The 72,089-nt window shown below is 44.8% G+C and overlaps 1 protein-coding gene across 2 annotated transcripts; it reads left to right on the top strand.

Moving 5' to 3' along the window:
• Positions 1-14,254: 14,254 nt before the first annotated feature.
• RILPL1 (Rab interacting lysosomal protein like 1) lies at positions 14,255-70,830 on the top strand. 2 transcript variants are annotated; one of them, XM_077293215.1, is made up of 8 exons: positions 14,270-14,778; positions 15,846-15,996; positions 23,482-23,600; positions 24,892-25,116; positions 25,984-26,156; positions 37,187-37,279; positions 61,234-61,321; positions 66,443-66,581. In XM_077293215.1, exons 1-8 carry the CDS (start codon positions 14,494-14,496, stop codon positions 66,446-66,448), a joined length of 1,140 nt encoding a protein of 379 aa, XP_077149330.1. In that variant the 5' UTR covers positions 14,270-14,493; the 3' UTR covers positions 66,449-66,581. The 2 variants fall into 2 exon arrangements, with proteins under 2 accessions (XP_077149329.1, XP_077149330.1); XM_077293214.1 differs by lacking the exon at positions 61,234-61,321 and having other exon boundaries at positions 14,255-14,778; positions 66,443-70,830.
• Positions 70,831-72,089: the final 1,259 nt, after the last annotated feature.

Below are 72,089 nucleotides of genomic sequence, written 5' to 3'. Positions count from 1 at the left end.
CTCACAACTCGTTCGGATGATGTTCTTCTCCTCCGTCCCTCCCTGATGTTCTGGTTAGGACGGCACCCGTATGATGAGTAGGCTCGGAGCTCTTCCGGGACCCTAGAGTCGCCCCTCTCCTAGTGCGCCCCCCATGTCTTTATAGGTGATGTATGTGAGACAGCCCGCCTGAGACTGACTGTCCTGCCGTTGGTTTGAAGTATTGCTTGGAGCTAGATATATAAATACTTCCTCGGCGTTCTGGCCGCCGGTTGTGCGCCTCAGTAGGATGTTGCCTCGGTCTTACAGCACGACTCCTACTGGTATTTCTCCTCTTGCTTTGATCTCGTTTCTCACTCAGCACAATATGTCTCGCTTCTGTTCCTTTCTTAGGGCACCACCGCTATGCTGAGCAGGCACGGTCCCGTGGCGTTCTTTCTTGTAGCCAGGCCTCTGTCAGGATCCCAAACCTGACAGGGACCCTACCGAATCTTCCCCCACAACACCCTCTGCCACAAGGTGTTGCCTGGTTCCAACCCAGTCAGCTTTCTCCACTAACTTCCTGCCTGACCCCCAGTTTACCCACACGGTGAGGAGTGGCCTAATAAATAGCACCCTTAGCTCCCCCTGGAGGCCCGACTGTGAAATGTATTGGTGTATGTGATACCTGGTCAGATGAACTCCTTCAGTGCCATCAGACGTACCATAGCCCCCCTTAGCGGCGGAGCCACAGTACTGCAACGACCAGGACTCTGGGGCGCTGCATATGGATTTGTTATCACTGTGACTATATCCATGTATACATAAAGTGACCCAAGAAAAACAGGACGGGACATATGTTACTGCAGCAGAATCAAGGAATTACGCAGCGGACATCATGTCCATAAATCACTACCAGATATTACATGCATATACCTCAATTGTATAGTGACTTTATAAGTCAAGCAACATCAGTAGTAAAACTCATCACCATAAATTTCTGTGCAAGTATTCCAAGAATGTATAGTTAAATAAGGGGATAATTACCCATAAGTGTAAGCGTCCCGTCTTGGTCTCGGTCACCTTACCCCAACGCGCGTTTCGCGTCAAATTGTTCCCGCTTCCTCAGGGGGAGTGGCTTAATCAGGATCCCAGTCCGGTTTAAATAGTGATTACATCCGGTCATTTGACCTCATTTCAAAGTGCCTGTGCATGTGTGTGAGACGCAGACCTACTTCCTCCCTGCAACTTTCTGGCAACTTTTGGACTCTTTTGTTTCTCCTGTAGTTATATTGCTGTTTAGTCGCCATTGGTATGTGTATATGATTATCTTTGACTGGAATTTTTTTTCTTGTTTATATGATTATTTCTGTGTATTTCACAGCAACTAAAACCAGTTTCAACATGGACTATAAAGCCCGTGAGCAGACGTGGCTGACAGAATTGAAATACGCTTTCTGTGACGATTCTGGTGCAACTCTTATGGGCAATGGTAGAGATAAACAGGAGCTTTTTAGACAATTAAAGGATATTCTTAATAAACGTATGAGAACCTGGTGGAACCGGGCATTTTTAAACAAGTACTAAGGACTAATACCGAGAGGACTTAGGGTTCAAGTGTTTCCCTCGTTTGAAATAGATGATGTTGTTTTCCGACAGAAGTGGGAGGACCTAGCTACAGGATGTTCCAGGGGCTTCATAGAGCTCCTAGTGGAAAATAATCAGACAACATTGGAGGTTTTGGATATAGAAATCGAAGAACTCCAGATTAAACTAAAACAAGATCTACCTAGTGAGACTCTAGCTGCATTTAATGCGGATTTGGAGAATGATTTTGTAAAATGGGAAAAGAATATTTGTGATAATAAAGCAAGGAAATTTCAGCGTGATGTGGGTGGCCAACAATCCAATCTACTATATAATTGTCTAAGGGTCACTTCCGTCTGTCTGTCCTTCTGTCTGTCTTTCTGTCTGTCACGGATATTCATTGGTCGCGGCCTCTGTCTGTCATGGAATCCAAGTCGCTGATTGGTCGTGGCAAAACGCCAACGACCATTGCCACGACCAATCAGCGACGCGCACAATCTGGAAGAAAATGGCGGCTCCTTACTCCCCGCACTCAGTGCCCGGCGCCCGCATACACCCCTCCGGTCACCGCTCACACAGGGTTAATGCCGGCGGTAACGGACCGCGTTATGCCGCGGGTAACGCACTCCGTTACCGCCGCTATTAACCCTGTGTGACCAAGTTTTACTATTGACGCAGCCTATGCAGCGTCAATAGTAAAAACATCTAATGTTAAAAATAATAAAAAAAATAAAAAATCATTAAATACTCACCTTCCGCCGCCTTTCCCTCTCCTCGCGATGCTCCGGCCGGTCCATGCAAGCGGCACATTCCGGTGGCAAGGATGGTCTGGGAGGAGGACCTGCCATGACGTCACGGTCATGTGACCGCGACGTCATCAAAAGGCCTGTGCGAGAAGGACCTGCCGCGACGTCACGGTCATGTGACCGCGACACGGTCATGTGAACGCAACGTCATCACAGGTCCTGCGCGAAAAGGACCTGCCATGACGTCACGGTCACGTGACCGCGACGTCATCACACCCTGGGACCAGAAGCTGCCGCCTGCACCCCACACAGGCGACAGAACTACAACGTGCCTGCGGAAGGTGAGTATAGGTTTATTTTTTATTTTTTTAACCTGTGACATACGTGGCTGGGCAATATACTACGTGGCTCTGTGCTGTATACTACGTCACTGGGCAATATACTACGTCGCTGGGCAATATACTACGTCGCTGGGCAATATTCTACGTCGCTGGGCAATATACTACTTCGCTGTGCAATATACTACATCGCTGGGCAATATACTACATCGCTGGGCAATATACTACGTCGCTGGGCAACATACTACGTCGCTGGGCAATATACTACATCGCTGGGCAATATACTACGTCGCTGGGCAATATACTACGTCGCAGGGCAATATACTACGTAACTGGGCAATATACTACGTCGCTGTGCAATATACTACGTCGCTGGGCAATATACTACATCGCTGGGCAATATACTACATCGCTGGGCAATATACTACGTTGCTGGGCAATATACTACGTCGCTGGGCAATATACTACGTCGCTGGGCAATATACTACGTGGCTCGGCAATATACTACATCACTGGGCAATATACTAAGTGGCTGGGCAATATACTGCGTGGACATACATATTCTAGAATACCCGATGCGATAGAATCGGGCCACCATCTAGTGTGATTTATAAATGGAATATGAGAATCAATCGACAAAGGGGATCCTCCCGTGCCAGATCTGCCTCTACCATCTCAGCTGCATCTAGTGAGGAGTCTGGTAAAACACAATCAAGGTTTTATGAGTTACAAAATTCTGGCTTAAATCAGGAAAGAAGCGTTGTGAACCGCAAAAACCCGCAAAATAATTCACAAAATAAAAAATGATCAACTTTATGTTTTAAAAAGGGGTTTGACATTCTCCCCAACTAATAATTTTGATCTCTTCACAGCCACAAAAGACTTATACCTCTTCTCAAGGAAATTAATTCTTAAAAAACTTTTTGAGAAGGATGGTCATATATCAATGAGTGATGATGCTGAGAGGGAGGCACTGATGGTATTGGAGGATCTATTAGATGAGCAGGTATCTGGTACAGCAGGTATGTTTCCACCCAATTGTCGCCCCAGGTCCACCAAATTTCCCCCCTTGTCTCTATGTCCAGCAGTGGAAATATTTACAAAAATGGTGATATAAGATTTTTTAAAAATATCTACAAGACGTAGACATGATAATTTAACATCACGACAGAGAGTAGCACTGCAGCAATTAAAGGGTTACAATGATATTGTAATAAAATCTGCAGACAAGGGGGGAAATGTGGTCCTGTGGCCTAAGACTCTTTATTAAAAGGAGGCATATAAACACCTGAGAGATAAGGACACGTATAGCAAAATTGATCATAATCTGTTGAACTTTTTTTTTCATTAATTGGAGGGCATCCTAGTTGATGCTCATGAAAAGGGCCTTATTCCAAAACAAGTACTGGATAGTCTGCTCACAACATTTCGCAGAGTTACTACACTATACTTCATTCCCAAGATTCACAAAAATCCCATTCATTCACCAGGCCGTCCGATAGTCTCAGGCATTGGGGGGCTAAGTGACCCTATATGCAAATTTGTGGACTACTATTTGAAACCTTTGGTGGAATTACTCCCTCCTATGCCCGGGACACATCGGACGTCCTGTGTAGGATCAATGGGATTCAATTGGAAGATGATAAGTGCCTTGTCACAGCTGATATACAATCATTATATACCTGCATTGGCCACAAGGACGGGTGGGAGGCGCTCCGCTTCTTCTTACTGGATGCCAGCAACTGGGATGGCGCAATCTGTGACTTAATCATGGAATTATTAACATTCATTTTGCCAAAAAAAATGTTTTATTTAAGGATGTTTTTTATTTACAGCAGTGCGGCACTGCCATGGGTGCGGCCTGCCCGCGTTCCTTCGCCAACCGTTTTCTGGGGTACTGGGAGAGGGAGATATTTGGCAGGGGGTTGCAGGTCGGGGACCATGTGCAGTGCTGGCTGCGTTACATAGACAATTTGTTTATTATTTGGCAGGGACCTGAAAATGCATTGCATGAATTTATGCAGCAATTGAATGATAACAGGTACAACATCATTTTCTTGATATCAGAATTGATGAGAACCGTTATTTACAGACTGATGTATTTAGGAAATCGACTGCAGTGAATTCGCTTTTGCATGCAGATTCGGGTCACCCTTATGGTACCATCAAAGCCATCCCAGTTGGTCAGCATCTCAGGATTAAGCGGATCTGTTCTTCCAACGCTAAATTTGAATCTCAGGCAGCTGACCTTAAAGCTAGGTTTCAAGCAAGGGGCTATAGCAATAGGTGCATTAAAAATGGGTACCTAAGGGCAAAATGCTTGCCACGGGAGGAATTGTTACATCCACATAAGAAGACTGATGACAAAAATGACACAGTCTGTTTCATCTCGACGTATAATGACGAGTGGACCACCATGAATTGTCTCCAAAAACATAGGAGAATTCTCATGGCGGATCCACTTTTTTCAAAATGTTTGACGGAGCATCCCTCAATGACTGCAAGGAGAAGTAAAAATCTAAAGTACTTACTGGTATCAAGTCACTATGTTCCAGCACCTAGTAAAAACATGTTTGGATCTGGTGGTCCACCGAATGGATGTTATCCTTGTGGAGACTGTATCTCCTGTAAAAAATATTTGTTGGGCTACTACATTTGAATCTGCTGATGGCAATAAAGTATTTTCTGTTAATCATCATATAACCTGCAACACGACGCAGGTTATATACTATGCCAGATGCAGCTGTCCTAAAATTTATATTGGATTAACATCACGACGTTTGCGTACACGCACGCGTGAACATGTGCGTGATATAATGGCGGCGGAAAATGAGACAGATTGGACACAATTAACTCCTTAAGCCCCGAGGGTGGTTTGCACGTTAATGACCGGGCCAATTTTTACAATTCTGACCACGGTCCCTTTATGAGGTTATAACTCTGAAACGCTTCAACGGATCTTGGTGATTCAGACATTGTTTTCGCGTGACATATTGTACTTCATGACAGTGGTAAAATTTATTCGATATAACTTGCGTTTATTTGTGAAAAAAAAAGAAATTTGGTGAAAATTTTGAAAATTTTGCAATTTTCCAACTTTGAATTTTTATGCCCTTAAATCACAGAGATATGTCACACAAAATACTTAATAGGTAACATTTCCCACATGTCTACTTTACATCAGCACAATTTTGGAAACAAAGTTTTTTTTGTTAGGAAGTTATAAGGGTTAAAATTTCACCAGCAATTTCTCATTTTTACAACGCCATTTTTTTTTAGGGACCACTTCTCATTTGAAGACATTTTGAGGGGTCTATATGATAGAAAATACCCAAGTGTGACACCATTCTAAAAACTGCACCCCTCAAGGTGCTCAAAACCACATTCAAGAAGTTTATTAACCCTTCAGGTGTTTCACAGGAATTTTTGGAATGTTTAAATAAAAATTAACATTTAACTTTTTTTCTCACAAAATTTATTTCAGCTCCAATTTGTTTTATTTTACCAAGGGTAACAGGAGAAAATGGACCCCAAAAGTTGTACAATTTGTGCTGAGTGCGCTGATACTCGATAGGTGGGGGTTAACCACTGTTTGGGCGCATGGCAGAGCTCGGAAGGGAAGGAGCGCCATTTGACTTTTCAATGCAAAATTGACTGAAATTGAGATGGGACGACATGTTGCGTTTGGAGAGCCCCTAATGTGCCTAAACATTGAAACCCCCCACAAGTGACACCATTTTGGAAAGTAGACCCCCTAAGGAACTTATCTAGATGTGTGGTGAGCACTTTGACCCACCAAGTGCTTCACAGAAGTTTATAATGCAGAGCCGTAAAAATAAAAAATCATATTTTTGTCACAAAAAATTATCTTTTTGCCCCCAATTTTTTATTTTCCCAAGGGTTAGAGAAGAAATTGGACCCCAAAAGTTGTTGTGCAATTTTTCCTGAGTACGCCGATACACCATATGTGGGGGTAAACCACTGTTTGGGCGCATGGCAGAGCTCGGAAGGGAAGGAGCGCCATTTGGAATGCAGACTTAGATGGATTGGTCTGCAGGCGTCACGTTGCATTTGCAGAGCCCCTGATGTACCTAAACAGTAGAAACCCCCATAAGTGACCCCATATTGGAAACTAGACCTCCCAAGGAACTTATCTAGATGTATTGTGAGAAGTTTGAACCCCCAAGTGTTTCACTACAGTTTACAACGCAGAACGGTGAAAATAAAAAATCATTTTTTTCCCACAAAAATTATTTTTAGCCCCCCAAATTTTTATTTTCTTGGACCCCAAAAGTTGTTGTCCAATTTGTCCCGAGTAAGCTGATGCCCCATATGTTGGGGTAAACCCCTGTTTGGGCGCACGGGAAAGCTCGGAAGGGAAGGAGCACTGTTTTACTTTTTCAAAGCAGAATTGGCTGGAATTGAGATCGGACACCATGTCGCGTTTGGAGAGCCCCTGATGTGCCTAAACAGTGGAAACTCCCCAAGTCTAACTGAAACCCTAATCCAAACACACCCCTAACCCTAATCCCAACGGTAGCCCTGACACACCACTAACTCTAATCCCAACCCTAATCCCAACCGTAAATGTAATCCAAACCCTAACCCTAACTTTAGCCCCAAACCTAACCCTAACTTTAGCCCCAACCCTAACCCTAGCCCTAACCCTAGCCCTAACCCTAACCCTAACCGTAACCCTAGCCTAGCCCTAACCCTAGCCCTAACCCTAACCCTAACAGTAACCCTAGCCCTAGCCCTAACCCTAGCCCTAACCGTAACCCTAGCCTTAACTCTAACCCTAACCCTAGCCCTAACCCTAACCCTAGCCCTAACCCTAGCCCTAACTCTAACCCTAACCCTAATGGGAAAATGGAAATAAATACTTTTTTTAATTTTATTATTTTTCCCTAACTAAGGGGGTGATGAAGGGGGGTTTGATTTACTTTTATAGCATTTTTTTATAGCGGATTTTTATGATTGGCAGCTGTCACACACTAAAAGACGCTTTTTATAGCAAAAAAGTTTTTGCGTCTCCACATTTTGAGACCTATAATTTTTCCATATTTTGGTCCACAGAGTCATGTGAGTTCTTGTTTTTTGCCGGACGAGTTGACATTTTTATTGGTAACATTTTCGGACACGTGACAGTTTTTGATCGCTTTTTATTCCGATTTTTGTGAGGCAGAATGACCAAAAACCAGCTATTCATGAATTTCTTTTGGGGGGGGCATTTATACCGTTCCACGTTTGGTAAAATTGATAAAGCATTTTTATTCTTCGGGTCAGTACGATTACAGCGATATTTCATTTATATCTTTTTTTATGTTTTGGCGCTTTTATACGATAAAAACTATTTTATAGGAAAAATAATCATTTTGGCATCGCTTTATTCTGAGGACTATAACTTTTTTATTTTTTCTTTGATGACGCTGTATGGTGGCTTGTTTTTTTGTGGGACAAGATGACGTTTTCAGCGGTGCCATGTTTATTTATATCCGTCTTTTTGATCGCGTGTTATTCCACTTTTTGTTCGGCGGTATGATAATAAAGCGTTGTTTTTTGCCTCGTTTTTTATTTTTCCTACGGTGTTCACTGAAGGGGTTAACTAGTGGGACAGTTTTATAGGTTGGGTCGTTACGGACGCGGCGATACTAAATATGTGTACTTTTATTTATTTTTTATTATTATTATTATTATTTAGATAAATAAATGAATTTATGGGAATAATTTTTTTTTGTTTATTTAGGAATTTTTTTTTTTTTTACACATGTGGAATTTTTTTTTTTTTTTACTTTTTTACTTTATCCCAGGGGGGGACATCACAGATCGCTGATCTGACAGTTTGCACAGCACTCTGTCAGATCAGCGATCTGACTTACAGTGCTGCAGGCTTACCAAGCGCTTGCTCTGAGCAGGCACTTGGTAAGCCACTCCCTGCAGGACCCGGATGCAGCCCCGCGGCCATTTTGGATCCGGGGACTGCAGGGAGAGGAGGTAAGAGACCCTCGGAGCAACGCGATCACATCGCGTTGCTCTGAGGGTCTCAGGGAAGCACGCAGGGAGCCCCCTACCTGCGTGATGCTTCCCTGTACCGCCGGAACACTGCCATCATGTTTGATCGCAGTGTGCCGGGGGTTAATGTGCCTGGGGCGGTCCGTGACGGGATAGTACGTCATATGGGATTAAGGGGTTAAAAACACTACCATGTAATTTTAGACAATTTCATAGGTGTAACCCTGAGTTCCTCTCGGTAATGGGGGTTGATCATGTCCGCTGTGGCATCGGGGGGGGGGGGGGACAACATTAAGCGCCTCCTAGCACAGAGAGAGTGCCGTTGGATTACCACACTGGGCACGATGACCCCCACTGGTCTTAATGAAGCACAAGGATTCTCCTCCTTTTTATAATAGTTTGTTGATGAGGCTTTGTTCCTTATCTCTTTATCTCTACCAGGCACTATTAGATTTTATTGTTGTATTTCAGTTTTGTTTTTTTTCCGGGACCTAGACGGGACGCTTACACTTATGGGTAATTATCCCTTATTTCATTATACATTCTTGGAATACTTGCACAGAAATTTATGGTGATGAGTTTTACTACTGATGATGTTTGACTTATAAAGTCACTATATAATTGAGGTATATGCATGTAATATCTGGTAGTGATTTATGGACATGATGAATGTAGTGACCAGGAAAGCCATTACTAATGTATGTTATATATCATATGGTAAGTGTGTTCTCGATTCCTTACATGATTACACTTGCGACCCCGACTCCTTGTCTTGCCTTGGGAGGAGGTAAACTATTTAATTCCATGCTGCCCTCTCCTGCCTTGTTTTGGTATTACAACTTGTAGTACTATTCTGCCCTCTTCTGCCTTAGGGTACGTTCACACAGGACTTTTTTGCTGCTTTTTTTTGCTGCTTTTTTTTTAATGCTAATTTAGGTGCATTTTTTTGGTGCGTTTTTGGTGCGTTTTTTGGGTACGTTCACACAGGACTTTTTTGCTGCAGATTTTTGCTGCAGATTTTTGCTGCTTTTTTTATGCCAATTTTCAGCTGCTAGGACACCTCACAATGGCTCTTCACACCTTACTACCAGGAACTCCCTCACAATAGATCACAATCAGGACACCTCACAATGGCTCTTCACACCTCACTACCAGGAACTCCCTCACAATAGATCACAAACAGGACACCTCACAATGGCTCTTCACACCTCACAATGGCTCACAATGGCTCTTCACACCTCACTAACCACACCCCTAAGCTCTTGGCTGTGAGATCCCTTCCTGCTGGCCATGATTTTGTGCACAAAAAACGCAGCAAATAATGCTACATGCGTTTTTTCAGCGTTTTTGCAGCGTTTTTTTCATCACCCATTCAAGTCAATGGGTGAAAAAACGCTGCAAAAACGCAGCAAAAACGCTGAAAGAAGTGACATGCCCTATGTCCAAAAAAAGCAGCAAAGCAGAAAAAACTGATCAAACAAAAAACCAACGTGTGTGCATGAGATTTCTGAAATCTCATAGGCTTTACTGGTACTGTAAAAAGCAGCTGAAAATTAGCATAAAAAAAAGCAGCAAAAAAAAGCAGCAAAAAAGTCCTGTGTGAACGTACCCTTAGTTTGGCATTGCAACGTGTTTTTCTGATTTGAAGATAAGTGGCAGTTGGAGGTGGTGCGTGCGGGACAAACAGGACTTTATGGACGGTTTTGGTGGGGAGAGGAGGTAGAAAATTGGGGCTCCTGGATTGGGACAAGCGGGGTGTACAAACAGCACCCTATTCGGCGTGCCCCGCGTCTTACAGCAACAGAGTGCTGACACAAGAGAAGGAACTGCAGAACTGCGCAGCAGATTCCCTGGATACTCCGATCTGATTAAGGTCAGTTTGATCCTCCCCATTCATGCAGTAAAAGTTACCATCATCCTCCTAAGGCCAGGACCGAGAAAAGGCTTTGACCGTCGCAATTGTAAGAAAAATTTTATTCGCTATCCATGACTGTTATATTGAAACATATAAGGATTGTTACAAGTCTTCAGTAAAGTTCATCTTTCAAGTTTGCACGAGACCCCGGTGTATGCTTCTTTCATCCGCAGCCTCATCCCTTGAGGGCATCAACATAACTCACAGTCTCATATATCCGTCGTCTCCCCCTTTATAATTGCCATCGAGCTTAGGGATTGTTGGAGCCATCGGAGTCACCGTGACTGAACCATCCTCCGAGATACTAGGCCCTGAATCTCACAAGGCGGTGGGTCAATGTCTGCTGCGTGATTCCTTGATTTTGTTGCAGTAACATATGTCCTGTCCTGTTTTTTTTGGGGTCACTTTATGTATCCATGGATATAGTCACAGTGATAACAAATTCATATACTTTATGTTTGTAATAATATGAATTTTCTATGTGAAATCTAGTGATTGATTTTTCAATAAACATTGCTATTTTGCAATTTTCTGGCAACTTTTGGACTCTTTTGTTACTCCTGTAGTTAAATCAGTCGTACACTGCACAAATCTGCCCTTTATGGAAGAGTGGCAAGAAGAAAGCCATTTCTCAAAGATATCCATAAAAAGTGTTGTTTAAAGTTTGGAACAAGCCACCTGGGAGACAAACATGTGGAAGAAGGTGCTCTGGTCACATGAAACCAAAATCGAACTTTTTGGCAACAATGCCAAACGATATGTTTGGCGTAAAGGCAACACGGCTCATCACCCTGAACACACCATCCCCACTGTCAAACATGGTGGTGGCAGCATCATGGTTTGGGCCTGCTTTTCTTCAGCAGGGACAGGGAAGATGGTTAAAATTGATGGGAAGATGGGTGGAGCCAAATACAGGACCATTCTTGAAGATAACCTGTTGGAGTCTGCAAAAGGCCTGATACTGGGATGGAGATTTGTCTTCCAACAAGACAATGATCCCAATCATAAAGCAAAATCTACAATGGAATGGTTCACAAATAAACGTATCCAGGTGTTAGAATGGCCAAGTCAAAGTCCAGGCCTCAATCGAAACGAGAATCTATGGAAAGAGCTGAAAACTGCTGTTCACAAACGATCTCCATCAAACCTCACTGAGCTCGAGCTGTTTGCCAAGGAAGAAAGGGCAAGAATTTCAGTCTCTCTATGTACAAAACGGATAGAGACATACCCCAAGTGACTCGCAGCTGTAATCGCAGCAAAAGGCGGCGCAGCAACGTGTTAAGTTAAAGGGGCCGAATGATATTGCACCCCCCACTTTTCAGTTTTTGAATTTCCACAAAAATAAACAATAAACAATAAATTTCATTCAACTTCACAATTATGTTCCACTTGTTGTTGATTCTTTACCAAAAATTTACATTTGGTATCTTTATGTCTGAAGCATGATATGTGGGAAAAGGTTGAAAAGTTCCAGGGGGCCGAATACTTTCACAAGGCACTGTATCTATATTTTTATCTATTTGGAAAAAAATGGAACAGCACAAGATAAATTGTATGATGGGTGCAGGACCTACCCCGCATAACATCTGAATTTTGCAGAAGTATATACAAAAGGAAAAAGCAGGCAGCTCTCCAATATTTACCAAAAAATGTGGATTTTATTCAGCCCATATGGCGTGGTGATGTTTCGGTTCAACTGAATGTTTTTCAAGCCAGGCTTGAAACGTTGCCACGCCATATGAGCTGAATAAAATCCACACTTTGTGGTAAATATGGAAGTGCTGTCTGCTTTTTCCTTTTTTATCTCTATCTATCTATCTGTCTATCTATCTATCAATAAAAAAAAGCAGGCAGCACTCCAGCAAATTGTGAAAAAAGTGGACTTTATTAGTTCATATGTTGAGGCAACGTTTTGGTTGTAACCAGCCTTTTGCTTGAAGTGCGAGTGAAACATCAGACTGCACTCAGATGTCATCCCAGTGCAGCCTGCTGAATGACGAGTCCGGCCATGGAGGAGATGGAGAAATTGCTTTCTCCGTCTCCTCCGCACCTGTGCTGCGATCCGGTGAGAGGACGGGAGCACAGAGCACTGACACTCAGATCACACTCCCAGCACAGGAGGAGCCGAGGGTCAGTAGCATATCGCATCCGATGCCATACACTCAGGCTCGGACTGGCCCAGAGGGTAACAGGGGAATCCCCCGGTGGGCCCCTGTGCAGACACGGCCCCCAACCGCACTATATGGGTATTAGATGGCATAATTCACATGATTTACTATGTACAGAAAATAGCAGCATCTCATCATTCATTAACCAAACTGCCCAGTTTATTATTAGAGATATACACTCACTGGCCACTTTATTAGGTACACCTGTCCAACTTCTTGTTAACACTTAATTTCTAATCAGCCAATCACATGGCGGCAACTCAGTGCATTTAGGCATGTAGACATGGTCAAGACAATCTCCTGCAGTTCAAACCGAGCATCAGTATGGGGAAGAAAGGTGATTTGAGTGCCTTTGAACGTGGCATGGTTGTTGGTGCCAGAAGGGCTGGTCTGACTATTTCAGAAACTGCTGATCTACTGGGATTTTCACGCACAACCATCTCTAGGGTTTACAGAGAATGGTCCGAAAAAGAAAAAAAATCCAGTGAGCGGCAGTTCTGTGGGCGGAAATGCCTTGTTGATGCCAGAGGTCAGAGGAGAATGGGCAGACTGGTTCGAGCTGATAGAAAGGCAACAGTGACTCAAATCGCCACCCGTTACAACCAAGGTAGGCCTAAGAGCATCTCTGAACGCACAGTGCGTCGAACTTTGAGGCAGATGGGCTACAGCAGCAGAAGACCACACCGGGTACCACTCCTTTTAGCTAAGAACAGGAAACTGAGGCTACAATTTGTACAAGCTCATCGAAATTGGACAGTAGAAGATTGGAAAAACGTTGCTTGGTCTGATGAGTCTCGCTTTCTGCTGCGAAATTCGGATGGTAGGGTCAGAATTTGGCGTAAACAACATGAAAGCATGGATCCATCCTGCCTTGTATGGAGCATCTTTGGGATGTGCAGCCGACAAATCTGCAGCAACTGTGTGATGCCATCATGTCAATATGGACCAAAATCTCTGAGGAATGCTTCCAGCACCTTGTTGAATCTATGCCACGAAGAATTGAGGCAGTTCTGAAGGCAAAAGGGGGTCCAACCCGCTACTAGCATGGTGTACCTAATAAAGTGGCCGGTGAGTGTAGGTACATTTGTGAACATGGGCAGTGTAATATTTGTATGCAGGTGAAAAGTGGGCCCCCAAAGTCATTGTTACTGGTGGGCCCTTGTCACCCCAGTCCGACACTGCATGCACTGGTGTGACCCCAGCCGTACTCCAATTTTGCTGTTTGATGCATCCATAGCTATTACCATGAAATATATTATTGATTGATTTTCTTGACCACGCTTTACTATTATTCGGACATTTCTATTCTACGCTAAGTGATCAGACTAACAAATTAAAAGCATTGAGATGAAAGTAGCAAGCACATAGCAGTCACTTATGGAAACTCTTATCTGTTGCTGATCTATTACAAATACAAGAGAGTTGTCAGAGTTGTCTCCTTTGGACAAGGTGGATTTCCCAGCCCTGGTTTTGTAGTGATCACTGGTCAGTGAATGGGTTAATGGAGCAGGCAGCTCGGACATGCGTAGTAGCGCCCTCTGGTGTCATATAGCCAGATCGCGTGTTGGCTCTCTTCTTTGGGCTGCTTGGCACTGGCCGCTTTCCTCCGCCGATCACAAGGCCGGGACGAGGCTGCGGACTATGTCGCCCTCCCAGCAGCCACACCGTGTCTGAGCGCCGTCTGCGGGAGGAGGTCGCCCAGCCCCCGGCTCCTCATCGGGAGGCGGCTGTGTGCGGGGCAGGAAGCGGCTGGGAGGAGGCGAGAAGTCATGGAGGGGATCTCAGCCCTGGAGAAGAATGTGGCCGAGCTGACGGTCATGGATGTTTATGACATCGCATCAGCGGTGGGGCAGGAGTTTGAGCGAGTCATTGACCACTATGGCTGCGAGGCTATTAGCCGGCTCATGCCCAAAGTTGTGCGGGTGCTGGAGATCCTGGAGGTCCTGGTCAGCAGGAACAGCATGAGCCCAGAGCTGGAGGAGCTGAGGCTGGAGCTGGACCGGCTGAGGCTGGAGCGGATGGACCGGATAGAGAAGGAGAAGAAGCACCAGAAGGTGAGGGACGCAGGACATGACCCATGGGCCATGTACATGATGTATCCAGGGGTGATGGCCTCCACCTACTTATAGGGGCCACCACCCGCAGTCACATGAAGCTTCTGCTGTCACCACAGAGGCGTCTTTATTGTGGCGCTCCGCATTCCCTCAGATCGGTGCCATGTTGTCCCTGCGCCCAATCGTGAGTCCCACCATTGTCCCCTAGGAAGAGCTGGAAGCCAGATGTGGAAATAAAACCTCTTTATTAAGCTGTGCCCACCGGCCAAGGGTCCCGCAGATGGGAGCGTGGACCTCCTTACCCAGATATGGTGCAAACACATATGGAGACCCTACTATGTGTGGGATTTGCCAACACGGTCTATGCCTGCGGGAGCACACAGAGAAGGGTGCAGAGCAGCCCCTGTCGTAGCACCCCCGCCGCTCTCTGTCCACTACAGACGAGGAGGGACATGGTATCATATTAGGGGTGTCAGGTGTTGATACCAAATGTCACTCATATTTAAAGGGTTAATCCCAACTTCATAGATGGATATTGCCACCTAGTAATTGTAAAAAAAAAAATCAATTTACCTCTTATTAAAATTTACAGCTGTTCTTAAGATATTACCACTTTTTTTTTTTTTTTTTGTCTTTAAAGCTTGTTGCCTTGGAGACCGACCACAACTGTTGTCTAAGGATGTAAGAATTGCGCTGAAGCTGGCCGGGATTGAGAAGTAGCTTCAGCGATCCCAGCCAGCCTCAGACCAGTGCTTGCAAGAACTGCACATGTCCTTCTGTCTAGCATCTGAGGTGGCAGCTCTATTGTTCATGCCTGATAGAGAGCAACATGGGCATCACCTGAAGTTCTGTCTGCTCCGTCTCTTGATGTCTAGAACAGGATAAAGTACTTTGCTCTGAGCATTGGGCTCCCGTGACACTTGTAGGTTGTGCAGTTGTCCTTCTGTGGTCCGCTTTTAGTGGGTACTAACCACTGCATACTGGGAACACCCTACAAGACCTGCTCCAGTGGAAATGAGCAACAGAAATTCAATGAATGTGTCACTAATAAGGCTTTGATCTTTCAGGAACTTGAACTGGTGGAGGATGTCTGGAGGGGAGAAGCACAGGACCTTCTCGGCCAAATTGCTCAACTACAGGAGGAGAACAAACAGCTAGTTAACAATCTATCCCTAAAGGATGTCAATTTGACCGAGGAGGACTTCCAGAAGCATGAAGGTAAGCTAGATGACACAATGGCTACAACTGTTGCAGGAGATCTGTTGGCTCTCCTGACAGGTCTGTTTAAGTAAATACTTCTAATGATTAGCTATTAGACTCCTGATTTTTACTCTCGTACTTGGCGCCCTTAATTACACATCACTTTACAGACATCACCCATCACCGTTCCCAGGTGGGGTTACAAACTACAGTAGGTTCTCTATCATTATGTCTGTGGAGGTCGTGAGGAAACCCACACAAACACAAGGAGAACATCCAAGCTCCTTGCAGATCTTGTCCTTGGTGCGCCACTAATCTAACTTCCCTGCCCCTAGTGTTATACTCACCGGCCGCCGTCTTCTGTTATCGGTGCTGCTCCAGTCGGTCTACAACAGTTTGTGACCAGGGTGGTTCGCTCCAGTGTTTGCTGGAAGATCTGGTCAACACTTCTCAATATAAGACCGGGGTCACACTTGCGAGAGTGCCGGGTATTGATGCGAGAGACTCGTGCCAATTTCTCGCATCACTCTCGCAAGTGTGACCCCGGCCTAAGTCTGAGAGCCAGAACGAGACTCTCATAGACTCACATTGGGAGCTGGTGACCGTCGCCTCCTAACTTTTGGTCAGTCAGCGGTTGTGATCACAAGATGGCGGTGCAGGACCGGAGCGGCGCTGGGAAAAGCTGAGGATGGCTGCTGCTGAGTATAATATTAGGCTCAGGGAACTTGGAATAGTAACACGTAAAAAATAATTCTAAAAATAAATTAAATGACAAAAAAAGAAAATCTGCATATGGGTAAATCCAAGTTTACTAATTATATTTGTATTTCTCACCAAAATATTGCCATTTTGTGGTATTATTCTGATGTATAAAAGGAATTATAAGCCATGTGATTTGCTAGCTTTCCCCATAATTTGTCATATTTTAGTTTATGTAGCCGGTGTGTGCCAACAGCAAAGATAATTCAAAGGGTTTGTCCTGCTTAGGGTACAAGTCTGCAGTCTCTGTGTGACTGCAGACTTGTGAATCTTCAGGTCGTGCGCACTTTTAGGATGTGATTAGCATATTCCCGGCCACATTCCGACTAGACTGTATTCAGCCTCACTCAGTACACTTGTATTGAGCGAGGCTGCCACGTCACTCTTGTAAAATGCCCACTACTACAAAATTGATTAAAAAATTAACTATTTACTAAATTTAAAACAATAATTATGATAGGTTGGTGTTCAGATTTTGTTTCTACCTCGGAGTCCCTTCTAGCGGCTTCATACAGACGCTCACGTGTTGCCGACAGAAATTCTTCTGGTGTCCATTTATCCACTTAGAATAGAACAGCTTGTGCTGGAAATAGTGACGCCTCCCTGCTAATGGTGACTACAGATGAGCCCGTGCTATCGGCGGGAGCCCTGCCACGGCTGTCCTGCTCCGACACTGTGTACAGGGACAATGGAGCATATTATATTACATAATTCACATGTTCTTAGAAATACTGACTGTCCAAAGGGTAGAACTCAATACCGTACATCACAAAATCAGTAATCCTATTTTTTGTTTTATTTTCCACATCACAATTTATGTTTATTATCATTCTTGCTGGTTTTTGTTTCTGGCAACATATTACGGCGAGGTTCCTATTTTCTAGAGCTCTATTTTCACTGCTTTCACCAATTGCAAAACTTTGTTTTCTTTCTTTACTCCTATAACACTTCCAGCTCATTTAGTATTTAAAGATGATTATTATTATTTGCAGTAGATTTTTCTGCTGTAAAAATCAGAGTGTTGAAAAGAAAAACGCTGCTTAAAATACACACATTTTTGCCACAATATTATTTATTTATTTTTCTTCTTCATTCATTTGAATTGGGTGGAAAAATGCATAAAAAAAGTGGAAGAATTGACCTGCTGTGAATTTGGAAAAACGCTTTGAAGTTTGAAATCTTGAAGGGAAAAAATAAGCAGCGTGTGCACGAGATTACAGAAGTCTCAGTCACACTGCAGTCTGTAAAATGCTTTTTTTTTTTTTTTTTGATTACCACAGGGAAAAAATATGCAAAAACGCAAAGTGTGAACAAGGCTTTAGGTGGCTATGTACATTAGATGAATCGTGGCTGAACCCACCAACCATCTAGTATTGGCATGTTGGATTTTTACATGTTTGATCCTAAAGATGAGTGATCGATTTTTTGGAGTTGATCCAGCATCCAAGTCTGGTCATCTCCATCTGATCCTTTTATTCTCACCAACTAACTCATTCAGATATCGGGTTTTTTTTTGTTAATGTACTAGAATAACGGACCGAGTATCATCAGTGACTTCCATCAGAGTTTGGTAAAGTGTCTTTTTTGTTTTTATTCCTACCCAATCTCTTCATGGACCCACAGACTTTCCATGCCAAGTTTGTCACTCTGATCAATATTGGTCATGCCTCCATGATTTTTTGCATGGATCTCCTCTGTCCGCAAAAAAAAGTCCTAAAAACAGCCCCATAGATTGTTGAAGGTACAAGTGTTATCTGAAAAAATGGATAGAACTTGTATATGAAAAATGGATGTGTGAATGAGCCTCAGTTCACGTTCACATGTTCAGTATTTGGTCAGTTTTTTACATCAGTATTTGTAAGCTAAAACCAGGAGTGGGTGATAAATACAGAAGTGGTGACTAGTGATGAGCGAGTGTACTCATGCTCAGGTTTCTACGATTACGCTCGGGTGGTCTCCGAGTATTTATGACAGCTTGGAAATTTAGTTTTCCTTGCTGCAGCTGGATGATTTACAGCTACTAGCCAGCCTGAGTACATGTGGGGGTTGCCTGGTTGCTGGGGAATCCCCACATGTAATCAAGCTGTCTAGTAGCCGCAAATCATGCAGCTATGTCAAGGAATACTAAATCTCCGAGCAGTCATAAATACTCGGAGACCACCCGAGCGTGCTCTGGAAAATCCCGAGCAACGAGTACACTCGCTCATCACTAGTGGTGACGTGTTTCTATTATACTTTTTCCTCTGTTCCTCTCCTGGTTTTGGCCTACAAATACTAATGTGAAACACTGAACATGACCTTAAGTCTGGCAGCGCTTGGGCCTCAATCACACATCATGATTTAATTAGTATTTATATGCCAAAACCAGGAGTGTCTCCAAAACACCGAACAGGTGTCAGTGGTTTTTCTCTGTAAGTTCCACTCCTGTCTTTAGTATACAAAACTGATGGAATGCGGAACAAATACTGACATGTGAATGCGGCCTTACACTCCTCCCCTATTTGGAATAATGAGCGTGTAAGCGGTGGGGGCAGCAATCAGATATTTTCCTTAACCCCTTCCCGACCTGTGACGCCACGTAGGCGTCATGAAAGTCAATGCCAATCCGACCTGTGACGCCTATGTGGCGTCATGGCAGTATCGCGTTCCTGCAGGTCAGGTGAACGGGTTAACTCAAATGTCACCCGACCTGCATGTACAGGAGGAGTTGTACTTCAGCCCAGGGGGGGTGGCTTTACCCCCTTCCCCCTCCCCCCATGGCTACGATCGCTCTGATTGGCTGTTCCAGTTTCAACAGCCAATCAGAGCAGTTGTAATATTTCACCAATGAAACTTGGTGAATATTACAATCCAGCCATGGCCGATGCTGCAATATCATCGACCATGGCTGGTGACTGTGATCTGCCACCGACTGACAGCGGCAATTTGCCGCTGCCGTCAGTCTTTCCTCCCCTCCGTCCTGTCCTCTGCTGTCCTCCGCTCCCCCACGGTCCGATCCCACCCCCCGTACCTCACAAGTCCCGATGTCCGTCCGTCTTCCGCCATGGGCGCCGCCATCTTCATTCATTCATTCATTCATGGTACATTTTGATCACTGTGATAGGTTCTATCACAGTGATCAAAATAAAACAATAGTAAATACCCCCCTTTATCACCCCCATAGGTAGGGAAAATAATGAAATAAAGAAAATATATATATTTTTATTTTTCCACTAGGGTTAGAATTGGGGTTAGGGTTAGAATTGGGGTTAGGGGTTTCCACTGTTTAGGCACATCAGGGGGTCTCCAAATGCGACATGGCGCCACCATTGATTCCAGCCAGTCTTGCATTCAAAAAGTCAAACGGCGTTCCTTCCCTTCCGAGCCCCGACGTGCGCCCAAACAGTGGTTTATGACCAGATATGGGGTATCGGTGTACTCAGGACAAATTGTACAACAATGTTTGGGGTCCAGTTTCTCCTTTTACCCTTGGGAAAATAAAAGATCATTTGTGACTAAAAAGTTAAATGTAAATTTTTTCCTTCCATGTTGCTTCTCCTGCTGTGAAGCACCTGAATGGTTAATAAACTTATTGAATGTGGTTTTGAGCACCTTGAGGGGTGCAGTTTTTAGAATGGTGTCACTTTTGGGTATTTTCAGCCATATAGAACCCTCAAACTGACTTCAAATGTGATGTGGGCCCTAAAAAAAAAATAAAAAAAAAAAAAATGGTTTTGTAAATTTTGTTGTAAAAATGAGAAATTGCTGGTCAACTTTTAACCTTTATATCTTCCTAACAAAAAAAAAATGTTTCCAAAATTGTGCTGATGTAAAGTAGACATGTGGGAAATGTAATTTATTAACTATTTTGAGTCACATAACTCTCTGGTTTAACAGAATAAAAATTCAAAATTTGAAATTTTCAAAATTTTCACCAAACTTCCAATTTTTGCACAAATAAACGCAAAAAATATTGACCACTAACATGAAGCCCAATATGTCACTAAAAAACAATCTTGGAACCGCTAGGATCCGTTGGTGTTCCTGAGTTATTACCTCATAGGACACTGGTCAGAATTGCAAAAAAAGTCATGAAGGGGTTTATTATTTATTTTAGGAAAGATGTGGAATATTCATTTGAAAGCGTACGGTGTGGAGTTATTCACAATGTTGCAATCCCAGCCCCACTGCAGTGCCAAGAAATGTGTCCATGAAATCTCTTTCCGAGAATGTAACTGACCGACACCACACGTCTCAGACGTGCAGCAACTTTTTTTGGAACTTGATTGTGTATTTTATCATTGTGACAACCTGCTGTGCCCTAAAGCATCAAGAAAATGTGTTTCCGCATCTCTGATGTCCCTGCTGATCTCATTCATCGGCGTGTTGGAACGCCGGGCGCACAAGCTTTAAAGTGCATTGATTGCCCCATCTAACTGGCACATCTGCCCCTTCCGATCCGTTTTGTCATTCTGTTCACCAGTAATAATACATCTAAACAGAACAACATGCTATAAATGATAGAGGTGCCATCCATCACCTTCCAAATGATTTTATTTATTTTTTTCTGAGACTTGTCTGTATTGGGCCAGATCCATGTAAAAGTTTGCAAGTGCGGCCCCATTTATTTCATGGGTCTCAAACCGATTTTTCTAGAAGTATGAAAGCGCATAGTTTGGGAGATCTTCTTACAGCGGGAATGTACAACCTGCAGCCTGTGATGCTGTAGAATGTGGCCCCAGACATGCTTGTCTGCGTCTATTGGCTGGCAGTGGTGAAACGATGCAGCAATAAAGGCAATCGGTTGGCAGCAGTCTCCATAGTGACGTAAAGCCCAAATATCCAAGGATCCCACTTGAAGAAATCCAATGCGTTCAACATAGATGGCATCCAAATCTCAGTTGAAGTTATCAAAATGTGGTTTATTCTGCCAAGAACATCAGTGACAACGTTTTGACCTGAAATAGGTCTTTATCCAGTACAAACAGGAAGAGCAGATTTAAATAGTGTGGTTTACAATGCTAGAACAATCAGTACAAACCAGGCCCACATCATACAAAAGGACATGGGAACCGTGGCTTTCTCATTGCAAACCTGCCATGCACACCATTGTTTGGTCCCCGTCCCCCCTATCATGGACTCATAAACATTAACATTAGCCGATGTGTGAGAGGCCTTTAGTTGCTTAGAGCTTACCTTGGGATGCTTTGTGATCTCACAGACTACTATATGCCCTGTTCTTGGAGTGTGTGTGTGGTTTTTTTTTTTGTTTTTTTTTCTCAATTTACTTTTAGGCCTTTTGTGAAAATCTGATATGGGTTTAGGTCAAAATTTACTGACCTGTCTTTAGCGAGAGAGAAAACACCTATGACTAACACGGTCACTGGCCTGGAAGAATTTGTGATGTGGATGCAACAGACAAATGATACTACTGTGTGCTATACAGTATGCAGTATTGTATACAGGTAGTAAAAAGCTTTCACATTGAAAAAGTATGGAATAAATGTTAAAGGCGTTTGACCTTTTTTAGCACATAAAATGGGGAGGTACATATGGACTGCAGTTGTGGTCTTGACAACCCCTTTAACACCATGCCTATGTTTCATTTTAAAGGGATTTTCTTAAAACATGGTAGTTCCTAAGCTATCCTCTTTTACTATTGTTGCTGTCACAGTTCACACAGTGCTGCCAACAATATGTCACGGATCTCAACAATATGTCAGGGATCCCGGGGAGGATACCTTTTATCATCCCCACTACTCACACCAATTTGTCACGAACCGGGGTTGTTTGATTGCCCCTGGTTCCTTCTGAAGGGGATTTATCTATATCCCACTTCCCAGTTGCGGTTTGGAACTTGCAGCTACCTGGTGCCCCCTCTTACCCTCAGGTCAGATTAGGTACTGCACCTAGGGTAATTAGTCACCAGAAAGGCTGCCTGCTATGTACTGGCTATTGGGCATGCTGCAGCGAGGGCGATATAACTACTCCCACACAGGTGGGAACAATAATTATCAACGCCGCCGTCGCTACAAAGATTCCCAATTGCACAGAACAAAGAATACTGCCACCAGCTCCGATTCCACAAGGGTTAACGGGTCCGGAGCCAACCCAAATCAGTAGCGTGATTCACTTCAGAGGACGTGACAGTCCGTTTATAGGGCAGAGAGACAAGCTAGTAAATTATATATTTTACTCCATAAAGGGTAGGCAGTGTTTACAAGGTATAAAAAAGATATTATAAAGAAGACAAAATCATGTGTACAAAATAAAATAGGATTAACGTTGAAAAGAGAACACTTACATAGCACTCAGATCATTTCAGCTTGTGACTCGCCGTGTGCTATGGAGGAGAAAGGGTTTCCATATATCCAGATGCATGAGCACAGCTTTGCAGAGCTGATGCTAGCTCGCTTCCTGGACCAACTCTAACACCCAATTCAGCAGGGGTAAAGGTATGCCCTCTTGTCGTGACATCACTAAGTGGGCTGAGTAATGATATGCACTGCTTTTCTACTTATTTACGTTTTTGGTTCCACCAGACAAAGGTGTTCCTTGGGAGGAGGAAGGGGCAGTGTCAAGCCATAAACTCCTTCAGTGATTCTAGTGAGGGTTCGGAATTGCACACACAAGCAGCAGTCAGAGAGAGAAGGGGGGGGGGGGGGGGGGGTCGGAATAGCCCGCAGCGTGTGTCTTGTAAAGTTAGGTAGATACAAAAACAAGGCATATTCACATTATCGTGACAGTTGTCTTTGGCAATTCTAGGCATGTCAGAAAGAGAAAGGCAAGTGATGAAAAAGCTGAAGGAAGTGGTGGACAAACAACGGGATGAAATAAGAGCCAAAGACAGAGAACTTGTTCTGAAGAATGAAGATGTAGAAGCTGTGAGTATCTGGATATTTTTAATTTCGTTTTTTCTTAACCCTTTATTTTTTAGATTTCTGTTTATTTGGTACAATTATTCAGTTGTCTGTGTTAAATTTAGACAAGTCGGTGAAATACGCATGTAATGGACATCTTGGACACATGAACTTAGAGGTTAATTTTTTGAACTTGGTCTATCTAGTAGTACTAAGTGTAAATTAAAACTTGTCAGAAATAAGGACCAGTTACTTGATCCTGACTGAATAGTGAAACCTTTTACAATTCCTAAGTAAATCAAGTTTATTTCAGTATTCACCTATTTGACTGTACTAATCTATAGCAATATGTGTTATTTTAAGAAGTCCTCCCATCAAAGTATTTCCCCTCTTAATTTATTGCAGTCATCATATTATATGGCACTGTTTACTTACAATTGCTCATTTTGCCTTTCTATCCAGCTAACGCTTCTCTTTTCTGTGCTCAATATAGAAACAGGCAGTCTTGTCCCTGCACTTACCATTCCTCTCCAACTCCTGACCCAGTGGCTCCCTCTCCCCCACCCCCACCAGGGACCTTTGCAGACACTCCTACAGGGAAAATAGACCTCCTGTTTGTATAGTTTATAGATAGAGCTTAGAAAGATTCAGCAAGTTAGTTTCTAATCCTGTGATGTCATAAACCTAATAGAAAAGGGAAGAATTAGCTGGGTAGAAAGGCAAAATGAGATGAGCAATTGCAAGTACACAGTGCAATATACAGTATTTATAGAAATGTGGATGGGAGGAGTGCTTCTTTAAACTGTTTGTAATCAATGATTGTGTTGATATGTTTGATTCTGTAAACCATGGGATTTAGAGTGATTTTCTTTTAATTGTGTCGGATGCATAGTGTTAAGCTCCCAGGCCTTGAAATAGCCTTGAAATGTAACATATTGGCTGCTTCTCCCTTCCTTAGACATTGTGCAACTGAAAAAAGTGGCTCAAAAAGGTGACCTTTAAAAGGCTGCGATCTACATACCAACTATCAAAAAGTTGTACCTCTTCAGGAGATTTGGTCTTTTTGTAACCGCCCTACATCACCTGTAGACCTAACAGACACCGTGCTAAAATGTCTGTCATTACTCCTGAGGGTGCAGAGTGACTGTGATGGACCTCTCACAGTCCATCACTATCCAGTAGAAACAGATCGCGTGACACCTGTGTGAACAGAGCCTTGAGGCCTACTTTATATGTTAAAGGGAGAAGGTACATTTATTATTTTAGGTATGACTAGATCATAACAGTCTAATGTGTGTTTCTGGGCCAACTGCAGTTGCAGCAGCAGCAGAATCGCCTCATGAAGATTAATCATGACCTGCGACACCGCATTACAGTGGTAGAGGCACAGGGCAAATCCCTGATTGAGCAGAAAGTGGAGCTGGAGGCGTATCTGCAAGCCAAGGAGCAGGAGTCTGCTAATATGAGGATGGAAATTGCTAAGCTGAGAGAAAGGTTGAAGGGAGAACCGGTGCAAAATGGTGACGAGAAAAAGGAACAGGTAGGTGAGCTAAACAGGGGTCTAGTTACTAGTTGTTAAAGGGGTTGTCCACTACTTGGTCAACCCCCTCATGTTTGGCCCTGTTAATATAAAAACCCCTATACATCTCCCGTGCTGGCGCTGTTCCTGCGGTGTTGGCACTGTCGCTTCTGGAGCTCACATGAGCCCTGTGCCCAATCAGCGCTGGCGTCCCTGTTCCCGCCTTCGGACAAGACTAACATCAAGAGGAAGTCAGAGAGCAACCGCAGGCCTGGCTTCCTGTTCATGTTAAATACAGCTAATTTGATTGGGCATAGGACTTGTGTGACCTATACCTCACATGAGCCCTGGGAACGCAAGTGCCAACACTGCTGGAAAAGCATCGGGGGTGAGTAAGTTTTTTTTAATGTGGCCAAACATGAAGCATAAGTAGTGGATAAGCACTAATAGTAAATATTTCCTGGAAATGTTGTCACTAAAATCTGTGGTGGTGTTTTTTTGTTTTTTTTTTCTTATGTTGTGCTTGGGAGCTGACTCAGATTGTCAGACCCTCTCCCCCACCCCTCCCCCAGTCTGCAGAAGGGGAAACGTGTGGTGCCCCCACCCTTTCATTCCCAGATTCACTCATGACTTCCAGAAAGAGTTGAAAGGACTGGCCTGTCGTGTATGTGCCCTAATGCGCCAATCAAGTCTCACACTGAAGACGGCCGAGAATAGCCAATCACCGCACTCCGATTTCTTCATTAAAGTCAGTCTTGAGTGGTGCATGAACAGCCGGATGCTCCTTTCCTCTCCTGGAGGAGTTATGGGAACCACAGGTTCCCTGTTCTAGTAGGAAAGGGCGACCATAGTAAAGTCAGAAGCTTGAGTGTTTTGATCTTTTTCTAGATTGAAGCCATAAATGAAGATTGTATTTTTGACTCAGAGAAATTATCTATGGACCTTAAAGACTCCAATCGGCCCAGATTTACATTGCAAGAACTGAGGGACGTCTTGCATGAAAGGAACGAGCTGAAAGCCAAAGTCTTTATGCTGCAGGAAGAACTTGCATATTATAAAAGGTAAGGTAAAATAGGATTAATGACTGAGTTCTGGGCACCAGACATGCTTCTATATGCATTTTATTTTCATTATTTTGTACTTGATGTTGTTTGCAATCTATACCAACAATTTCTCCTTCGCCACATTGGGGGACACCGGACTGTGGGTGTATGCTGCTGCCACTAGGAGGCTGACACTAAGTAAATACAAAAAAAGGGTTAGCTCCTCCTCTGCAATATACACCACCCACTGGCTCCAGATAGATCCAGTTCATGCTTGGTGTCCGTAGAAGGCACACTGGGGTCTGCTATTCAGACCATACACATTGTTGTTTTTTTTTTTAAACCTTTTTGTGCAAGAGGTAGACTGGGGCGACGGATTCTTTCAAGGGGCCGATCTCCCCCAAACAACAACAGGCGAGCACGGCGAGTGTCGCCTCCCATACCCTCTCCTGCTATGTGGGATGCCAGGCCAGAGCTATTTTAGGGGCGACAGTTCCCTTCAGGGTGCCAATCTCCCGGCAACAGACACAAACACGGAGTGTCGCCTCCATGTACCCCCTTCTGAGCCAGGCCACAGCCGGACAACCTGCCCTGTGAAATCCTAGGGGAGCAGCGGTGCTGCAGGGAGCTGGACGGTCCCTCTCCTCTTCCCTCTCAAAGGGATGGTGGATTGAGGGTTCCTGCACCGTCCCTATTGCAGCCCTGACCTGCGTGCAGAGTAGCAGCTCTGCCCATCGCTTCCTCTAGGAGGAGATCCGGCGCTGCACTGATCGTCCGGCGGTGAGTTTTTCATCGGGGGGGCTCCGCTAATTTAGTCCCTGTCTTTGGCCCTTGCTAGGCCACAAGCCGGTAATCCCGCCCCCTTCCGCGTGTCACTCTGGTGATCCCGCTCACCTGCCTCTTCTGTTCTCGGCGGCTATATTTCGCCACCCAGCAGGCTCAGCACGTCACAGCAAGCTTCCTCTACCCTTGAGGTCCGGTGCTGCACGCTTGGGGACAGAACTCTTGGGGGCACAGGTCCTGGGTAAGTGTCTGCCACACTTCCCTCAGGCTTCCCTCCCATTTTTTTCCTCAAGTGCTTTGCTGTTTTTCAGCTGCACAATTGGCTTCCTGCAGTATTTTGAGGGTTAACAAGGATACAGCATGTCTCTACCTAAAAACCTCTAATAAGACCACTAAAAACAGTGTTTTTCGCTTCATGCACCTCCTGTCAGGCTGCATTACCAAGTAGGCATACTGCTTCACTCTGTCAGGCTTGCGATCCCAAATGCGCTCAGGAGCCCCCACCACGTCCGAACCCATGGTGACCAGTCCCCCTGAGTGGGCCTTGTCACTTTCGCAATCTATGGCCTCTTTGACTAAGGTCATCGAGTCCCTCCAGGACCATGACCGCTAATCCGTCTGTCTCAGAGAATTCACCTACATCAGGGGAACCATCGGCATGCAGGTGCCTTCCTCGCTTAAGGCACAGACAGGCATCGAGGAAGTGGGTACATAGCTCGCCCCCAGGCCCTCTGGAGCTTTGGCATCCGATAGCTCTGTTTCTCGCTCTTCCTCTCAAGGAGTGGACAGCGAACGTGAATCTGAGTCGGATGGGCCCCTTGATCTAGAGTGCCCAGGTTATCAGGCTACTGAGGATAGTCCGAGTCCGTCAACCAGTCACTGCAGGTCGACAAACAGCCTATTTCGTCACTCGGATACTGCAGTGTCTTTTACAAGGTCTAAACGTCCTCATAGGGTGTTTGCCAATCACCCTGAGTTACAGGACATAGTCCCGCGACATAGGGAGCACCCAGACAAACACTTTGCAGGTCCAAGATCGTTGGAGACCAGATATTCTTTCTCCCCTGACCTCTGCAAACAATGGACGGATCTCCTCCAGTGGATCCTCCCATATCGCGTTTATCATCCAAGACTCTGCTGTCCCTACCCAATGGATCTTCCATTAAAGATCCCACAGATCGTCTGACAGCTTCGCTCATTTGATTTATTTTTTTTAAGTGTCGGGCTCTGCACTTTTCCCTCCTTTGCAGTGACCTGGGTAGCCAAAGCAGTGGCTTATTGGGTTATTGGGCAGATTCCCTGCATAAGGCCATACAGAAGAGTGATCTTCCTTCTGAGGTAGCGGAGATAGCCAATCAAATTTCTTTGGCTAGTGATTATTTAGTAAATGCTTCCCTGGATGCGGCTAATTGCTCTGCGCTTACTGCTTCCAACGCAGTAGCTATTAGAAGGGCACTATGCCTGAGGAACTGGCGTGCGGACTCTACATCTAAAAAGCCCTTAACATCTCCCTTTCTCAGCAGTTGTTTATTCGGAGAAAAGCTGGACCAACTGATTTCAGACACTACAGGCGGGAAGAATAAATTCCTACCCCAGCAGAGAGTTAGGTGTCCTATCCGCCATCAGCTGCAGACTCGTTTTTCGGTACTTTCGCAGCAATTACGGGTGGTCCTCGTCGGCTAGTTCCCCCAGTTCGGGGTGCCCTGCTCATAGGGACAAGAGTCCTCAGTCCTCAAGCAAGCTCAGCCACTCGTGGAAGGGCCGCCCCAAGCAGTCCAGATCTGGGGGATCCAGACCCTTCAGATCCTCAACTAAGTGACTCGCAACCTTGCCCGGACGACACCATCAGAGTAGGCAGCCGCCTACTCCTCTTTAGCCATGTCTGGCTCGCAGTCGTTCACGTAGAGTGGGTCAGAGATCTGGTGTCCTTCGGATACAAAATGGAATTTTCTCCCCCTTCCTCCTTCCTCAAACCCCCATTCTTTTCTTCCTGTCCACCCGAGGCAGGCTCTGGCCTCTTTCCAAGCCACCGAGTCTCTCCACAGAGATGGGGTCATTACCCCGGTCCCAGAGAGCTAAATGTTCCAAGGGTTCTAGTCAAACCTGTTCACGGTACCAAAGAAGGATGGTTCAGTCAGACCCATCCTGGACTTAAAGCTTCTAAACAGATTCGTCAGAGTCTGGCATTTCAGGATGGAGTCCCTCCGTTCCGTCATTTCCTCGATGGAATGAGGGACGTTTCTAGCCTCCATCGACATTCGAGATGCGTATCTTCACATCCCAATTTTTCCTCCTCGCCAAAGATTTCTTCCCTTTTGCAGATCGCGGAGAACATTTTCAGTTATCAGCCTTGCCCTTCGGCCTCGCCATCGCCCCCAGGGTATTCACAAAGGTCATGGCGGCTGCCATGGCCATTCTACACTCTCGGGGCTTAGTCGTTCTACCTTATCTAGACGACCTACTGATCAAAGGGCCATCTTTCCAACCCTGCTTGGAGTGCGTCCGCATTTCTTAGGATAACTCTTTCTTGGCTTGGCTGGTTAATCAACCTGACCAAGTCCTCTCCCGTTCCGGCTCAGCAGATTTTCTTCCTCGGCATGATCCTGGGCACTTCCCGAGGGTTGGTGATTCTCCCTTGGGACAAGGTCCTAGCTCTTCAACGGGGAGTCCAGGCGCTCTGTCATTTATCTCCTTGTTCCATCTGTTTCGGCATGAGGATTCTCGGGAAGATTGTAGCCGCAATGGAAGCAATCCCGTTCGCCCAACTCTCTTCAGCCCCTGCAACATGCACTCCTTTTTTTTCCCCTCGATCATTCATGTCGACTGACCCCTCGGGTCAAGCAGGCACTCCAGTGGTGAACTCTCTGGTCCTCCTTCCTTCAAGGGAAGTTCTTTCTCCCAGTCCGTTGGCTGGTGGTCACAACCGACGGCAGTCTCTTCGGCTGGGGAGCTGTTTTTCATCATCACACTGCCCAGGGGAGTTGGTCCCCGCAAGAATCTCATCTTCCCATCAATGTCCTGGCTATCCGAGCGACTTGGCTGTCCCTGCTTCGGTTCAATCGTCTCCTAGCAGGCTGCCCCATCTGTATCCAGTCGGACAATGCCACAGCTGTGGCCTACATCAATCATCAAGGGGGCACTCGCAGCAATGCGCGAGGTGGAACACATCATTCTCTGGGCCTAAAGGAACCACTCGGTCATATCGGCCATTCACATTCCAAGAGTGGAAAATTAGGCTGCCGATTTTCCTCACCCGTCAGGGCCTGGCCTCGGGAGAGGGGTCTCTCCATCAGGAAACTTTCCAACAGATCTGCTTTCGCTGGGGGACTCCGGACATAGACCTGATGGCTTGGTTCAGTGCCAAGGTGCCAGAGTTTGTGGCCCAATCCCGGGACCCGAGAGCCATCGGGGTGAACGAGCTGGTCCTCCCCTTTTCCCGCAAAGTAGTTTCCACCATGATCAATGCTCGAAAGCTGGTGTCATGCGTATCGATCATCGGATCTGGAAAATCTTCAACTTGTGCAGAAGCAGAGGTCGTCCTTCCCACCATTTTGGAATTTCTTCAGTCTGGCCTGGACTTGGGTCTAGTGCCGAGTTCCCTCAAAGGGCAGGTCTCTGCCTTGTCCGTCCTGTTCCAACGTAAGATCGCTTCCAAACCCCAGGTGAAAACGTTCTTTCAGGGAGTCTCCCACATGGTACCTCCCTATATAGCACCTCTAGACGTCTGGGGCCTTAATTTGGTCCTGGGTGTCCTACAAGAGTCTCCCTTCGAGCCGTTGCAGGACATCTCCATATCTCTCCTTTCATGAAAGGTTGCCTTCCTTGTAGTGATTACCTAGATCAGAAGAGTCTTGGAGTTGGCTGCTCTTTCCTGTGAAGCTCCCTTTCTGGTTTTTCACTGTGATAAGGTGGTCCTCAAAGTCTCAGTCCTTCCTTCCTAAAGTGGTGTCTTCTTTTCACCTTAACGAGGATATCATGCTTCCCTCGTTTTGTCCTGCTCCGATTTTCACCGAGTGGAAAAGGCTCTTCGTTCCTTGGCTCTTGGGGAAGTATGTATCTAGGACGGCACCTTTTCGCCAGACTGATGCCCTGTTCGTGCTCCCAGCAGGACACCGGAAGGGATTGGCCGCTTCTAAGTCGACAATAGCCAGATGGTTTGGTCAACTATTTTTAAGATGCTTACCTCGTCAGAAGCAAGCCGATTCCAGCAGGGATCAAGGCACACTCCACTCGGTCGGTAGGCGCTTCGTGGGCCATTCGGCATCAAGCATCTGCGGCGCAGGTTTGCAAAGCGGAGACCTGGTCCAGCCTGCACACTTTCTCAAAGCATTATGATGTCCATACTCAGACATCTGCAGATGCGAGCCTGGGTAGATGTATCTTGCAGGCAGCAGTAGCACATCTTTAGATGGCAGGTGCCATGAGTTTACTCTGTTATGTTACTTCCAACCCAGAGACTGCTTTGGGACGTCCCACGGTCCTGTGTCCCCCAATGTGGCGAAGGAGAAATAGGGATTTTTGTGTACTCACCGTAAAATCCTTTTCTCCGAGCCACTCATTGGGGGACACTGCACCCACCCTTTTGGCCTGTTGCCTAGAAGTGTTATAGTTTTGACATGTTGTACCTACGGTTAATTTTTGTTAATCTCCCACTGCTTGGTCACTGAACTGGTTCTATCTGGAGCCAGTGGGTGGTGTATACTGCAGAGGAGGAGCTAAACATTTTTGTATACACTTAGTGTCAGCCTCCTAGTGGCAGCAGCATACACCCACGGTCCTGTGTCCCTCCGAGTGGCTCAGAGAAAAGGATTTTACGGTGAGTACAAAAAAATCCCAGGACCGTGGGGGTATGCTGCTGCCACTAGGAGGCTGATACTAAGTGAATACAAAAATGGTTAGCTCCTCCTCTGCAGTATACACCACTCACTGGCTCCGGATAGAACCAGTTCATGCTTAGTGTCCGTAGGAGGCACACTGGGGTCTGCTATTCAGACCACACTTGGTATTATTCATACTATTCAGACCATGCTATTCTAGGGGCGACGGTTCCCTTCAGGGTGCCTATCTCCTCGCACCAGCAACAGACGGGAACATGGAGTGTCGCCTCCATGCACCCCATTCTGAGCCAGGCTACAGCCGGACACAGCCCTGTGAAATCCTAGGGGAGTGAACTCTTAGCATACACAGAGGCCCCTATGGCATCCGTGCTGCTTCCGCTGCACCACCACTGATTTGAACAGCGGTGCTGCAAGGAGCTGTACAGTCCCTCTCCACCTCCCTTCTAAAAGGGGATGGTGGATGGAGGGTTCCTGCACCGTCCGCATTGCAACCCTCACCTTCAAGCAAGAGTGCCTTCCCTCCAGATCCGGCAGTCAGTTTGGGATCCCAGGGGGCTCATGCACCGCGATCCTCGTTTAGGACAAGAAGCGCCTTTTGTATTCTCGGGGGGGAGCTTCCTGCCCCCTCTTCCGCTTCAGGAACCTTACAATCGGCCTCCCTGAAACACCCCCCCCCCCCCCCCCCCCCTTTTTTTACCTGCAGATCCTGCTTTGAGCACTGATCTGCAGGGGACGGGCTGGAACAGGACCTGGCCCACAGGATCAGAGCCCAGATCTGGGCACAGGATCTGGGAGGCATCTGCTCAGGGTAAGGGACTGGTGTATTACTCCACTCCCCTCGGCAGTATCCCCTTTTTCCTATTTCTGTAGGAAGCCCTATTAAGGGGCTTATAGAAGGGTACATGTAATTCCTGTCAGTCTGCTCAGAACTCCTCACTCTGCAAAACCTGCGATCCTCAAATAGGCTCAGGAGTCCCCCGCTGTCACTGAGCCAGTATACCTAGTCCCCCTAAGTGGACTTGGTCACCGTCGCAATCCATGGCTCATCTGGCCAAAGTGACTGAATCCCTCTATGGATCGCACGGCTCCTGTGACTGAGACAGATGGACCCCCCCCTACCAGGGGGCCGTCGGCTAGTAAGGGCCGCAGCATTCCAGAAACGTGCAGGCGTCTGGAAAACGGACATATAGTACGTCTACTGAGCTCTCATGTACCTTGGCATCCGCGAGCACCACTCCTCGCTTCAGCGAACAGGACTTGCTTATTAAAGCCGTCATCCACAATTTGTAGGTTGATGTGGATTCCGGTTCTGCTCCGGATCACGCTGTCCTTCAAAGGACTAAATTCTCTCATGGAACATATGCAAGACAGGACATACTCTGGACAGGGAGTGTCTGGATAAGCGATGCATTACATAGGATGCCATACCTGGGCTGATTTTCAGAGGCGATGGGTCCCTTAAAGGGCACCGATCTCGCCACACAATCAACATTCAAGCACATGGAGTGGCGCCCCCATATCCTCTCCTGCAACTTTGGATGCCATGCCTGGGCTGATTTTCAGAGGCGATGGGTCCCTTTAAAGGGCACCGATCTCGCCACACAATCAACATTCAAGCACATGGAGTGGCGCCCCCATATCCTCTCCTGCGACTTTGGATGCCATGCCTGGGCTGTTTTTTAGAGACGATGGTGCCCTTTAAGGGACCCGATGATCTCACATCATCAACAGACGAGTGGAGTGTCGCCGCCATGTATCCTCTTCTGCAGCCAGACCTAATGCCGGACAACTAGCCCTGTTCACCCGGTTCCTGAACTCAGTGGATGTACAGAGGCACTCCTTTTTTTTTTTTCGTCTGAGCAGACCCCACTGCTTCACCACTATTAATCAAATGATGCAAGGAGGTGGACAGTCCCTCTCCACTTCCCTGTTAAGGGGATGGTGGATCAAGGGTTCATCACTTCAACTCTACACCGTCCAAAGAAGGCAGCAACAACAAGAGATAATTTACCTTGGCATGCGCATTCTACCGCCCAGCAGTTTTCTCCGGGTAACCCCTCCACCCTTCATGGGTTGCTAAAGTAATGGGATCCTGGTCAGAGACCTTAACTACTGATTCAGCAGAGGCAGTACAGCTGGCCAATCAAATCTCTTGAGCGGGAGACTGTCGTCCACGCTTCTTTAGACGCAGTTAGTTGCGCAGCGCTGTCTGCAGCAAATGCTATTACATTCAGTAGGGCATTGTGATTCAGAGGATGGAAAGCGGACTCTGCATCCAAAAAGCCGCTGACATCACCCTTTTAGCAGAGTGGTCAGATACGTTCCCCATGCAAAAGGATGGGAAAAGTTTGACCGATCCTGGACCACAAAGTTCTAACAAGTTTGTCAAGGCCTGCCATTTTCGGATGAAGTACCTCCATTCTGTCATTACCTCAATGGAAAAAGGTGGAGTTACTGGCATCCATTATCATTCGGGCTGTTGACTTCCACTTTCTAGTTAAGGGTCCGTCCTTCCAGTACGGAGTCCGTCTGTATCACTTGCGTTACCCTTCCTCGCTTGGGCCGGCGGATAAACTTAAACAGGTCTTCCCCATTTCCAGCCCAACAGATATCCCTTTTTGAGGATGATCCTGGACCTCGTTCCCTCATTCCATCCAATTTGTTATGAAGATTCGGGGGGAAATGATGGCAGCAATGGAAGTAGTCCCCTTCGCTCAGCCTGTCTCTGTGGGTCAGTCAGGTTTCAGATGGTGGACTCTGAGTTCCTCCCTCAACCAGGGGAGATCCTTTCTTCCGGTTTAATGGCTAGTAGTGACTACCGATTCCAGTCTTTTGAGCTGGGGAGTGTCATCACTGTTAAAGCCGCCGGTCAATTCGGGAACTCCCGATTTTAGAATATATATATATATAATATATATATATATATATATATATATATATATATATATATATATATATAATCTCACACAAGGAACAACATGAAGGGGCCCTGCTGCACCCTGCAAAAAGATGACAAAAAGTGCAAAAAAGATGAAAAATTAATGTGTATATAATACATTAGATGAGGTATTAGTTACAATTTTGGCCAAAATGGATAAGCTTGCAACCCAATGTCAAGGATCTTCATCAACTTGCAAGTCCTACTCTAGTTTTCAGAGCTGGCTGCTCTGTCCTTTCAGATGTTTTTTTCCTTATTTCTGTCAAAGCAAGGTTGTCCTCAGGCCGTACCTGTCCCTTGTTACCGAGGTGGTATCGCCTTCCACCGTTATGAGGACATTGTTCTTTCCTTGTCTTGTTCAGCTCCAGTTCACAAGGTGGAACGGATTCTCCATGCTTTGGATGAGGTTAGAGCTCTGAGAAGGTACGTATCGAGGATGGCATCCTTCCAAAGGTCGGATGCTTTATTCGGGCCTTCTGATAGTTACAGGAAGGGTTTAACTGCTTTGTCGGTTATGATAGGCAGGTGGTTTCTTTCCACCATCCAGGAGTCCTTCCGTGTCAGAGGTCAGCCTATCCCACCGTGGATCAAGGCACACTCCACTCGGTCGATGGGTGCTTCGTGGGCCATTCACCACCAAGAGTCTGCGGAGCAGGTTTGCAAAGCGGTGACCTGGTCTAGCCTGCACACTTTCTCAAAGCATTATGTCCATACTCGGGCATCTGCAGATGCGAGCCTGGGTAGATGAATTTTGCAGGCAGCGGTAGCGCACCTTTAGACAGCAGACGCCGAGAGTTTAGCTGTTATTTCACACACAGGGACTGCTTTGGGGCGTCCCACGGTCCTGTCACCCAATGTGGCGAAGGAGAAACAGGGATTTTTGTGTACTCACTGTAAAATCCTTTTCTCCGAGCCACTCAATGGGGAACACAGCACCCACCCCTTTTTGGCCTGTGGCCTATGATGGTTTTACAGCTTGACATGTTGTATCTACTGTTTATTTTTTTGTTAATCTCCTACTGCTTGGTCACTGAACTGGTTCAATCCGGAGCCAGTGGGTGGTGTATACTGCAGAGGAGGAGCTAACCCTGTCAGACTCCTAGTGGCAGCCGCATACACCCATGGTCCTGTGTCCCCCAATGAGTGGCTCAGAGAAAAGGATTTTACGGTGAGTACACAAAAATCCTTGAAGGTGTTATCTGGGATTTTTTTGATCAGGGCCACTGTCACAACTCTCTCTAGTATGGTATACATAAATGGATTTTCTAAACTGATAATCCCCAATATTATTATTATTATTTATTATTATTATTTGTAACTTTTATAGATATTTTTTTTTTTTATACTTGCCACATGTTTGTATTAAGTGCAGAGGTTTTTATTTTATGCTCTTTCTATAGAATGTTTAGTATGTATTCATATGTCAGCATAACGCCCAAACCCATAACCCCAACAGGGGAGTGGGCAACACTCCATATACCTATAATATCATATCAGGAACACAGATGAATACTACTGTGGTCCAAGAAGTGCCACAAAAATAGATTAAAACAAACTACTCTTTATTTATAAATAATTTAAAATGCAAAAAAACATGACATATACAAATACAAAGATGCCTCATGAAACAACCTATTGCGGTCAGCTAGAGCAGGGTACTATTTTGAATCCCGCAACAAGGAGCACACTGGGAGTGTAACACGTTGCCGCACATATCAAGCCATACACAATGCCAAATGCTGCCACTGCATAATGTTGCATAAATTCCCAATTAAATTTAGTATGGGACTAATAGACTTGTCGGTAAACTGAGGGTTTAGGCTATAATTAACACCGCATCCTAAATGCCTACCAACCGTACCATCTGCCGTGACATTATAAGCGGTGCGCCCCGTCCCCCACACATTACCTGCTCCGTGCCTCCCGTTGAACGTGCTCAGCCCAATGGCGGGTTCGCGGACACAGCCCGCCATTGGGCTGAGCACGTTCAACGGGAGGCACGGAGCAGGTAATGTGTGGGGGACGGGGCGCACCGCTTATAATGTCACGGCAGATGGTACGGTTGGTAGGCATTTAGGATGCGGTGTTAATTATAGCCTAAACCCTCAGTTTACCGACAAGTCTATTAGTCCCATACTAAATTTAATTGGGAATTTATGCAACATTATGCAGTGGCAGCATTTGGCATTGTGTATGGCTTGATATGTGCGGCAACGTGTTACACTCCCAGTGTGCTCCTTGTTGCGGGATTCAAAATAGTACCCTGCTCTAGCTGACCGCAATAGGTTGTTTCATGAGGCATCTTTGTATTTGTATATGTCATGTTTTTTTGCATTTTTAAATTATTTATAAATAAAGAGTAGTTTGTTTTAATCTATTTTTGTGGCACTTCTTGGACCACAGTAGTATTCATCTGTGTTCCTGATATGATAGTATGTATTCATAGTCTGATAAATTATGACTTAATTTTGATCATTTTGTCTCTCTAGCGAGGAAGCCGATGAGGAAAACAAGCTTCCGCAGTCATCCCCTGTAATTAACCCCAAACCTCCCAACCCTCAGGAGTCTGGTATCAAAAGGCTGTAAGTAAAGTTCTTGTGAGTTAGTTGATATTTTAGTTAAAAGTATGTTATTTTGTTAAAAATCTTAGTAATTAATAGTTTATTGCTACGATTATAATACTTATAGTTTTAAACAGTGCTTTATAAAAAATAAAAAAAAATAAATAAAAACTTTAGTAGACTATATCCACCAGGATGGTGTCCTTGGCAGCGGTGAATGGCCATGAGATGAGAATGAATCCATATACTGGCTGAAGCATGGTCAGTGTGCTTGATGAGACATAATAAATATATATTATATTTATTTTTTTCTGTTTAAAGACCTTGATATTTTAGCTATACCTGTCACAAGACTTTATCTGCGCTAAAGCTGAGCTGATGGCATGCCACATCGACTGGCTTAAAATATCCTGTTCTTGTTAATCAGTGAAAGAGAATCTGTCACCAGGTTTTTTGCCACCTAATCTGAAAGCAGCATAATATAGAGACAGAGACCCTGATTCCAGCGATGTGTCACCTACTGGGCTGCTTACTGTAGTTTTTATAAAATCAATGTTTGTGTTAATCAGATCATTACAAGACTAGTAAGCAATCTGCTATATAGTCCTCCATATTCATGAGCGCTGTCAACCCCGCCCCCATTGCTGATTGGCTGCTTTCTGTGTACACACAGAGCATAGGCAAAAAGCTGCCAATCAGCAATGGGTGCGAGGTTATACAGATCTCTGCATTCAGAGATCTCGTAGATTCACAGCAGATATGTGGGTTTTGTTGTTGTGTTTTTTTTGTTTTGTTTTTTTTCTTACAACTTCAGCAAGCGGCTGACAGATTCCCTTTAAATTAACTCAACCTAATAATTGGAGCTGAATTAGAAACCATTTATTTTTAATAGTTTTCCATCAGTATCTAAGACAGGCAATGAGTGCAATTTTTGTTTTTATAGAGGTATAAGAAAAAAAAAGAAAATAATTAGAGCTATGTGGTGATCAGTTATCTGCTGCAAGAACAGTTTTCCTTTTAGACAGTTTTCACAAATCTTTCTATTGAAAGTCTGTACAAATATATATATTTCTCTATATCTCTAAATTTACATGTGGAAAACAAATGCTAAGAGAAGATAGACTGCCAGTTCACTGTGGTGCCATGTGACACAGACCAGTATACTCTGGAGAGGAGCAGGGAGAGGAAACCAGCAGAGTGAGACAGAGAAAGATCGTGCTGAGCTTTCTAACAAGTCCTTTTCTTGATCGCTTCATTGGGGGACACAGGTGACCATGGGTGTGTGCTGCGGTCTCTAGGAGGCTGACAATAGGCAAAAGAAAAAAAGAAAAAATAGCTCCTCCCCAGCAGTATACACCCACCGACAGGCCAAAGCAACTTCGTTTAAGCTTAGTACTGTAGGAGGTGGACCTGATCCCAGATCTGCATTTTCCCTTGCAGGTTCCCTGTTTGTGTTTTTTAATCTTCTTCCTTTATTTTTCTGTTTCTTCGTTCTAGGGTAGCAGAGTGTAATGTCTCACCCTGTTTTCCCGTATGTATGCGACCGAGAGAGCAGTGTGGTGTTGTCCGCATCGCCCACTCTCGGACCTGCAGGCAGGACTTGTCTCCCCTGTCACCCTTATGGGTGATTCCTGGTGGCCTGTCCTTGCCTTTTCCCTCCTCACCCCTCTCCTCGGAGAGGGCTGAGCGGAAGACTGTGGTCACCAGCGGTGGCCTCCCCCTTCTTGCAAGGGGTTGATACCGTCTTCTGCACCGTCCGGAGACAGTGCAGGAAAGAGGATCCCCGTTGCCAGTAGCCCTCTCCCACCCGAGGGCTCCTGATGGATCCTCATCCGTGGAGACGATTTGTGGACCCACCTGCTGCTAAGGTATTCTTTCCATGTCCCCCCCACCCTTGGCGCAGGCGGTTCCCTTCTCATTCCTGTCCCTTTTTTGGGACAGGGTTCCTCCACTGACAGCAACACAGCAAGTACCTTTAGTCCCTTTCAGCCCGGCCATATTTTTCTGCCCCGGCTATTTTATATGGCCACGCCTCCTTCTTCCCCAGCAGCACACTGCTGGATAATGCAAAACCCGAGATAATGCAGGTGGCCCAGCGCATGTGAGTCCCAGGCAGAGGCCTGCTCCCTCAGAGTCTTTTCATCACGTATGGGCCCTTGTGACATCTATCAAAAAAAATAAATATATATATATATATATATATATATATATATATATATATATATATAATGGGCGCCTGCGGCCAAGAAATCCGGGAAGTGCAGGAAATGTCCCATTTGTGCCATAAGACTTAAGGACTCCTGGCAGAAGTCCCTATGCGAGTCATGCACCAGCCGTATTGTGGGAGAAGAGCAGGCCTCTCTGATGACAAATATGAGGGCCATTGTCAGAGAGGAGGTGCAGGCCTCAATATCTGGCATCACATTTCCCCAGCCCATCCAGTCTGACCCCCCCTCCCCCCCCCCCAGGATCCACAAAGATCCAAGAAAAGACAGAGAGAATCGCATCTGTCGTCCGAGGACCGCTCTTTTGAATCTGATCTGGAAGAGGAAGAATTAAGCAGAGATCCTTCAGAGAGGGGGAAAAAATATCTGTTTCGTCTGATATAGAGGAGCTCTTGGGAGCAGTTAGGCAGACTATGCAGACTGAAGAACCCGCATCTACCCCGTCGGTTCAAGATTAAATGTTTGGGGGGCTGCGTTCTCAGACCTCAAAAGTCTTTCCTGTTAATGTCCATATTCGTTCTATGATTTTAGAAAAATGGGAAGAAGCAGAAAGGCGGTTATCAATCCCTAAAACTTTAGACTCCGCCTCCCTTTCGATCTTGAAGAGGTCAAGGACTGGGAGGATATCCCAAAAATTGACATTCCTCTTAAGTTTCTAAGATAACCGCCATTCCATTTGAGGACCCCTCTAACTTAAAGGAGCTGATGGATCGCAAGGCGGATGGACTCTTAAAGAGAGCCTGGAAAAGCTCAGCGGCGGTAATCCGCACAAATATAGCGGCAACATCCGTGGCACGGGCTATGCATTTGTGGGTAGATGACTTGAAAGATCAGTTGTCAGCCAGAACCCCTAGAGAGACCATTATTAAAGCAATTCCTCTGTTAAAACTAGCAACCAGTTTTCTAGCAGATGCTACTGCAGAGTCGGTTAGGTTTACAGCTAGGGGCCAGTCTCAATCAAATGCAGCCAGGAGAGCCATATGGCTGAAAAACTGGTCAGAGGATGTCCATTCTAAGAATAAGATGTGCTCCATCCCTTTCTTAGGGGGTAGGGTCTTTGGACCCATTCTTGATGATATCCTGGAAAAAGCTTCAGATGAAAAGAAGGTTTCCAGAGGAAAAACGTAGGAAGCACCAGCCCTTTCGCAGGCCCTATTATAGTCAGAGATCAGACTATAGGGGTAAGGGAAAGCAAGGGAGATGGAGCTATCAAAAAGGGGGAGAAAATAGGAACAAAAATAGGGATTCAGGTCCCTCGACTTCCAGATCAGAATTCCGAAAGAAATGACGCCAACAGAATAGGAGGGCGGCTGTTGAACTTTCGGATAGAGTGGGGGGAAATTAGCAGAAGTCCTTGGGTTCTCCAGGTTATCTCTCGGGGTACAAGATAGAATTCAACTCCCTTCCCCCAGAAAGATTTTTTGTGTCCAACGTCCATCTCTCTTCAGTCTCCTCTGTGATTGGACATCCAGGATCTTCTGCAAATGGCAGCAATATCCCCAGTTCCTCATCGTGAAATAGGAAGAGGTCATTACTCAGGCCTCTTCTCTATAAAAAAAGCCTTCTGGGGAATCCAAAACTATAATAAACCTCAAACCCCTAAACAAATGCCTAGAATACAAGAGGTTCAAAGTGGAATCCATTCGCTCTACAATTCCCCTCTTAGGAAAGGAAGTGGTAATGTGCACTTTGGACCTAAAGAGTGCATATTATCATGTACCAATCTGCACAGATCACCAAAAATAACTCAGATTTGCAGTAGAAAAAGAAGGAAGAATCTACCATTACCAGTTTTGCTGCCTCCCTTTTGGGTTGGCAACAGCGCCCAGAGTTTTTACAAAACTTGTCGTAGAAATAGTGGCTTATCTGAGAAATGGAGACATCACGATAGTACCCTATTTAGACGATTACCTAATAGTGGCAGATTCTATAGGGCAGCTCAAGATCGATTGTCAGTTGATCTCCACTCTGCAGAAACAAGGTTGGGTGGTGTACTGGTCAAAGTCAGACCTGACACCCAAACCAAGAATAAAGTTTCTAGGAGTTATCCTAGACTCAAATGTCAGACAATATTTTCTTCCGGACGAGAAGCGGACCAATATAATAAGAAGAATTCGCCATTTTTCAAGAAACCGAGTCTCCATCAGGGATGCAATGAAGATCCTTGGGTTGATGACGGCCTGCATTCCTTGTGTCAACTGGAGCCAATCTCTTTCCCGTCAGTTACAGAGAGCAGTTCTCGCTTCCTGGGACAGAAGACAGACCTCTCTGGACAGGAAGTTCCGTCTATCCCATCAGGTCAGACGATCCCTACACTGGTGGACTTTTCCCAGCAGCTACGGTGACCACAGACGCAAGCCAACAAAGTTGGGGTGGTCAAGTCCTCGGAAGATACTATCAGGGACAGTGGAATTCAGAAGACAGCAAGAATTCCTCAAATCACAGAGAACTACATGCGGTTTGGAAGGTCCTCTGTTCAGCACAAGTTCTGCTAAAGAACAAACACCTGAAGATTCTCTCGGACAACACAACGACGGTAGCCTTTCTTTGGCATCAGGGTGGTCCAAGACATCCAAAATTACAACGGCTAGCGGATCAAATCTTCGGTTGGGCGGAGAGATCGGTTCTCTGTTTCAGCAGTACATCTGGAGGGTTCGAAGAACCAAGTGGCAGATTTTCTGGTCAGAAAGAAGCTGTCAGCTACGGAGTGGGAGCTAAACAGCGAAGTTTTCAGGGGGCTATGCCAACGATGGGGAACACCAGAGGTGGACTTATTTGCCGTCAGACGGAACGCGAAGGTCAAAACCTTTTATTCTCTGAACCCTTAGGAAAGACCGGCGGGAGTAGACGCGCTCTCCCAATCATGGAGCAGGGGGTCTCTTATATGCTTCCCCCCCCCTTGCACTAATCCCAAGAATCCTCAGGAAGATATACAAGGACAGAGCTCAGATCATTCTGGTGGTTCCGTTTTGGCCCAAGAGGAGCTGGTTTCCTTTCCTAAAAAAAAAGTTGGCGGCAGAAGAACCTTTTGTCCTTTCGAAAAGAAGGGATCTACTCCTCCGGGGCCCGATTCTTCATCAGAATCCAGACAGCCTCCAATTAGCGGCTTGGATCCTGAATGCCAGATCCTGAAAACGAAAGGTCTATCAGAAGACGTTATCTCCATCCTCCAAGCAAGTAGGAAGCCAGTAACTTCTGCAATTTATTTGAAAATTTGGAAGAAATTCTGCAGTTTTTGTGGAGACACGATGGTTGATCTTGATCATCCTAACATTCCCAAGATCCTTTGCAGCGGGGATTTAAGAAAGGTCTTAAACCGAGTACTCTGAGAGTCCAAGTGGCAGCCCTCAGCGTATTTTATGATTCTTCCCTAGCCTGCCACCCCTGGATAGCTCGATTTTTCCAGGGCAGTTCTGAGGCAAAGACCCTTGATCAGGAGAACATCCCACCTTGGGATCTTAGCCTGGTCCTTAATGAATTGTGCAAAAATCCTTTTGACCTAGCTGAAGATATAGACATCGCAAATCTTTCCCTCAAAGCTGCCTTTCTAGTGGCCATTACTTCGGGTAAGAGACTGGGAGAACTCCAGGCCCTGTCCACTCAAAATCCCTATTTGCAAATATTTGATGATAGACCAGTCTTAAGACTTGACCCAGGCTTTCTTCCTAAGGTGGTCTCAGATTCAAATATGAATCAGGAGGTAGTGCTTCCATCATTTTGTCAGTTTCCCAAAAACCAGAAGGAAAAATTTTTATCATAACTTAGATGTTAGGGAGACCGTACTTAAGTACTTGGAGGCAACTAGGGCCTGGAGACAGGATACTAATCTATTTGTCCTCTTTAGAGGCCCTAATAAGGGGAAAGAAGCATCAAAATCTACCATTGCAAGATGGATTAGGTCCACCATTAGCCTAGCATATGAGGCACAGGGAAAGAGTCCCCCAGGCAGCCTAAAAGCTCAATCATCCAGGGTGGTAGCCGCTTCATGGGCAGAGAAAGGGGGTGCTTCGGCAGATCAGATCTGCAGGGCTGCATCCTGGTCTAGTCTCGGTACCTTTTCTAAGCATTACAAACTAGACGTAGTGTCATCTCAGCTAGCCTTTGGCAGGAAGGTGCTTCATGCAGTAGTCACACCCTAGGACCACAAAATCTCCTTTGGTACTTCTCCATGGTGCTGTCAGGTGGTGACGTGGAAAACGGTAATTAGACCCACTGGTAATTGTATTTCCAGGAATCCATCATGACAGCACTGTTAGTTCCCTCCCTATTTCAGATATGCTGCATACTTATGTTAAGTAACATTTGTATAATGATTATGTTCAAATAAATTCTTTTTTTGCATCCTTCCAGAGGTGTTAATTTGGAAAATCACTTAAGGGTGGTAGGGGGAGGGTCCTTTTAAACTCTCGTGGTTTCCTGTCCCACTATGGATAAGAAGGACGTCCTCCATGGTGCTGTCAGGATGAATTCCTGGAAAAACAATTACAGGTAGGTCTAATTACTGTTTTTTTGTTGGTATCAGTACAAGTGAGCAAATTCTGGAAAATAATTAACACATGGAGCCCTTTAAAGGAATACTATCAAGTAAACTTCAATAGATACACCCTAACCACATAAGAGCTCCTCAGTCCTATAGATATAGATTTAAAGTGCATAGGTTGCTGTATATCTCCACCTGTTAATAAGGTGCTTGGTGCTCATAAAATATTAAAATTTATTTTTTGGCACAAAGATTTAAAGCCAAAAGTAATTAATTTTCATGACACCAAGGAATCAAGACTAATAGAATGCAGTGATATTGTTACTTGCAGCAGTGATAAATGCATAGTAAGAAGTGAAAGTAAGAGGTAACGGATTTATGCTCAAATATGGGTATACATGACCTGGACCTGGTTGGCAGGATGACAACATGAAACGCGCGTCGGGACATCTTCTTGTAGGGGATCTTCTTGACTAGCCACGCCCCCTGGCGTGTTGGCCAATCAGTGGGGCGCTTTCGGTTTTTCATGTCAGCTACGCCCCCTTCAGCTCATCGGCCAACCGGATTCATCTTCTCCCCAGCCAGCTTCTCTTGACATGCCCCCTGCTCTACAGTGTGCGGTTGTGCCTGCGCTGTGGGGGCCATCTTTGCTGGATCCTGCATCTTCAGTGTCCAGTCTCGCTGCATCTGCCTCGGACTAGGGGGACACAGCCATCCTGGGTCTTCTGCTGTTCATCGCTGCATCAGGTAGGATCCCTCCATTATAACACTCCTCAGCAGTACCTCAAGCTCGACTTATGCGCAACTCTGCAGAGGTAGTTCGCCTCAAGGTCTTCGGGGTCCCGTTCCTACAGGTTTTCCTCTGTGACGGGTCACCCCCACCTGGAAATGTGTCCAGGGGTCAGAGGCAGACTTCTTCTCTTCAGAGACGCTTGTTTGTCGATGGTCGACGCCTGGGTCAGAGAGATTTGTTACGTCCGGTTACAAGATCGACTCTTCTCTCCCCCCTGGCAGATGTTTCTTGTTTCTTTCTGTCTAGCCTGCCAAAACTTCCGTCTCATGCCCAAGGGGTTCTTCAGGCCGTATCTTCCCTTCTACGCACATGAGTAATCGTACCCGTTCCTTGGAACGAACGATTTTCAGGGTTCTACTGCAATCTTTTTGTAGTCCCGAAGAAAGACTGATCGCTCCATCCAATCTTGGATTTCAAGCAGTTGAACCGTCCCGTGCGGATCTGCCACTTCTGATTGGAGTCCCTTTGCTCGGTGATGGCCTCAATGGAGCCAGGGAAAGTCCTTTTTTGTTCCGTAGACATCCAGGACGCTTATCTCCACATTACCATTTGTGTGCAACACCAGAGATTCCTTCGGTTTGAGATCCAGGAGGATCATTATCAGTTCACGGCACTTCCTTTCAGCCTAGCATCTGCTCTCAGGGTGTTCACGAAGGTCATGGCGGCGGTCATGGCCATCCTGCGTTCCAAGGGGATTCTCATGATCCCCCTACCTGGACGATCTTCTGATCAAGGGACCATCCCGTCGAGACTGCGATCAGTCTTCAGATCGTTCTGGACACTCTAATCCGTCTAGGCTGGATAGTCAACAGGGAGAAGTCCTCCCTAATTCCAGCACAGTGCCTGGTGTGCCTAGGTATGCAGTTCGACACAGCTCAAGCTCGTGTCTTCCTCCCGAAGGAGGAGTTTACATCTTTGCCAGGGAATCGGCTCGCTGAAGCGTCCAGTCCCCCTTCCTCTACGGTCCTGCATGAGGGTCCGGGGGAAATTGCCTCCATGGAAGCTGTGCCTTATGCCCAGTTCCACACTCAGCCTCTTCAGCTGGCTCTCTTGTCTGCTTGGGACAAGAGGACCGCTTCCCTGGACCAACCAGTTTTTCTGCCTCTCATAGTGAGGCAATGTATGACTTGGTGGATGCTGTCCGCATCGGTTCTGCGCGGGACGTCTTTTCTCCCTTTCCGGTGGCAAGTCATCACCACCACCGCCAGTCTCCTTGGTTGGGGAGCGGTCTTCCTTCATCACGCAGCGCAGGGTCGCTGGAACGCTCAGGAAGCCCTTCTCCCCATCAGTCTCTTAGAGATCAGGGCAATCTTGCTCTTCACTGGCAGTCTCTCGTCGCAGGCAAGCCGATCCGCATTCAGTCGGACAATGCAACGGCTGTGGCCTACATAAATCGCCAAGGTGGAACTCGCAGCAAACAAGTCATGTCAGAGGTGTCAAAGATTCTGAGATGGGCAGAACGGCATGTCCCTGCCTTATCGGCCGTTCACATTCCAGGGGTGTAAAATTGGGCTGCCGATTTTGAGTCATCAGGGTCTCGCATCAGGTGAGTGGTCTCTCAGTCCCACTGTCTTCAACCAGATATGCCAGAGATGGGGCATTCCGGACGTCGACCTCATGGCATCTTGGATGAACCACAAGGTTCCTCGTTTCGTTTCCAGGTCCCGCTGGCCATTGGTTGCGATGCCCTTGTGATCCCATGGTCCCAGTTTCAACTGCCTTATCTTTTTCCGCCTCTCCCCTTGATTCCGAGAGTTGTGAAAAAGATAAAGGCAGAAGGGATTCTTGTAATCCTGATAGCCCCAGACTGGCCAAGACAGCCCTGGTACGCGGAGCTAGTCAACATGCTCATGGATGTTCCCTGGAGGCTTCCAGACTGTCCAGGTCTTCTCAAAAGGCCCCATCTTCCACCCGAGTTCTCAGCCTCTGAGTTTAACGGCATGGCCGTTAAGGCCGCAGTCATGAAGGAAGCCGGTTTTTCTCATAAGGTTATTCAGACCATGAATAAGGCGAGAAAAACAGCATCCTCGCGCATCTACCACAGATGTTGGAAGGCCTTCTTCCGGTGGTGTGAGAAGAACAACTTTTTCCCAATGTCCTTTTCACTTCCTTCCATCCTTTCTTTTCTACAGGCGGGTCTTGACTCTGGTCTATCCCTTAGTACCCTTAAGAGACAGGTTTCCGCTCTGTCCATTCCCTTCCAGAGAGATCTAGCTTATCATTCACAAGTGAAGACTTTTCTTCAGGGGGTCGCCCACCTGGTGCCACCTTACCATTCCCCATTAGATCCATGGGACTTGAACCTTGTCCTTAACGCTCTTCAGCGCACGCCTTTTGAACCCATCCAGGACATCTTTTTCTCTCCTGTCATGGAAGATGGCCATCCTAATCGCCATTACCTGTAGGCCAGACTTGTGCAGTGTACGACTGATTGTTGTCCTATGGACAGACTGGATGAACTGCAGAGATCTACAGCTGAGGTGGGACAGAGTGATCAGGGGCCTCTTGGCTGCATCTCTGATCAGTCTTCTCCTTGTTTGGGATCTTGGGTCTTGGTAGATTTGCAGTGGTATGATACTCCTTCCATTTCAATATGATCGCTTGCACAGAGCTCCTTGGGATGTTTAAAGTTTTGGAAATCATTTTGTATCCAAATCCGGCTTTAAACTTCTCCACAACAGTATCAAGGACCTGTCTGTTGTGTTACTTTGGTCTTCATGATGCTCTCTGTGCTTCAAACAGAACCCTGAGACTATCACAGACCAGGTACATTTATATGGAGACTTGATTACACACAGGTGGATTATATTTATCATCATTAGGCATTTAGGACAACATTGGATCATTCAGAGATCCACAATGAACTTCTGGAGAGAGTTTGCTGCACTGAAAGTAAAAGGGCCGAATAATATTGCAAGCCCCACTTTTCATTTTTTGAATTTCCACAAAAATTTAAATTACCCAATAAATTTCGTTCAACTTCACAATTGTGTTCCACTTGTTGATTCTTCACCAAAAATTTACATTTGGTATAATTGTTTGAAGCATCATATGTGGGAAAAGGTTGATAAGTTCCAGGGAGCCGAATACTTTTGCAAGGCACTGTAATATATCTTTATATTTCATAGACAGATAGCAGAATAGCCGATAATTCATTTGTCAGCTTCTGTAAAATCACTACAGAAGCACAGAATAGGAGACATGGTTTACATACAGCAAACCATTGCAGAACAGTCAGATTTATGTATGTCCGTGACTAATACCGTTAGTAGTATGTGTGTGTAAAATTTGAGACCTGTATGTATTTAATAAAAGAATGTTTTCACTAAAAAAAACTGGCATGGGCTCCCACGCAATTTTCTCCACCAGAGTAGGAAAGCCAGTGACTGAGGGCAGATATTAATAGCCTAGAGAGGGACCATGGTTATTGCGCCCCCCCCCCCCCCCCCTCCCTGGCTAAAAAACTTCTGCCCCCCAGCCATCCCAGAATACGCGCATCTCTCTCTTCCCACTCCCCTGTAGTGGTGGCATATGGGGTAATAAGGGGTTAATTACACCTTTTGTATTGTAACGTGACATTAAGCCGGCTTAGTAATGGAGAGGTGAATATTGGCATTTGGTGAACATGGTAAAAAAAAAAAAAAAAATCCAAGAAACGTTATGGAATTGCAGGTTTTTGGGGTTTTTTTTATATCTAACCGCACTTGGAATTTTTTTTCCCCGCTTTTGAGTACACAATATGGTAAAACCAATTAAGTCGTTCAAAAGTACAACTTGTCCTGCAAAAAACAAGCCCTCACATGGCCATATTGGAAAAATAAAAAAGTTATGGCTCTGGGAAGAAGGGGAGCAAAAAACAGATGCAAAAACGAAAAAGGGCTCCGTCATGAAGGGGTTAAGGTGATGTTCACACGTTACAAAAAGCAGGTTTTGTCAGGGAACATTTGTCTCTTGTACATGGTGATAAAGTTTAGTGCATTTACAAAAAAAAATAAAAAAATAATCTGATTGAACTTCAGGTTTTGGAAAATGCAGCATAACCTGATACCTGCATTTTATGCTTAGTTTTTGCACAATCCATTGCTTTCAATTGGTTAAAAAAACGCTGAAACAAGTGACTTGCTGCATTTTGCAAAACCAAGCCAACAGGAAGAAAAGTGTGTGCATGAGATTTCTGAAATCTCATTGACTTTGTTTGTACTGTGAGACGTAGCTGAAAATTTGGCATAAAAAAGCAATATGTGAACATAGCCGAAGTATGAGTACATAGTAACCATAACGCCGCATAATGTCTTACCTTGTCCAAGCAAAGGATTCTTATTTCTACAGTAAGATAAACTCTCCAGAGAGATCAACTTGACTGAGTATTACCATGTGAAATCCAAAAGGAGAACCCCGAACATGTGGTCACAGTACACCAGTTTGGTGTTATCTTTTTCTTATTTTTCCTATTTTTAGCTATCTATCCTACATGTATTCCACTTCCATTTTGTGGAACTTCTGGTAGCTTCGCTGTATTGATGACGCTTTCCACCATCTAGGAGGAGCTCATACTGTGGGCTACCATCTCCTATAGAGCATGGAAATTATTTTCTGCCTAGACTGCTAATTACGGTATATTATCCAGCACTATCCGCTGTATTATAGATCTCCATGTAGCGGCATGTGACTGTTGTCGGAGTTCCCCTTTTGTGTGCTTGCTCTGTTACTACAAGGCACACTATTATGGTTGTTTTCCAACCATATTTCCATTTTGTGGAATTCCCCAGTTTTTTAGCCTTGATAGCTCTATTTTTCTACCTCCTAGTGGGAGCTCTGAGGAAGGGTAACTTACCTATACAGCCATCCCTCTGGCTAACTTACTGTTCCCCTGATGGATTCATTATTGTGGTCACCTCCAAGCCATTGCAGGATATATATGATTTAATATGGATTTTCCTTGTGTGATCTTTGACAGACTTTTATCATGTCTGTATAATTATTTGTTGCTTTATGCAAGTGCGGGCACTCTTTTTTTTTTTTTTTTTTTGTTAGTGCCACCATATACTGCCTAAAAAAGGGATTTTATCCTTCTCACTTGTGTTCCAGATCTTTCTCTGACCATATGTTCTGTTTTCTACTCTTGGGTTTACAGTTCTATCCGGAATACTCTGACATTCACCTTCTAAGTAAATGTCACCCCCCCCCCCCCCCCCCCACAGTGGTTCATTTAATCCCTTTAAGTTGATGTACCGTGTAGGATTTGCTACATTCAGTATGTGCGTGTTTGGAAGTATTAGGCTAGGTTCACATTGCGTTAATGTGTGCACGCTAACGGACAGCGTTGCACGGTGAAAATGTCACAATTAACGCCGTGCAACGGGTCCGTTAGCGCACCCACTGACAGCAATGTAAATTTCGCCTGTAGCGCATCGCTAGAGCGTGCCTTTTTCGGCTCGCGCTAGCGATGTGCAGTTCTTTTGTGACGCGCCGCGGACGCTGCTTGCAGCGTCCGCGGCGCGCCCGAGGTCCGTTCCCCGCTCTCGCAGATCGGGGATCTGCTAGAGCGGGGCCGTTAACGCGACCCCTAAACGCGGCCCCGAAAAAAAACATTGTGTTAGCGCAATCAGCTAGCGCTAAACGGATTGCCCTAATGCAATGTGAACCTAGCCTTACCATGTGTAAAGGAAAGCAATTTTTTGTTCCTTTTGTTGAGACTTAATTTCTCACTTTTATAGAACTCCATTAATTTCACAGCGCTTTACGGACATCCATCATCACTGTCCCCATTGGGGCTCACAATCTAATTTCTCTTTTGGAGTGTGGGAGGAAGTGGGAGTGGAGTACCTACCTGGAGGAAACCGATGCAAAGATGGGGGAAACCTACAAACTACATGCAGATGTGGTCTCTGGTGGGATTTGAGCCAAAGACCTCATGCTGCCCATTGTGAGATCTTTACCCTCTTAACGACCGCCAATACGCCTTTAAACGGCGGCAGTTAAGGGTACTTATGCCCCTGCGTCGGAAAATCTCCGGAGTCACAGCTATCGGAGGTAGCTGAGACCTTCGGAGAACAGGATTCGGGTTGGTTTTTACCGACCCCAGTGTTGTGATCACCGTTATTCATGGAATTACGGCGACCGCAAAAAAAAGTCTGATTTCCCATTTAATTTCTCTCTCCTCTGATATGATCTAGCACATCAGAGTAGAGAGAAATGGGGTCCCTCGAGCCTCCCCGGTACCTGCGATGACCCTCTGGCTGTGTCCCCCGGCCCTCTGTCTTCTTCTGGGAAGAAAATGGCGCATGCGCAGTACGCCTACCGAAATCTGCCAGCCGGCAACAATGAGATTTCTCCTATTGGTTCATTTTGATCACAGTGATCAAAGTAAAAAAAAAATAGTAAATCAAACCCCCTTTATCACCCCCTTAGTTAGGTAGTAATAATAAAATTTAAAAAGGATTTCCATTTTTTCCGTTAGGGTTAGGGATGGGGTGTGTTGGGATTAGGGCTTTGTTACAGTTGCAGTTAGAATTGGGGGTTTCCACTGTTTAGGCACATCAGGGGGTTTCCAAATGCGACATGGCGCCACCATTGATTCCAGCCAATTTAGCATTCAAAAAGTCAGTGCTCCCTCACATACGGTGTATCGGTGTACTCGGGAGAAATTGCACAACAGATTTTGTGGTCCATTTTCTCCTGATACCCTTGTGAAAATAAAAAAATTTTGTTTCACAGTAATTTTTTGGTGAAAAAAGTAAAATGTTCATTTTTACCTTCCACATTACTTTCGTTCTTGTGAAGCACCTGAAGGGTTAATAAACGTCTTGAATGTGGTTTTGCACACCTTAAAGGGAACCTGTCTCTCCCCCCCCCCCCCCCCCCCCCCCCCCCCCCCAGTCGTTTCAAACTAAAAGAGCCACCTTGTGCAGCAGTAATGCTGCATTCTGACAAGGTGGCTCTTTTAGTTCTGGGTGCTGTAACTAGAAAAATAATCAGTTTTATAATTTATCTGAAATACCTGGTCTTCAGTCAAGGAGGCCGGCGTTGCCCCCCTGCTGCAGACGCCACACAGCCGTCACTCACATCTTCTTGGCGCCGGGCGCCGCCTCCTCCTCACCGCTGTTTTGAAACCTGCCGGAGCCTGCGCTCTTATCCCCTGCCTGGTGCAGGCGCAGTGAGCGCTGCCAGTCTTTCCTCATATGCAGTCCAGCTGACTGCGCCTGCCCTGCCTGTGATTCCCAGCCCCGCAGTGACTTATGATTTATTCAGTTTTGGGTATTTTCTGTTATAATAACAAACCGCCCCCCCCCCCCCAGCTCATGTCAAATGTGAATTGGCCCCTGGAAAAAAAAAAAATGTAAATTCTGGTTGAAAAATGAGAAATCGCTTGTCAACTTTTAACCCTTATAACATCCTAACAAAAAAAAAATTCTGTTTACAAAATTGTTCTGATGTAAAGTTGACATGTGGGAACTGTTTAACTATTTTGTGCGACCATTTTGTGCGAAATTTTGCCAAATTTCTGTTTGTTTGTTTTTTCATAAATAAACGCAAGTCATATCGAAGAAATGTTACCACTAACATAAAGTACAATATGTCACGAAAAAAGAAACTCCGAATCAGTGGGATCTGTTGAAGCATTAGAGTTATAAACCTCATAAAGTGACAGTGTTCAGAATTGTAAAAATTGGCTCTGTCACTAAGGGGTTAATTACCCATACCCATCCATTGCATCACATTATAGTTCAGAACATGAGGACTACCAGGTCACCATACAGCTACAGTATTTGAGTGCTCACGCATGAAGCAAAAGAGCTATTATCCTGTTGCTCCATTACTTTGGCAGGATTATGTGTGGATACATAAGGCTATGTCAGATATAATGTGACGTTGTTTTCATTTTTTGTAGTGATCAGTTCCACACAGTACACAGTTATTTGCTTATTTTCACATCATGGCTTGTCTGTTTCCTCTCTATGATCGCCTTTTCCAGGTAACCAGGCCTTCCATTACTTCCTCATGGTTTCCAAAGTCATCGAGCATATAGTGAAACTGCATGATCCTGATGTCTCATCAGTGTGTCATCCTTTTTGTCACGTCCTCTTAACAGTTTTACACAATTATGTGTAAAAGTGTTATTCTTCTGCAACTTGTCACTTGTCCAATAACCATGTAGGTACCAAGGTACATAGGAGCGGGAGAGCAACCAAAATTGTTGGTGGTCCTGGAGGATTGAGGAGCACTTTTTTAGTTTCTCCAGTATATGCCCAGCAGTATGGGAGATGGTGATTGTTTTAACCCTAACAGAAGACCGGTACATTCAAAACCATGCGTCAGAATAACAGATATCTATAGAGTTTTATGCCAAAAAATGGGACCTCTAGATTGCATGGTGCTATGGACTTCTTCAATACCTGGACCAGATATATCTCCACACTGTCCGCCACCATGCTAACGGTCCATACTGTGCCCCACTCTCTATATCTTCACACCTTGCCCTTTTACTGCCCACCACACTGTTTCCCCTCTCGGACAGTGAGCTGTGTTCATGACCCACTGACACTACACACTTGTGTATGTATGTGTGTGTATGTATATGTATGTGTGTGTGTGTATATGTGTATATATATATATATATATATATATATATATATATATATATATATATATATATATATATATATATATATATATATATATATATATATATATATATATATATACACATATATACACATATATACACATATATACACATACATACACTCACCGGCCACTTTATTAGGTACACCTGTCCAACTTCTTGTTAACACTTAATTTCTAATCAGCCAATCACATGGCGGCAACTCAGTGCATTTAGGCATGTAGACATGGTCAAGACAATCTCCTGCAGTTCAAACCGAGCATCAGTATGGGGAAGAAAGGTGATTTGAGTGCCTTTGAACGTGGCATGGTTGTTGGTGCCAGAAGGGCTGGTCTGAGTATTTCAGAAACTGCTGATCTACTGGGATTTTCACGCACAACCATCTCTAGGGTTTACAGAGAATGGTCCGAAAAAGAAAAAAAATCCAGTGAGTGGCAGTTCTGTGGGCGGAAATGCCTTGTTGATGCCAGAGGTCAGAGGAGAATGGGCAGACTGGTTCGAGCTGATAGAAAGGCAACAGTGACTCAAATCGCCACCCGTTACAACCAAGGTAGGCCTAAGAGCATCTCTGAACGCACAGTGCGTCGAACTTTGAGGCAGATGGGCTACAGCAGCAGAAGACCACACCGGGTACCACTCCTTTCAGCTAAGAACAGGAAACTGAGGCTACAATTTGTACAAGCTCATCGAAATTGGACAGTAGAAGATTGGAAAAACGTTGCTTGGTCTGATGAGTCTCGATTTCTGCTGCGACATTCGGATGGTAGGGTCAGAATTTGGCGTAAACATGAAAGCATGGATCCATCCTGCCTTGTATGGAGCATCTTTGGGATGTGCAGCCGACAAATCTGCGGCAACTGTGTGATGCCATCATGTCAATATGGACCAAAATCTCTGAGGAATGCTTCCAGCACCTTGTTGAATCTATGCCACGAAGAATTGAGGCAGTTCTGAAGGCAAAAGGGGGTCCAACCCGTTACTAGCATGGTGTACCTAATAAAGTGGCCGGTGAGTATATATATATATATATTATACTGTATTTTGAAGATTATAAGACTCACCCCAAATTTTGAGAAAAATGGGAAAACACTTTTTTTTTTCTAATAAAATGGTGGTGCTTCTTATAATCCATGCGTCTTATTGTTTGCCGGGGGTGGAGGCTGCGGTGAAGCGGGGTCCCAGGGTTGCTGCTGAAGGAGGCAGGAGTGGGGTGATGCTGCAGTCCGCAGGCTGGGATGAGGGGGTGTTCCGATGTGCGCCGCTGCTGGTGTCCGGTGCTGCAGGGGTGTCCGGCGCTGTGGGGGTGTCCATCGAAGCTGCCTGATGGTGCTGCGGGTGTCTATGGTGCCCGGCAGTGCTGTGTGGGTGTCCGGTGCTGCTGCGGGTGTCTCTGGTCCGGTGCTGCTGCAGGGGGCTCTGCCTACATTTTGTGAAAGGCCAGAACCCCCGAGGTGCCATGGTTTCCTGTGCGGTGGACTCTGGGAAAATGGCCGCCGGGGGGGGGGGGGGGTTTGGTGACGCATGCACATATGGAGATCTCGGCACCAAGATCTCGGGAGATGAGATCTCAGCGCTGAGATCTTGGTCCTGAGATGTCCACGGCCATTTTCCCGGAGTCCACCGCACAGGAAACCATGGCACTGCGGGGGCTCTGGCCTTTCACAAAATGTCAGCAGAGCCCCCGCAGCAGCACTGCCGGATACCCACGTAGCACTGCCGGGCACCCGCAGCACCGCCGGACACCCTCATCCCAACCTGCGGCCTGCAGCAACGGTACCGGTAAGGTATATACGCTTATAAGAGGGACCCCCATTTTCTCTTCGCCACGACAGCACCCACTTGAGAGAGGGGATCCGCCCCTAGGAACAGGAAACCCTATGGAGAGATAAAAGGGGCGGTCCCCCTCGCTCCCACAGTTGGTTTCCTGTTTCTACGGGAGACGCTTGGAGAGAAGAGGATACCCAGCCTGGATGCCGCTTGCGCAGTTTACCTTTATGGGACAGCAAGGGCTCCAGAAGCTGGAAGCAGCGTCGGGGGTCCTATGGCAGCTTCCCCCCTCTGCTGGCAGGTACCGTGAGGCCGGGTCCGGGGAGTCGCCTGGCTCACGAAGATCCACCCAGCGGACCTGCGAGGACCGAATCGCTGGGTAAGGAGATCCTGCGGCGCCATCTCCGATGGTGCGCAGGCAGCGTGGGTCCGGTACACTGTCTCCCGGAAGTAGTATTGCAACTTCCGGGGTGATTCAGGAGGGACGGCGCCTGCGCTGAAGCTGGTGGGTGCGCAGGCGCATACAGCAGGGCCGCGACCCGGATGTAGCGGTCACTTCCGGGTGCGGCAGGAAGCAAGATGGCGGCCCCCATTAGAAAAGGACGCCGGCACTGATCCTCCGGCGTCCATCATGGCATCTCCGCAGGACCCGGCGATGGCTTCATCCGAAATCACCGCTATTGCGTCTGGTAGCCGGACAAGCAGCAGTCGCAGATCATCTTCTTCTAAAAGCGCCAAAGATAAGAAATCAGGCCGGTCGGTTCCATCTGTGCCTCCGTCTCCTCCTCATCAGCCGGTATTGTAACAACAACCTCACTGGGTGAGTGTGTGTGTGTACCCTCTTAGGCTGATTATACTCCCCCTCTTTGTCTATATTCCTTAGGCAAAAAGAACGGGGAAAACCAAACACATACAATGTGCTTTATGCTCTCAGCCGCTCCCCAATAGTTATTTAAAGAAGCTGTGCCAGTCTTGCATCGAATCCACCTTACGAGAGGAATCTTCAGTAAGGTCGGAAGATATAAGAAGTATGATTAGAGAAGAATTACAGGCCTTCCGAAGCTCGGAAAAAATTCCCGAGGGTAGGAAAAAATATAATTCCCCCAGGTCTGAGCAGTCCTCTGAGATTGAAGATAAAGATTCGGATGGTTCCCAAAGGATCATTTCCTCAGATGATGAGCGGGATACATGCTTTCCCACAGACCGTATCGATAATTTAGTCAGATCAGTTTGTAACACCATGGGTGTTGAGGACACAAAAATCCCTAAAACACCACAGGACGTGATGTTTGCAGGCCTATCAGAGAGGAAAAAACCTTCTTTCCCTGTAATTCCAGCAATTAAAAATGTAGTAAAAAAGGAGTGGGAAAGCCAGGGACAAAGAGGATTGCCGTCTTCGTCAAAAAGGCGCTATCCCTTTAATGACGAAGATTTCTCCATATGGTTAAAAGCCCCAAAGGTAGATGCTGCAGTGGCTTCCACTTCTAGGAAATCTTTGCTACCCGTGGAAGATTCTGGCTCCTTGCAAGACCCGCTGGACCGGAAAGCGGATACCCTCTTAAAAAGAGCATGGGAATCCTGTACAGGAGCTTTCAGGCCGGCTATATCGGCTACATGTACTGCCAGGTCCATGTTAGTCTGGTTGAATGATTTAGAAGAAGGATTAAAAAGCGGCCTTTCCCGGGATAAACTGATCTCTTCCATACCATTAATCAGAGGAGCTACAGCCTTTTTAGCGGATTCCTCAGCTGATTCCATACGGCTAGCTGCCAAATCGGCAGGTCTGACTAATGCGGCTCGTCGAGCCTTATGGCTAAAGGGGTGGAAAGGAGATCCCCAAACAAAGTCTAAATTATGTGGTCTTCCATGCCAGGGTGAGTACCTATTTGGTACCAAGTTAGATGAGATACTAACTAAAGCGGGTGAGAGGAAAAAGGGGTTCCCCAATAATACTTATCTTCCATCCTACAGGAGAGCGTTCCGAAAGCCCATGTTTAATAGGAGAAAAGACTATAAAAACCAAGACCGCTGGGCTAATAAAGACTTTAAACAGAAAGGAGCGTTTTTCGGAAAACGTCCATTCAAACCTGAGGATAAACCCCGTTAGGACAAATCTACCCGTTGGTGGTAGGTTGTCTTTCTTCTCTTCACAATGGCTGACAATGACTTCCAATCCATGGGCAATTAGCCTTATATGTACGGGTCTAAAATTAAAATTTGCCCGAGTCCCTCCGGACTCATTCTTATTGACTTCCTTAAGGTCTCAATCACAACAAGAGGCCTTAGAACAGGAAATAATAAATCTCCTGTCCAAAGGGGTACTAGTGGAAGTCCCTTTTCATCAAAGAGGAAGGGGTTTTTATTCCCCTTTATTTTTGATTCCGAAACCAGACGGATCGTTCAGAACAATAATTAACCTGAAAAGACTAAACGTCTTCTTAAAAAAACAAACCTTTAAAATGGAGTCTATACGATCAACTATAAAGCTTCTGTTTCCCCATTGCTTTATGGCAGTACTTGACCTTAAAGATGCGTTTTACCATCTACCAATCTTCATCGAACATCAGCAATATCTACGGGTGGCAGTTATGATGGAAGGTCAAGTAAGGCATTATCAATATACAGCAATGCCCTTTGGACTGTCGATAGCTCCGAGAGTCTTCACAAAATTAATGTCAGAAGTAATGTCATATTTAAGATTAAAAGACACACTGGTAATACCATATTTAGATGACCTTTTGATAGTGGGCAACTCCTTTTCCCAATGCCATCAACGTTTACTGGATACAATTTCATCCCTGCAGGAATTGGGGTGGTTAGTAAACTGGGAAAAATCCAAATTGTTCCCCACAACTCGACAAACATTCCTAGGGCTTATTCTAGATTCTACAAATCAAAGGTGCTTTCTTCCCGACTCTAAGCAATTAACAATTATAAACAAGGTACAATCGGTGATTAATAACCCCCTAATTTCTCTAAGAGAAGGGATGTCCCTTCTTGGTTCTTTCACATCGTGTATCCCGGCTGTCCCGTGGGCTCAATTCCATAGTAGGAAATTACAGTATCAAATTCTACAGGAAGAAGAGAGGTTACAAGGCCAATTAGATAGTCGGTTATCTTTACCATCAGACGTGTTAAATTCTCTTACCTGGTGGTTAGACCAGAGTCCTTTTACCAGTGGGGTTCCCTGGGTGGTTAAACCTTCAAAAACAATCTTTACCGATGCCAGTCCTAGTGGTTGGGGAGCACACTTAGGAGATCAAATAGTTCAAGGTCTGTGGTCTCTTAGAGAATCGAACGATTCTTCTAATAAAAAAGAACTGAAGGCTATCTATCATGCCATATGTAAATTTCTTCCGCAGTTACACGGAACGCATACAAGAATCTTTTCAGACAACATGACAGCGGTGGCATACATAAACCACCAAGGGGGAACAAGATCAGAAGCTCTCATGTCTATAGCCGGCGACATTCTATCCATAGCAGAGGAGCACCTCCTATCCTTATCAGCACTGCATGTAAGAGGAGTCGACAATCCAAAAGCGGATTTCCTCAGCCGCCACACTCTCCGCCATGGAGAGTGGGTTCTCAGCCGTCATATCTTTTTAATGATAATCAAAAAATGGGGCACTCCCGAGAGACCTTTTCGCGACGAGACAAAACCGACAAGTCAAAAGGTTCGCTTCTTTGTTCCGATGCGACAATCCAGATATCTTCGATGCTCTGCAAGTCCCATGGACATTCCAGAAAGCATATGCCTTTCTCCCATTAATACTTCTTCCAACTGTGATCGGGAAGATGAGGGAGGACAGAGCAAAAGTGATCTTAATAGCTCCGTTTTGGCCCAAGAGGACATGGTTTTCCTGGCTGAGAGCCATGTCGATCTCAGACCCGTGGATCCTTCCGGAGGATCAGGATCTTCTCTTCCAGGGCCCCTTCAACCACCCTCATGTGAAGGGTCTGCGGTTGACAGCCTGGCATTTGAGAGGCAGCTGCTAAAAATGAGAGGGTTTTCTAACAAAGTAATCGACACTCTGCTACGAAGTAGGAAAAAATCCACCACATCCATTTATGTGAGAGTATGGAAAAAAAATTTAAACCTCTACCCAACAGCACTATCAAACGAAATTCATATCCCTATGATTCTAGAATTTCTTCAAAAAGGGCGCGATTTGGGTCTGGCAGTCAGTACCTTAAGAGTGCATATTTCTGCGCTTGGTGCTTTATATGGTCACGATATTGCAGGTAACAAGTGGGTAGCCAGGTTTATCGCAGCTTGCCAAAGGTCAGAGACAGTTCAAATTCCCCATGTACCACCTTGGGATGTTAATTTAGTCCTTGAAGCTCTGACAGACCACCCCTTTGAGCCACTACATTCAGCTCACATAAAACATGTCTCCATCAAGATAGCTCTTCTTGTCGCGTTAGTATCAGCTAGAAGAGTGACATACAGGCATTGTCGATAGATCCACCGTTTATGTCTATATTTCCAGATAGAATTGTCCTAAAAACAGACCCTTCCTACTTACCCAAAGTATGCACTAAATTTCATAGATCACAAGAAATTTTTCTTCCCTCCTTCTATGATAACCCTACGAATCAGGAAGAACAAAAATACCACACATTAGATGTGAGGAGAGCCATACTAGCCTATTTAGATAGAACTAGCGCCTGGAGGAAGAGCAGGGCTCTCTTTATTTCCTTCCAGGGCCATAGAAAAGGAGATGGAATCACGAAGGGTACTTTATCTCGGTGGATTCGGGATGCAATATGTCTGGCCTATTCATCCAAAGGGGAGAACCCGCCTGAGACTGTAAAAGCACATTCCACTCGGGCGATAGCATCATCCTGGGCCGAGCGAGCGGAAGTTCCAATAGAACTGATATGTAAGGCCGCAACCTGGGCTTCTCCTACTACCTTCTATAATCACTATAGATTGGATTTATCTTCTTCATCTGACCTGTCCTTTGGAAGATCAGTTCTTAACACTGTGATCCCTCCCAAATGACTATCTCTGAAAGTCTCTCATGTGGGTGCTGTCGTGGCGAAGAGAAAACACCGGATTACTCACCGGTAATGCTCTTTTATAGAGCCACGACAGCACCCCTTTACTTCCCACCCTAATGAGTTATTTTTATAGAAGCACAATTAAGGGTGTTTTGGTTCTTGTAGTTAGCCATACTTAAGTTAACTAATGATAAATGATGAAATCAAATTGCCTACTAATTCTGGTGGGCGGTTCCTCGCAATCTCTGTAACCCAACTGTGGGAGCGAGGGGGACCGCCCCTTTTATCTCTCCATAGGGTTTCCTGTTCCTAGGGGCGGATCCCCTCTCTCAAGTGGGTGCTGTCGTGGCTCTATAAAAGAGCATTACCGGTGAGTAATCCGGTGTCCCCCCCCCAATTTAGCATCTTATAATCTGAAAAATACGGTATATGTTCAAATGTAAGGTGGGCAGCAAAATCATGTGTGATGTGATTTGGATTTCCCCCTGGTAATGCGGCACAAATTGGGCAAATCACTTCTGTTGAGGTTTCTGCGTTCTCTGAAGTCACATGCTCTTGTAGAGGGGTCTCAGTATAATCCATTTTACAACAATAAGGGCAAGTAAGACTGTGGCTGCTGGACTGAGAGCTTCACCACCATAGTCTAAATCAAAGTCTAACCTTGTTTAATGGCAGCGAACAGTGTGCTCGCTATTAGAATAATGAATAGTCACTGCTCCCCACGCCCATAGTGCCTCCCATCAATCGGTGCCAGGTTCAGTGCATAGAGGTGGGAGGGTTTTTGGGCGTGGGGAGCAGTGAATATTATTTCTCTGCAGGCACAGGCCTTAACCTCAGCAGCTGGCTCCTGTGACTTGATGCAGCTTCACATCCCCCCACCCCCCCATCCACAGACACAGCAGGGTCATCCGGACTATAATAGATGTATCTCATGGTCTCATTCACCTTTTGTAAGTAGTATTCCCTTAGAGATTATACATGTTATTCCATTTTGTAGTGCATATTGAATATTCTATTTCACATACTATACTGACCATCCATAATGTTTTTTCTGTCTGTTATGTCTGTTTTCATCAGGATGTTTACGGCCATAATGCCCATGGTAGCAGCAGGATTGATTGCAGATGATCCCACATTGCAGCCAATCAGCAGGCTTATCTCTCTTGTAGGACCCATTTTCATTGCCTATGTCTTGCGCTTGTCACTTTTGTGCATGCAGGGAGTGTGCTGCCATGGTTTGTCTAATCTGCTGCTATTCTGACTGGCTGATTGTGGGATTGTTGAAATTAAAATCGTGCATCCGGCTGCCAATCAGAATGGCCATTCAGTGTCTTCACACAGATTCATGATGAGGATGGCAACTAAACATGTCTAGATTATAACAGAAATATGAAGGTATCGTGTACTTCAGCTCTTTGGAAAGGACATCTAGGTTATACAGAATATATTCATAAGGCTTTATTATTCATAAGGCTTTATTCAGAATACAGAGGCCAAAAGAATGGTATACCTTTCCCCCTCCCCCTATCTTACACAGAGGGAGCCTATTGCTAAAAAAAATCCACTGTATTCAAACCAACAGAAAAAAACAGAAGTGAGGAAATAATATACAATGACTATTTTATTACTAAGGATTAAACAAAGCAAAATGCATTGCTTCATAGAATCTGGACAGTAATCCATGCTTAAAAATAATTAGATGCCGGCTAAAGTAAACCCAAAAACATGAAGGACCTATATACACCCAGCCCATTCAGCAAGAAATATGGGCCAACTAAAGGTATCGCCTTCATTTGCACGCAAAGTGTTTCACCCCTGCTTCTTCAAGGGGCAAGTTATAAATGTTTATTTTTTTTTCTTCGCAACAAAAGCCTTTCTGTAATGTTCCCACTGTATGTCTATACATGATGTGAATAGAAAATCATTTACGGCAAACATCTTTTTATTCTTCAGCATAAGGCACATTGTAAATACCTCCATAATTACCAAGCATTCCCAGACATGGATAAATGATAGTAACAATGGTTCTTCCTTTCGTTTGGTGCTTCTTCCTGCCATCAGGCCCACAAGTAGAAATTTACATAATTTATAGACTATAATAAGCAAATCAAAAAGGGACATTAAATAAAATGGTGGCTGGTTGAGTATAGGGGAAAGGATATATTTAGACATTAAGATTTTAAGTAGACATATGTAATAAAATTGCTCCTGCCTTGCATGCTGTGCGGCGCTAATATGTGCACTGTGCTGTAGAGTGGCGCTGACTGCATGCTTTACACCGCGCGTGGATTGATGCCGTGTTTTTAAAAAGAACTTTACAGACGTAATTTAACCAATATTTTCCCCTGTACTAGTCACAAACAGTTATTTGCAATCTATATATCCCTTCACTCTACTGATCCATGTCTATTATATCTGTATAGTAAACTTATGTTGGTAATCCAAGGTCAACAACCTCTTTTATAGTATGTTGGTGTGTTTTGTTTTGTGTTTTTTTTATTTTTTATTTTTACATCTGGAAATATAAAATTAAAGGTTGACATGCATATTCATAAAGTTGTGAAAATCTTAAGCATACATATGTCAGTACGGTAGTCCTTAGGCTATGTGCCCACGTTCAGGAAAGTGTGCAAAATTTTCCTGAGCAAATCTGGACTACTTTCGCAGGAAATCCGCACTCGTATTTTTTGGGTGGTTTTTTTTGTGCGTTTTTCGCAGTTTTTTTTTTCCTGGAGCTTTCCAATGCAATAATATAGCTGGAAATCCGCAAAAAATCCGCAAAATTAATGAACATGCTGCATTTTTTTTCTGCGATGTGCGGAAAAATTGCGGAATGCATTAAAAATGATAGGATGCTTAATGTAAGCGTTTTTTTTAAGTGTTTTTGCAGCGGAGAACCGCCAGAAAAAAAAAAAAACACGGAAAATCCGCAATGTGTGCACATAGCCTTAAAGTGAACCTGCCAGCCCAACTTTGTTATGTAAAGACACGGCTGTAATCTAGATTAAATTGATACCTTTTGGTGAAGAAATCCGCTTTATGGTTCTTTAATCACCATTTGATGATTTCTGCTAATTAGATTTCAGTGCACAAGGGCCGGACTTTGCACGGGGTCGTCTTCTTCCTGTCTGTATTGCCCCAGTTCCTTTGCCGGCCTCCGGTCTGTGAATGACGTGTCACTGCTAAGATTTCAAAAATATTTAGAATGGAGTCCTCAGTGGTTGATACCTTTTAATGGCTAAGGCTAGGTTCACATTGCGTTAATGGGTTAACGCTAACTGACTGCGTTGCACGGCGAAAATGTCGCAATTAGCGCCGTGCAACGGGTCCGTTAGCGCACCCATTGACAGCAATGTTATTTTTGCCGCTAGCGCATGCCATTTTCGGCACGCGCTAGCGATGTGCCGTTCTTTTGTGACGGACCTCGGACGCTGCTTGCAGCGCCCGAGGTCTGTTCCTCGCTACCGCAGATCGGGGATCTGCGCTAGCGGGGATGGCGAACGTGGACCCTAGAGAAACATTGCATTAGCGCAATCCGCTAGCGCTATGCGCTTAACGGATTGCCCTAACGCAATGTGAACCTAGCCTAACTGAAAAGATGGTAACAACAAATTTGCAAGCTTTGAGACTACTCAGGTCTCTTCATCAGGCAAAGACTAAAAGAAATTCTGAAGAATCACATATTTATGCACAACATGGCACAGAAAAAAAAAAAACATGGATACGATAGGTGACATGAAGCAGAATTACCATGAGTGATAAACAGTTATGTCCATAAATGTTGGGCCAGTTCTTAGATAAGGAATGTTTTATTGTCCTCTGATTGGGGTCGGGTTCTGTTGTGATGACCCCACATGGTCTGAGGGGCAAGTTCCTTAGTTGATGTAAAAAGACATAAATCCATGCAACACATTCATTCCTGCAGTGAGTTGTTTTTTCTGTGCTATGTTGTGCATAAATATGTGATTCTTCAGAATTTGTATTAGTCTTTGCCTGATGAAGAGACCTGTGTTGTCTCGAAAGCTTGCAATTTGTTACCATCTTTTCAGTTAGCCATTAAAAGGTATCAACCACTGAAGACTCTCAATTCTAAATATTTTTCTATCTACTGGCTAACACAGTACCAAGATATATATCTTTCCTGTGCTAAGATTTCAGACAGAGCAGGCAGGTTATACATAGACCGGAGGCAGGCGGAGGGGCCATCACAAAGGGAGAAGACCCCGTATTCAGTCCAGCCCCTGTGCACCAAAATCTAATCAGCTAAAAACTCCAAATGGTGATTAAAGAACCACAACAAAGCAGATTTCTTCAACAAAGGTATCAAGGTAATCCGTATTATAGCCAAGTCTTTACTTTAGACTACAAAATTGTTCGGTAGGGTCTCTTTTAAAAGGAGTCTGTCAGCAGGCCATTGCTATATAAGCTGAGCACAGCATGCTGTAGGTGTTGAAAGCCTGATTCCAGTGATGTGTCACTTACTGGGCTTTGTGCGTCAATAAAATAATCTCCTGCTGATAAAACACTTATCACTACGGGACTCACTGCCTTGTGCCTCATGGTCAACTCCTCTGTGTAACCAACTCGTCTGTGTAACCAACTCCTACCATTCACTAGCAGCTTTCTGTCAGTCAGTGCTGTGTGCGATGCACGGCTCAGCATTCCGAGCTCTAGATCTGCAGCAGAGAAAACCGTGATCTTGGCACAACTACTGCACCCAGTAAATGAAGTATTACATCTTTGGACTACTCCTTCCTTCAGCAGTGTGTGATTATGTTTTAATGAACGCTAATCTAGGGAATCAATAATATTAGGCGGAAAATCTGAAGTGTCTTTCTTGGAATTTGAATTTAGAAATATACAGCTCTGGCAAATATTAATAGACCACCATATCAAAACCCTGTCATGGGCAGCCCAATCTCCAGACATGAACCCCATTGGAAAACTCTGGAATGTAAACAAGAGGATGATGGATAGTCACAAGCCATCAAACAAAGAACTGCTTACATTTTTGCGCCAGAAGCAGTGTGAAAGACTGGTGGAAAGCATGCCAAGACGCATGAAAGCGGTGACTAAAAATCATGGTTATTCCACACAATATTGATTTCTGAACTCTTCCTGAGATAAAACATTAGTATTGTTGTTTCTAAATGATCATGGACTTGTTTTCTTTGCCTTATTTGAGGTCTGAAAGTAATAAATTTTCTTAAAAATTTGACCATTTTTTTAGTCAGAAAAAATTGAAAATGTATAGCCTGGAAATTCGGAGACATGCTGACAGAAGTTTATAGACTAAAAGAACAATTTACATTTTGCTCAAAAAATATACCTATAAAGAGAAAAATCAGACAAACTGAACATTTTGCAGTGGTCTCTTAATTTTTGCCTGAGCTGTATACATATGTGACCCAGCAATGGGTAGAGGACATAGTTTTATAAAATATCCCTGCAATTGCCAATAGCTAATGGAAGGATTTGAGTTTTTGTTTGCTCTTTTGCCATTAGGTCGTAGCCTCTTTTGGTATTAATATCTCAAGTGTATACTAGATAAATGTGAAAATTAGAACAAACTTAGACCACGTTCACACATTCAGTATTTGGTGAGGTTTTTTTACCTCAGTATTTGTAAGTCAAAACTAGGAGTAGGTGATAAATACAGAAGTGGTGCATATGTTTCTATAATAATCTTCCTCTGATTGTTCCATTCCTGGTTTTGGCTTACAAATACTGAGGTAAAATACTCAACGTTTGAACGTGGGCTTAAATAGGTTGACCAAATTAAAAAAAAAACAAAAAACTTCTAAAATGAGCACCAATAGGACAGCAACATCCACTTCACTGCAGTAAATGGAGCTACGCTGAAATATTATACACAACCTGTGCTGCTCTGTTATGTTCAGTACAGTTTTTTGGGCATGGATTCTGAGCCCAAATCCTTATATATAAAACCTCTTCAAATATGATTCCAACTACCGTAGCTTCCCATTTGTTTGAATGCTAAAAAAAAATGCATATAGTGCACATATCGGTCTTTACTACTTGCATTTTTAATACATGTTATAAAAAGCATTGTCAGTTTTTCCATGCACAAATTTTGGAAAACTCGCATTTATTGCAGTGTAGGACTTTTGCAGATGAAATGTACCAATAAACAAAGGCTATTGTTGTTATACCCCCATTTTTTTTTTTTTAATTACAAACTATGCTGGAACTACACATCTAACACCAGATTCTATGCCGAGATGCCTTGTCCGTATATGTGATCATGTTTAATCTTTTTCTTTAGGTTTAGCTTTTTTTCACGGGATAAGAAGCGGATGCCCATGACTCAGAAAAATGTCACCTTTCAGGAATCCTTTGGCGTCTGGGCAGATTACAACAGAGACGACGGATACACAGAGCAGGGACAAGAAGCATTACAGCACATGTGACTAGACCGTACATGAGCACACGCAGCGCTGAAGTTTTCGTTCTGCCTTACATGCCTGAAAACATTTCACCACGCCATAACTATACTTAATCCGAGGATGCCTGTGCACTGCATGGAGGATTAACCTAGTAACCCGGTTACTTTATGGTGGGAAAACTGCACTCCGAGTCTGGAGTACTAAGGCTTGGTTACTGTTCTGTGTAGCAAGTTGTACCTACAGACAGCTGGCATAGCTTTCTAAGTAATATTAAAAACTACAGTGCCTGGGGCATTTCATTGATGTCTTGTGGAGTCCTCTCCATTCTTAGAAATGTTTGGTGTCTTCAGATCTGTGTACACAGATGAAGACCACACTAAGCCATGCTTTTATAGCTTGCGGAGTTAATGCTACCAGCCTAACTGTATGTAGGTAATGAGTGTGCTTTAAAATAAGCTTGCTGGAAAAGCGGATAAAATGGATGCAGCTACATGTAAGGCCGGGGTCACACTTGCGAGTTCAATGCGAGAAACTGGCACGAATCTGTCGCATCAATACCTGGCTCTGCCGCTGGCACTCGGACCGGAGTGTTCAGCTGCAGAGAAATCCATACGGCCGCACGCTCCGGTCCCGAGTGCCGGGTATTGATGCGAGAGACTCGTATGAGTTCCTGGCATTGAACTCGCAACTGTGACCCCGGCCTAAGGTACAAGAATGTTGCATGTGGATAGCAATCGGAAGAATGCGCAAAACACCGTTTATCAGGTGATTGTATCTCTCATACCGGCACTAAAATCCTAAAGATGAGGTCCGCTGCCAACAATGATATGTTCTGCTCAGAAGAATGATCTTGTTGTCAATTAAATGTTCACCACATTTCCGAAGGAAAAGGATGGCTTCTAGTGATAAGATGTGCTCGTATGACGTCTTATCCGAGCGTGCTCGGGTGTTTTCCGAGTATCTCTGCCGTTCTTTTAGCTGCAGCTGCATGATTTGTGGCTGCTAGGGAATCCCCACGTGTGTTTGGGCTGTCTAACAGCTGCAAATCATAGCATAACATAATATACGAGCACACCATAGAGATACTTGGATAACACCTGAGCATGCTCGGATAAAGCGTCATACGAGCACATTCGCTCATCACCGATTGTTTTTATATTTAAGTTGATCGGCGGTCATTTAATTGTCGACAAGATTGTTCTGAGAAGGACATAGTCAGCAGGAGACCTCATCTTTAGGATTTTAATGCCGGTATGAACGATACTGTCAATTGATAAACGAGTGTTTTGCTGCTCATTCATCTGGTTTCTGGCATATCTACACCATAATATAATAGGCATACGTGTGTCCTAACTAATGACTTTCTGACTGTTGGGGGTCCGACCGCTGGGCCACCCATGAATTCCAAGACCCGGAGCATTAAAGAGCCCTTGTAAATGGAGTGGATGTCAATTATGCGCACTTCCACTCCATTCTTCCTTTTTTTTTTTTCCTTAAAAAATATGACCACCAAAGGTGGCCAAGCTCTGTGCTTCATTCTTTGTTATGGGAATGCCCGAGATTGCTGGAGTGGAAGTGGGCATGACCCACAGTGCTACTCAAAGCCCCGGTTCTCTGGATCGGTGGGGGGACACAGCTGTCTGATCCCCAGCGAATGTGAAGTTCTTCCTAGTCTCATGGATAGGGGAAAAAAACCTTCAAAACTGAGAATCCCCCTATTAGACTCATTTATCTGTGACCACATAAACCAGATCCTAATCTGAGGCTACTGCACTAGAGAAAATTGTGTGCAATAGTTTATTCTGTCCTTTTTACTTTATGATTAACGGTGTAAGGAAAGCTGCATAGTAAGTAACATTCCGTTACTAAAACATAAGCACAAGACTTTTTTTTCTCTTCAGACTGAAAAGTCCTTCTCCTCACGCCTGCGGTGTAAACTTACTCTAGAATACGCAGGGATTTGACCTATGTTCTGGTCACCCGCAGCAAGCAAGTCCTGTCAGGATCTCTCTGCGGGACCATAGATGACTTTTTAGGGATGTAAAAACTTCATGGCTGAGAGTCTTCCTATTCTATATCTGGGCTATAAATTTAAGGTTGATTAAAACTGGAACAAATCTCCTTGTGTTGTAATGAGCTCATGGGGGTACTATAAAAAGGAAGTTTGGCTGCTAAGAGTTGCCAGTATCCTTTTGTTCTGTGCGCCACTTGTCACAGTTCTTCACTAATTGTTACAAACTATGTTTGCACTAGAGATTGTCTGTAATCTAGCTTTTTTTGCAACTTGTTACATCTTTTATGAGGCATTTCTATTTTCATGCAGAGACTATACAATAAATTTATAGGCTTAAGATAAAAATCCAAAAAAGAAGAATGTCCAGCTTCACCGAATCCGTAAAAAAGTTTTCTTTATTCACAAACTTTAAACATGGAGGATACAGACTTCAGCACAAACCATATGGGTAAGAATCTCAACGCGTTTCTGGAGACTAAGCTTCCTTAATCATGACCGTGGTCATGATTAAGGGAGCTTAGCCTCCAGAAATGCGTTGTCCGTGCTCCCGAGGTTTGGTTTATGCATCACGGGTGAGCTGGCTTATATTTCTTCTTTTTAAGATAAAAAATCCCAAACTGTGAAAACACTAACACTGCATTGTTAAACACTCTCTTCACAATTATCTCTGTGTAAACAGGTTGGCGATCACCCGATGGACAAGCAAAACTGTCGCTCATCGGGTGAATTGATCTTCTGTGCAGCATAAGATCATTGTTGCATTGTCCTGTGTAAACAGCTCTCACACTGCTGAGAACAATGGCAGCGTGTGCGCGGTCTCGAGGGTAGATTGCTCAGCCTGCAAAGTTTCCTTTGGTTCCCCATTCAAATAACTGTTTGATAAAATTTCACTTAGTAGCGGTTGCATCGTGCCACCGGTCAGTTCTTGCAAACAGACCTTCATGGTCTAAGTGTATATACATGGTCATAAGTGTAATAGATCTACTTGGACACAACTACTGAAAGTGATGGATGAAAGATCTGATAATGACTTGGATAGATACGTTACTTTTGGGTCTTGTCTCCATGTTGGACAACACATCAGATGTCTCAAGAACTGCAGCCGATGGAAAGAAAGGATTGTTTGCCTCGTGTGACAGTTGTGCCAAAGGGTCTTTTACAATATGCAAGGGATCTTCCAATGGAGGAAATATACCGGTAAATGTGTCTAAATCCAAATCTACACTGGCAAATACTGTGAGTTAGAGGATTTGATGACCTATATACTGTTATCTTGGTAAAGCTTTACTATTGTGTAATAAGTAATGCAACTTTCTAATAGAAGAAAAGTTGAAAATGAAATAATGTACATTATTGTCCAATTTTTGTACCAATAAGGCTTCATTCAGATGTCCGGGATTGTTCAATCCTTTACTCTCTCATTTAGAGAAAAATTGATTTTTATTTTATTTTTTTCACTAATAAGTCTTTTTCTCTCCCCACCCCCAAGATCTGGTGCCGATCGATCATTCTGAAAAGCCTCTCCAATCTGTCTACATTTTCTGTCTTTGTGGAGGGATCAAATGACAATTTCTGACTGTAGAAGTATAAAAATGGAAATGGGTGACAAGCTAGTGGGAAAAATAAAAGGCAGATTATAGAAAAATGCAGTGGCTGAGTCCTTCTTTATTACTGCAGTCACTAGACGCTGCAAGTTGTATATCGATAGTGGCCAGAAAGGGCTATTCCACACTCCATTTATCACAAAAGGGCAGTTGTACTTTAGTGTAAAAAGCCGACTAAGGAAACCTTTCTCTTTTAATCAAGTGATATGTCTCTCCTGTATGTGATGTAAAATGGGCCTGACTTTGTAGTACTGTCTGCATCACAGCTTTTTAATTTTTCTTTGTCCTAATCAGCCAAAACATGAAGGTGCCATGGCCTTGTCCTTGATCATAGTTTGTTTTCTCTCCCAAAATTTTTTGGAAGATAAAGTTTCTTTAAAATGTTTTAAGTTAGGATCTCAAACCAGAGATTGGTGTAATCACATAGGCTGAATTCTCATATATTGATTTCCATCAAGATGCATCCCCAGCTGCGCCTCAACAACTAATAGGGGGCCCTCAGAGGTTGAGGCGATGGTCTATGTTAAAAGAAGTAAAAGCCTGAGAAAGTTGCATAACTTGTTGTGTATTATAGGACATAGAGAAGAGGTCCTGGTCAAAGCAGACAGACCTTGAAGGGAACCCATAAGCTTCTTTTTTTTAACATCAACCCCCCCCCCCCAATACAAAGAACAACCTTTTGCAGAGATCCGATGTACCAATCACAAGAAATTAACAAAAAAGCCAATCCATGTTCTTGGACTGGCAAATTTCTCATGACTGGCAAATCTAATCTCCAAGAATAAGTATTTTTCTTGTGGGACAAAGGGCCAATACAGACATATCACTAAATACTGGTGTACAAACGTGCCGACAGGCATCTATGTAAGATCATCCCTCACTCGGCCTACTCTGCCAAGCATAGAATTCCTTTGCTGTATTCTTCGGGAGAAGACCGTTCCTAATAATGGTTGTGTTTAGCGAAATCCTTCTATTGCTATTGAGGGGCAGGGTTCAGACAGTCCTATTTCATGATCCACCTACTGACAGCAGGTCTCCTCCTGACCCAAACTTACAGAAGCCTACGCCTATATGGGGCTGTAAGTTCAGGTTAGGAGACTTGTGGTCAGATGAAGGGCCATATGTAAACTGCATACCCGTCTGAATTCTGTTTAATGCAATGTCATGTCTCTAACATTAAAAGTATATTTAAAAGGGTTGTCTGCCAATAACTTTATTTTTTGTGTGAATTGATTAAAGAAAATTGAGGCATACTCTTTCCAGAGCCGGCCGCTCCGGATGTCTGTACCAGCTACGGAGCAGGGTCTGTAACAGTGGTGTGACTCCAGAATGGGGCAGTGTGTAAATGGCTGCAGCGGTCAGATTAATACAGGTGGAGACGCACCTCTGATAACATGCTCCTAAACTCAACTGACCGCTGCAGCCAATTACCGACACCGCTGCCATATCTAGGGCAGAATTTGAGTGAATTGTGCTAGATCCTAGGGAATGCTGGAAGAGAAGAATGACTATTTTAAATTATTAAAAATAATGAAATTCACTAAAAATCACCCCCCCACACCCAAACATGATATATTTAGTCTGACAACACCTTTGAAGAATGACATTAAAGCAATGTAGAAGATTGGAGTTCAGTTTAGGCCAGTTTCACAGCAATGTATTAATAATCGTGTGTCGCATGGACCCACAATATCACAGGTGATGTTTCATCGGTATGTACGGTAATCAACAGTATTCCACATTAGTTATATAGATGGCCTGTCTATTGATTGAGGAGGAAAATGACTTTCACATGACGAACACTGAAGTTCTGAGCGACTTTATGTATTGTATCCGTATTACATCCGATCTACCAATGGGCATTTTTCATGCACAAAGTGGTAGAGAGCAGGGCATGCTGCATTATTA

This window comes from Ranitomeya variabilis, chromosome 1 (assembly GCF_051348905.1).
Source record: "Ranitomeya variabilis isolate aRanVar5 chromosome 1, aRanVar5.hap1, whole genome shotgun sequence".
NCBI lineage: Eukaryota > Metazoa > Chordata > Amphibia > Anura > Dendrobatidae > Ranitomeya > Ranitomeya variabilis.
The sequence above is the reverse complement of the archived record's forward strand: the minus strand, read 5'-3'. Positions and strand labels throughout refer to the sequence as shown.

Excerpts from the sequence above, each read along its gene's own strand:
- RILPL1 (XM_077293214.1), top strand. The coding sequence starts at position 14,494 with ATGGAGGGGATCTCAGCCCTGGAGAAGAATGTGGCCGAGCTGACGGTC. Across the intron at positions 15,997-23,481 it reads GGACTTCCAGAAGCATGAAG|GCATGTCAGAAAGAGAAAGG; the intron begins GTAAGCTAGATG and ends TGGCAATTCTAG. Across the intron at positions 26,157-37,186 it reads GAACTTGCATATTATAAAAG|CGAGGAAGCCGATGAGGAAA; the intron begins GTAAGGTAAAAT and ends TTGTCTCTCTAG.